This window comes from Mus caroli, unplaced genomic scaffold (genome assembly GCF_978045245.1).
Source record: "Mus caroli unplaced genomic scaffold, Mus_caroli_1 scaffold_11, whole genome shotgun sequence".
In the NCBI taxonomy this organism is placed as follows: Eukaryota; Metazoa; Chordata; class Mammalia; order Rodentia; family Muridae; genus Mus; species Mus caroli.
Genome location: NW_028227266.1, coordinates 35,722,144 through 35,783,091, shown reverse-complemented (window position 1 = coordinate 35,783,091; position 60,948 = coordinate 35,722,144). Strand labels below are relative to the sequence as shown.

At 35.7% G+C, this 60,948-nt stretch overlaps 5 protein-coding genes and 1 pseudogene across 6 annotated transcripts; all 6 read right to left on the bottom strand.

The window, feature by feature from the left end:
* Nucleotides 1-4,991: 4,991 nt before the first annotated feature.
* LOC110301755 (olfactory receptor 8B8-like) lies at nt 4,992-8,094 on the bottom strand. The gene is made up of 2 exons (XM_021172388.2): nt 7,986-8,094; nt 4,992-5,940 (listed from the first exon to the last, which is right to left on the bottom strand). The coding sequence occupies exon 2, from the start codon at nt 5,922-5,924 to the stop codon at nt 4,992-4,994; it is 933 nt and encodes a 310-aa protein (XP_021028047.1). The 5' UTR covers nt 5,925-5,940; nt 7,986-8,094.
* A 6,556-nt stretch (nt 8,095-14,650) lies between these two features.
* On the bottom strand, nt 14,651-16,527 carry LOC110301314 (olfactory receptor 8B8-like). 2 transcript variants are annotated; one of them, XM_085828251.1, is made up of 2 exons: nt 15,609-16,524; nt 14,651-14,670 (listed from the first exon to the last, which is right to left on the bottom strand). In XM_085828251.1, the coding sequence occupies exons 1-2, from the start codon at nt 16,522-16,524 to the stop codon at nt 14,651-14,653; spliced, it is 936 nt and encodes a 311-aa protein (XP_085684377.1). The 2 variants fall into 2 exon arrangements, with proteins under 2 accessions (XP_085684377.1, XP_021027397.1); XM_021171738.1 differs by lacking the exon at nt 14,651-14,670 and having other exon boundaries at nt 15,589-16,527.
* Nucleotides 16,528-30,416: 13,889 nt separating this feature from the next.
* On the bottom strand, nt 30,417-31,349 carry LOC110301434 (olfactory receptor 8B8-like). The gene has a single exon (XM_021171906.1). It carries the CDS (start codon nt 31,347-31,349, stop codon nt 30,417-30,419), a length of 933 nt encoding a protein of 310 aa, XP_021027565.1.
* Nucleotides 31,350-39,165: 7,816 nt separating this feature from the next.
* Nucleotides 39,166-40,119, bottom strand: LOC110301313 (olfactory receptor 8B3-like). Its single transcript, XM_021171737.1, has one exon. It carries the CDS (start codon nt 40,096-40,098, stop codon nt 39,166-39,168), a length of 933 nt encoding a protein of 310 aa, XP_021027396.1. The 5' UTR covers nt 40,099-40,119.
* Nucleotides 40,120-46,823: 6,704 nt separating this feature from the next.
* LOC110301531 (olfactory receptor 8B8-like) lies at nt 46,824-47,424 on the bottom strand (annotated as a pseudogene).
* A 5,116-nt stretch (nt 47,425-52,540) lies between these two features.
* Nucleotides 52,541-53,470, bottom strand: LOC110301869 (olfactory receptor 8B3-like). Its single transcript, XM_021172559.2, has one exon. The coding sequence runs from the start codon at nt 53,468-53,470 to the stop codon at nt 52,541-52,543; it is 930 nt and encodes a 309-aa protein (XP_021028218.1).
* Between the last annotated feature and the right edge of the window lie 7,478 nt (nt 53,471-60,948).

The following is a 60,948-nucleotide window of genomic DNA, read 5'->3' as shown; positions in this document are numbered from 1 at the left end:
GAGCAACACTGCCTCAATAAATAAACCAGAGAGAGATGGAAAGATCATGGCAAAAAGGTAAGAGTATGTTACTTTGCAGGGCTGTGAGTGTGGGGGAGAGGGGAGTGGGGAGTGGGAGAGAACCCAAGCCCCGCCAGAGTTCTGGTGCTTTGGGCGTGTGGATGCTGGAGGACTGACTGTGCATGCTTTCCACGTGCCCCGGGTGGGCATCTGGCTGTGTTAAGCCACTGACCCCTCACGGGTGGTGGACAAGGGGCAGCCCCAGGTACCAGGTTCTCAGCCTCTGGCATCCCACACTGGATGCGGTGGAGGAGCTGAAAAAAAAAATAGGGGCCCCAGGGTGACACTCGGCCCCAGGGAGAAAGGGAGTAGAGGGCAGGGGAGAAGGGGGCACTGGATGGTTCCCACGCAGGCAAGAGCCTTTGGTCAGGTCTGTGGCTAGAGCACAGGATGGCCTTCTGGAGGGAGGTTAGACTTGGCTCATTAGGAGAAAGCCCATCCCATCATTCAAGCATGGTGGGCCATCATGATCAGAGACAGTCTATGGTTTTAGAGCTTTAATGTATAAAGGCAGGGAGAAAGGAGAGAAAGTAGAAAGAGAGAGAGAGACCAGCCATAGCCACGTGAAGAGAGGGGGGAAGGGAAAGAGAGAAAGAGAGCTACAGGGTAAGAAAGGGGAGGGCTAAAGAGAGTGAGGAGAGTTCCAAAATCCATTTTCCTTCTCTCTCTCTCTCTCTCTCTCTCTCTCTCTCTCTCTCTCTCTCTCTCTCTCTCTCTCTCTCTCTCTCTCTCTCTCTCTCTCTCTCTCTCTCTCTCGGTGTGTGTGTGTGTGTGTGTGTGTGTAAAATGTATGTGTAAAACTTTTCAGCATCCTTAGCCATTGTGGTTACATAAATCAAACCTTCATTGAGACACCGCTTTACCTTACCCAGAATTTCTATTAACAAGAAAACAAATAGCAGCAAACACTGTGGAGAATGGGAGAAAAGCGAAATGCTTATCAATCACTACTGCTTATGAAAATTAGGGCATTCATAATAGAAGTTCATAAAACATCACTATCAATGCCACAGCTATGAATGTTCTAAAACATGACTATTAAATGCCCCACCTGAATCAATGACTCCTGCCATAGAGATTTCCCACCCTTGGTTCCCTGGACCTAAGTTTAAACAGCAAAACACAGGGTAATGTAAAAGATATCACTGTCAAGTGGGGCATTCTCAAGGGATAAGAATGGACATTGCAACATGAGCATTGCAGACCAGAACATTTATAGATGAGATTGTCAAAGAAACTGCTATACTGGTTTGTTATTTCAGTAGACTATATTTTAAGACTTTGAAGGCAAATAGAAGTGCATTTTCCTATCCAGGTGACTGACAAGACTGCTTTGATTAAATTTTAAATGATGGAAGAGTGATGTGCCCTTGTGACCATATGGGAAGTTTATAATGTTGTGTATTTCCACCCAGGCTGTAAATATGACCCAGGTTTCAGTCAGATTAGTTATCAGAGGCCTTCAGTTTAAATCTTAATTGTATTAGGTGCTGATTAGAAGGGGAATTTCGATCTATATTGACATCCGAGCATGATAACACATAATATAAGGACATAGTATTCCTTAGTATATACTCCTAATTATCAAAGAAACACCCTATAGAGAGTCCTTTGTAGATCCAAGTTTATTATAGCATTAGTTGCAAATGTCAAGAAATGGACCATGTCCAGATGCTCATCAGTAGATGAATGAATGAGGAATATGTGGTGCTTATAAACTCAATGGACTTTATTAACCTGTATCACTGTGTTATTTGCAGGAAAATGGATAGAATTGGAAATCTTCAGGTTAAATTAAATACATGAGACTCAGAAAGACAGATTATATATCTCTGGGTCACATTCAGAATCTAGACATAAATGTATATGACATGAAACTGAAAGAAATAAGATACAGAAGAGAAAGAGAAGTAATGTGTTGGAGTAAGAGAACAGTCGAGTATAATGTAAGGAAAAAGAAACACCAATAGCATATTTCCCTCATTTTGAAAATTAAATAATAACTATAGATTATCCATATATTAATATAAAAATTTCATGACATCAAGGCAGATGATGTATTTGTAAGGACAATGTTGATTAGCAAGAGGCAAGTGAAATTTTATGTATTTGTGAAAATTGAATAGTGTAAGCAATTATTTTGTCTGACAAATAATAAAAATAATAAATGAAAATATGACTATGAATAAATATAGTTGTAAACTTGAAAATTCACCAAACAGATTAGTTGAATTTGAACTATCAACTATAGAAAAAAATCATAGTTATCTTTATTGTGTAATTAAAATGTCCTTGCCTGTGAGGAAGTAACTGTTTTGTTAAGTATCTCTCATAAGAGCAAATGTAACTATAAATGATATTGTTGATAATTTGATCAAACATTTATTATTTAACAAAAATGTTTTCTAAAGTACTGTCGGTACAGAAAAAATCACAACCACATAAAGCCTGTATCTGGCACTAAACCATACAGGTACAGTTTCATAAGGTCTAGGATTTTACTCTTGTTAACAGAGCACGTAATTAATGACAGCTATATTGCGAAGGAAAAGACAATAAGTAAATAAACAGTAGGCACGACATAAAAATTGCACTAAGACACTATTCTACTTTAAGCTATTATCTAATTTATAATAGTGCAGTATATATATATGATATAATATATATATAATCATGAAGACAGTAGTGTATAGTCTGACTGTTACAAAGTCTATTGTCAGGTTGTCTGAATGTAGTCAGGATCTTCCTACAGCAGCGTTTCGTGTCAGGAGAAGACAGAGAGTCTTGGAGCAAGAGTCATGATGCAAGAAGTAGAATGAGCAGTAGATGGACAAATATATTATTTTTATGAAGAATCCAATTCCATAAAAATGATTCTATTTCTTCAATATCTTCACCAATGCAATCAAGACAACAGCTGCCAGGACTCACAATCTCTTAAAAGCACTACAGAATACTTTACACTGGCAAACACATTTCAAAATGACTTTGAGGGGAGAGACTTAAATTATGGTAAAGCCAATGTTGTTTGCTCTTACTACAAAGAACATTTTAAAATTAAAACATTTAAAAGCTGTTTTCATACAACAGCACGCAAAACCAAAACCTTAGGGATACCTCAAAACGATATGTGCATCAGTGTTTTTGTTTGTCTATTCAAAATTGTTTCATTATGTCACCTTTAAAGTTTATTTGCATACATACACACACAGATGTATATGTATATATGTGTGTGTTTATCTGTGGTAAGTTCAACAACTGGCTTACTTCTTTTGCACCATACACCTGTTGTTTCAGATACTATCTCACTTTGACCAAGAACTTGATCATTAGTCTAACCTTGTAAGCCAGTGAACTTAAGGACCCATCTATCTCTGACTTTCCACTATTGTCATTAGAAATGCCTTTCTTCCATGACCCTTTTTTTGAGTGAAGACGGGAGAGCAGGAGGGGTTATCTGGTTCTCAGGATTGCATGTAAACCCTTTATCTACTGTGTTATCTTCCAACCTCATCTTTAGTTTTATGTAATTGATCAATAGGACGCTTATATCTTGTTTCTTCCAAAGAATAAAGAACATGATTGTTGAAAATTTGAATATACAGAAATATTTAGAAAAACAAAGATGAAGGAAATTATTGGTACTTTAAAATTCATTGGGCAAGTTCTACTGACATCATATCTTAGTTTTCCATGTCTGGAATTAATTTAAAGTTTTATGTTTAAAAAGCTCATTATTATTAGAAAATGGTCTTTCCACTTCAGTGATTTCTATTTAAAAGTTTCTTTCCTATGTCATTAAAAGTCTCATTTGAAATGGGATAATAGTCTTCATTCACTTTGACTTCCACTAGATAAGTCATTAAAGATGATTTTCATAGAACAGATGTGCTACAACTAGCTCTACTTCAAATAAACTCGAGGAGTCATCAGAACCATCATTAATAACACATAGATGTGTAGTTTCTGTTTCTAGTGTTGCCAACTGATAGTGATGCTCCTGAGCTGAGAAGTTTAGTTTGCAATACCTTTACATTATATCTCTCAGAGGCATGTTGCATAGTGGGAATAGATTATTGTGATCACTATGCTTCCCAGTTCTATAGCCAGTCATGGAAAAGCCCCTGTGGTTTGTTATAGAATAAGTTTTCTGGAGTATTTTAGCTGTCACTGTGAAATTCACATAGCACTCAAGATATCTTTATTTGGATCCATTATAAAAATTGTACCATAAAAAACTCGGATGGGCATACTACAAAGCTTGACAATGCCAATGGATATTGTTATGTGGAAAAAGAAGAATACATTATTGATGGAAACTTGCAAGTATGACTCGTGGTTTTTTTTAACACTCTGGTAGTACAAAAATAGAGTTACTGTAGCTGGGAACATTCAAATGACATATGGTCATCAAAGAAAGGGAATCAGAACTAGAGATACTATTTGATTCACAACTTAAAAAAACAGTACAAATAACTATACTGTCCAATCACACGCTGACATTTATTATTTATGTAATCTTTATTTGGACTTGTTAGAACCACTAATACTTTTGAGAATGTGGTATGATGTTAATGAAATGAAAAAGTTAATTACTTACTGATGTTTTAAAATTGCTGAAATAGCTTTTTGGTTTTTTGTTTTTGTTTTTGTTTTTGTTTTTGTTTTTTTGGTATACTCAAAAGCTGAAAGCTTTCCAATGGTAGGGACAAAAGAAAACCTACTGAAAATGAAACAAGTTACAAATTCTCCTCTTGATTGTAAATATAAAATGAAATAAAAACAAAAAAAATCCAAAAACCAAAGAAATACATACACACACACACACACACACACACACACACACTACAATGAAGAATGTAAAAAAATATTAACCCATATACAATAAAAGTTGAGTTATAACTAAAGGTAAAAAGGATACCAAATTCTGATTAAAACTTTCCTTTGGTTATGGTTTTTTTCAGAGCAATTTTAACATCTTTGTTCCTGAGGCTATAGATTAATGGATTCATCAGGGGGACAACAATGTTATAAAAGACAGAAGATATTTTCCCCTGGTCCATAGACCCAACTGAGGAGGGTTTTAGATACATAAATGTACATGATCCAAAGAACAGGAAAAGAGCAATTATGTGAGAGCTACATGTGCTGAAGGCTTTGGACATTCCTGCCGTGGAGCTTATTTTGAGGATGCTGGAGAGGATAAAGCCATAAGAGGTAAAGATGATTACAGTGGGAACAATAATATCCTTTCCTGCTACAATGAACAACTCTATCTCATTAACATAGGTACTGGTGCAGGAGATCTGGAGCAAAGGGAGGATGTCACAGAAATAGTGATTGATGGTGTTTTTATCACAGAATGTCAGTCTTAGGATACATCCAGTGTGTATCATGGCACCAGAAAACCCCATCAAATATGTACCAATCATAAGATAAGAACACACCTTAGGAGACATTACAATGTTGTACAAGAGTGGATTGCAAATGGCCACATAGCGATCATAGGCCATTGCTGTCAGAACATAACATTCAGAAATTGCAAAAAAGGCAAAGAAATAGAACTGGGCCATGCATCCCTCATAAGAAATAACATTCTTCTTTCGTACAAAGTTCATCAGCATTTTAGGTGTAATGACTGAACAATAAAAAAGGTCTATGCAGGACAAGTTAAGGAGGAAAAAATACATAGGAGTGTGAAGGTGAGAATTCAGAATAATCAGCATGATCAAAGCTAAATTCCCCAATGTAGCTATCACGTACATCACCAGAAAGAGTAGGAACAGGGGTATTTGTAGGTCAGGCCTGTTTGTTAACCCCATCAAGATGAACTCAGTGACCAAGGAAGCATTTTCCAGGGCCATTCTTCTCTTAAAGAATCTATAGGAAGAAAAAAGATGAAATTAGGTAACCTAAAAGACCATACCACCCAAATTTCTATATAATTGAGGTATGTACTAGAAATGTTTGAAAGTAATTAATTTGAAAAAATAAAACAATCACATTCCATGATATCACATTACTCAAAGGCATAGTGTTCCCCTTTAAACATGAAATGCATTCTAGAGCACCAACAACAGGGTATACAATCTGACTAGAGTACTGTCATATTCAATACAATTATTAGAAAAACTAAGGGAGAAGAGTAAAGCAGGTTGTGTCAACTCAAATTGTCCTTTCTCTCTTTAGTATTGTTTCTTTAACACAGCCTCTCACTGAGATAGAAGAGGCTAGAGTAAAATGGTACTGAACATCTAAATTGGACCCTTGTAGGATTGAAACCTAAAAGAAACTTAATTCTAGGGATAGTTAATGCAGAGAACTATGTGTCTATCTGGTAGTTTAAGGGGACTAGCCAGTGTTGATAGATCAACTTTCATAAAAGGAAACCAACCGTTTGCTGTGTATACTTCAAAATGTAGCAAGCTTGAACTGGATAATAAGTAGAGAGCTATCTTTTCCATCAATAATGAGTTGAAAGGACCACATTTAAAATACTTTTGAGGTTTGACTGTGTTTGTCTCTTTCTGTCTCTGCATCTTTATCTGCATGTCTCTGACTCTGACCCTTTCCCTGTCTTTTTTTCTCTCTGTTTCTCAGTCTCTGTCTAGTGCTCTGTCTCTATCTGCCTTTATTTCTGTCTCTCTGTCTGTCTCTCTCTCTTTTTCTCTCACTGTGCATGTGTGGGTGTGTGTGTGTGTGTGTGTGTGTGTGTGTGTGTGTGTATGTGTTGAGGTGACTTGTGTTTGTGCAGTCTTGTACATGTATTTTCCCAGCATGTAATTCATAACAAAATAGAGATCAGGACAAATTGAAAAGTATACAGTTTGGCATACAGTTATTGTGATCCACATTGCAAGGAGTAATCTTCAGTTGGAGGTCTTTGTCAAGTAAGTAGGGGCCATGCTAACCAGGGACATCCAAAAAGGACCTTCAAGGGCTTCAGGTCAGGTACTGTTGCTAGGATACAGCTTTTTGAAATCAGTCGCAGAATTCCTTATGTTAAGTGTTTGGAATCCCCAGACTTGTAAAAAAAATCCCTAGAGAGAACAACCTTCATTTTCCAGTTTCTTATTGATGGATCTCTCTCCAGTTTAGTTACCAGTCCTCTAAAAACAAAACTTATAAATTCAGAAGTGAGCTCTGTCTATTGAAATAGAACTTGTTGATTAGGACACCCAAAGCAACTCCTGTTTTATTGACTCTATAGACATCTTCTGCTCAGTTTTCATGATGCTTCTCAGTGACACTTAGTTAAATTTTATAACTTTGCAGATTAGAAAAGAAAGTAAGATCTTAGATGCTGAGCTCCAGCTCAAAACGAAGCCTTACTGCAAACATAATAAACTCAAAACTTAAAATGGAAAGCACTTTATGACCTCTATTATATATATGATCTAAGAGTTCTGTAACAAAATAGAGGTCACACAGGACGTAGGACACACACATAGCACACAGGATGTTGGATACTAGAGCAAATGGAAAGAAAAAACCTCAGGATTCATTTGTAAAGGAAGGTCACATGTCACTGTATAAAGTCCTGAATAAGAATTAAAAAGCTACAAATAAAATATGTTGGTTTTAAACACACAAGAACTATGTATTAAAAAAGAAATTAATTCAATTTGGAAAGATGCCTAGACCTATCTACTGTTCAAGATATTAAGAGGAATTATGCCTGATCATCAACTTGAACTGTTAAGAGAGTATATCTTAAGATCACCTTCTCACTGCACACACATTAAAACCAAAGAAAAGCAGGCCTATATGCAAGAAAGCCACATTTGAATCAGCTTCATTGTTGAGCATTTCATAAACATATGGGTTAAAACAAATTTATCTCACATAAGCATTTTAGAGTTAGAGATATCTAAGTGAAAGTGTCAAAGAAAAAGTAAAATGCAAGCATAGAATTCCAAGCTTACCTTCGTTTTCTGAGTAAACTCTTTTGCTTACTTATGGGTTTTATTTACCCTGGTATTCTGAGGAGAATTTAGATGTCCTTGATTCCAAGGTGATGTAGTACAAAATTAATATCATTCCCTAACACTGTGAAGAATCACAGAGAAGCATACAGCTTTTCTTCTTACCATTCTGGCCACTGGGTGAGACACCAGATATTTTACATAATTTACTATGATCCTACATGTGGCTATGGTTAAGAAAGGTGCTTTCTCATTCTCTTCTCTGGACACAGTCCTCAGATATAAAGAGGAAATGGAGTTATTTCATTTGCATGCAAGACTGTGATATATAATCTAAAACTTTAGGGACCATTTCTCTATTCAGTTATGCCTCCCCCTTAGGGAATGTACTTTCTCCCTGCTTGGGCCAATACTGAGCTCCCATCTGCCAGTCACCTTCATCTCTTAAGGGAAATCTGCTGGTTTTGTTTTGTTTTTTTTCTCTTTGTTACCATATCCACAGAGTCTACTACCATTATTGTCTATTATCTTATTATTTTTAAGTTTTTACAAGGAAGTCACCTTTTGGAAAATATTTTTCTCACTGTCATGTTTTGTTTTTATAGATCTGCATCAAACTCAAGAAGCCACTCATGCAAAGCATGTGCTCCACTACTCAGCAATACATCCATATCCCCCAAACCAACAAATCACATTTCCTGTTCTGTGTGAAATGGTGTAATCTTTTAATTCCACCACTCAAGAGGTAGAGGCAGGTACATCTCTGTGAGTTCAAGTCTAGCTGGACTCTACAGGCCAGCCAGGGCTATAAACATACATATTTCTTAAAACATTCAAACAAAATCACATTTATGGAACAGTCACTCAAGTTTATATTTTAAATAATAATTAAAAACTTCTGATTGGTGCTCTGTTTAGTCATTAACAGTGTATTAAGGAGATGAATTTTTTCCAGTCAACAAACTCATTTTTTAGTGGTTAAAAATCAAACAAAGACTAATCTCTAAATAAAATACATAAATGTAATATGTATATGTAGTAGAAATAGTGAAAATTTAATCTCATGATAGTTTGGTTTCTTTTTGTTTGTTTGTGTGTCTTTTTTTCTATTTTCATCATGTTTTATATTGCTAAACTTTAGTATATTGGTGGAAAAATTAAGTTAGAAAGAGAATCTATACACAAAAGTTCATGAAAATAATAAACATTTTTGAGAATATTTAATATTCTCAAAATATTAGCCAGCAGAAAAATGCAAATAAAAATTACTTTGATATCCCACCTTATTTCAGTCATAGTGGTTAAAATCAGGTAATCAAATTACAACAAATGCTGATGAGGACCCTTATTCATTTTGGTGGCATATAAACTGCTGCAGCTACTATAGCAATCAGTACAGGGGATCTTCAAAAAGCTGGAAGCAGAAGTACCATGACTGAGTTAAACCATCCCTGAATATGTGCCCAAACATGTATCTCCTACTGCAGAGATATATATTCATACACATTGAACACTGCTCTTTCCACAATGGCCAGAAAATTGAATTGTCCTGAATATGAGTAAAGTATTAATGGATAAAGACATAATCACATATTTCTCATCCTTGAGTCTGCTAGTATGTGATATGATGTTATTCAGTCTGGCAGACCAAGAATTTCCTATTTTATATACTCTTTTATATAGATAATTTGATCTTGGTGAATAAGATTTTTAATATGTTGTTGATATGCTTATATTGAACTATCCTTGAATCATTGGAATGAAGAAAAGTTGTCATTGTAAATTCTTTTTGGGACATGTTGTGAATTTGATATACTAGATTTTACCAAAAAATATTTCATACTCTTTATTAGTAAATTAAACATATAGCATATTCTTTATTTGTTTTATGTAGTTTTAGAATTAAAATAGTAGTTTAGATATTCGGATTTGCTAGAATACAAGAATTTGCAATATACCACAAAGATCCTCTGAATTTCATCAGACTATATTGTAATGTCACCTATTTTTATCTTTAATTTTGTTAAGTTGTGCCTTATCTCTTTGGGTTAATGTGGATAAGGAATAGATAGTTTTATTTATCTTTTAAATAACCCTCAACTTTTTTATATTTCTATTTTCATTTCCATTTCCATCTTTCTTTCTAAATTTCTTTTTTTCTTTGTTTCTTTTGTTCACTTTACATCCAGCGCAGTTCACTGCCCCATCCCAGTCACCCCCTCCCACAATCCATTTCTTGTGTCTCTGCCTTAATATTTATTATTTCTTTCCACTTATTTATTTAGGTTTAATTTATTTTTATGTTTCTAAACTCTTAAGTTATTCTATTAAGTTCTATTTTAAAATTTTTATCTAATTTTCAAAATATAAGTATTTAGCTCTTCATTTCTATCATCTACCAATTTTCTTACACCAATGGGGTCTGATATATTATGTTTTCATTTCATTCTGTTCTACAAATATATCCTTCCTGGTGTATTTTATAGAACATTCATGACTAAGACATGTGTTGTATTGTCCAATCACTATGACTTAATATATTCTCATATTATTGATTTGTTTTCAGTTTATTGTGATCAGATAAGCCACAAGAAACCACTTCAGTGATTCTCTGTTTTAACTGAATTTTTTTTATGTTCTAAAATATTATGTATTTTTAGAAAAGTTCCAAGGGCTACTGAAAAAAAGTACTTTCTAGTTTTTACACAAATATCCCTTTCATTTCTGTTAACATTTTTTTATTTATTCTGTCCTTTAATTCTGGATTTTATTTTTGCATGAACACCCCATGTATTGATAGAAATAGGACATTGAAATTATGCTTTGTGTGAGCTAATGCTTGATAAATCTATATTTAGAGATGTAATATACTCTAGGCTTATGAATAATCATGGGTTTTTCTTTTTTAAACATGAGTACTGATAAACTAGTTTGCTTTTCAGTTGCTGTTTGGAATTCATATTTCTAAACTAATACTCTAAGCTATTTTTGTCTTTAGCATTAATTTGCATTTCTTGGAGGCATATAAAATATTCGCTCTATTTTTTAACCCAGTCTTCTATCATGTGTCTTTAATTAGAGAACTGACATTGCCACGTTTATGCTTAATTTTGAAAATCAGTTGCTGTCATTTTCCTGTTTTATAATGTTTCTCTCACTTTTAATTTTCATGTGCTAATTGGCTGTTCTGATACAGTTTATTATTTTCCAGGATTGTGTGTTTATCTTTGTCTTCAGGATGTAGGGTTTCTTCGGGTAACTCTAAGCTTTGTGATCACAAATTACTTTGCTTTGTACTACTATCTTTCTGTATATTAGATGTAAAAGCATGAAATATTATATACTTCTATCTTTCTGATTTTCTTGTATTGAACTTTAGTTATATTAGCATTGTACAAAATATGGCCATAGGTTTCTTGCTACATAGTTAGTACAGAATGTTTGTGCTAGGTGATTATATAGTAAAGAGAAATGCAAAATGATGTTCCAAAATGAATACAAGATGAGAAAGAAAAAGGCTACAACTCAAAACTCCATTTGCACATTCATAAATCTTTAACCAGTAAACTCTCTGATCACATTCTTTTAGAAATGTGCTAACAGTTTAGTTATTAAGAGTTTACATTAAGTAATTTGAATATAAAGTCACCAAATCTCTCTTGTATTTATTAAGAAGAAACCTACTTTTCTATATCATCTTATATATCCAAGCTTTCTTATTGTTTTAGAAACATGTTCTTCATTAAAAGTAGGAACAACTGAGCCCCATGCTATTCTCTAATCTTAGCTGTGACAGTTCTCTCTCCCTCCCTCCCTCCCTCCCTCCCTCCCTCTCTCTCTCTCTCTCTCTCTCTCTCTCTCTCTCTCCCTCTCTCTCTCTCTCTCTCACACACACACACACACACACACACACACACACACACACACACACACACACATGTGTGTGTGCTTGTGTATCTCAGTCTCTTTGGCTCTGTCTCTCACTTTGTTTCTCTGCCTCCCTCTCTCTCTCTCTCTGCATGTGTGTGCGTGTATGTGCGTGTGTGTGTGTGTCTGTGTTGCATTTAGTTTTGTGAATGTGTACATGTGTACAAAAGAAAGGGGTCAAGTTCCCTGTATTATCACTCTTGGCCCTAGTCATTTGAAATAGAGTCCTACTCACTAAATATTGAGGTGGTCTCTAGCCAGCAGGATCCAGTGTTCCTCCTTTCTGCACATACTACATACAGACCTGTGTTATAAGCATATATGAATCCAATCCTGGATTTATTATAATGAGGGAACTGGGCTCTACACTCAGATCATTATGCCTATGTAGCAAATGCTTACAATATATGAATTATCTCTCCATCACCAGCTCTATTTCAATGGCATTATATAGTTTGAGTTTCCACTCTTTGAAAAGAAAATCAAATAAGTACATTGTAAACTCAACAACAAAAGGATATCAAATATATCATCTGTAATAATTTACTCTTACATTTAAAAATATTTTTTCAAATTCCATTAAAGAACAAAAACTCCTTCTTGAGTTCTCCATTGTTGGTGGGATTGCAAGCTTGTACAACCACTCTGGAAATCAGTCTGGCAGTTTCTCAGAAAATTGGACATAGTACTACCGGAGGATCCCGCAATACCTCTCCTGGGCATATATCCAGAAGATGTTCCAACCGGTAAGAATGACACATGCTCCACTATATTCATAGTAGCCTTATTTATAATAGCCAGAAGCTGGAAAGAACCCAAATGTCCCTCAACAGAGAAATGGATACAGAAAATGTGGTACATTTACACAATGGAGTACTACTCAGCTATTAAAAAGAATGAATTTATGAAATTCCTAGCCAAATGGATGGACCTGGAGGGCATCATCCTGAGTTAGGTAACCCAATCACAAAAGAACTCACACAATATGTACTCACTGATAAGTGGATATTAGCCCAGAAACTTAGAGCACCCAAGATATAAGATACAATTTGCAAAACACATGAAACTCAAGAAGAACGAAGATCAAACTGCGATACTTTGTCCCTTCTTAGAATTGGGAACAAAACACCCATGGAAGGAGTTACAGAGACAAAGTTTGGAGCTGAGAGGAAAGGATGGGCCAACTAGAGACTGCCATATCCAGGGATCCATCCCATAATCAGCCTCCAAATGCTGACACTATTGCATACACTAGCAAGATTTTGCTGATAGGACCCTGATACAGCTGTCTCTTGTGAGGCTAGTCAGGGCCTAGCAAACACAGAAGTGGATGCTCACAGTCAGATATTGGATGGATCACAGGGCCCCCAATGGAGGAGTTAGAGAAAGTACCCAAGGAGCTGGGAGGGGGGAGATCTGCAACCCTATAGGTGTAACAACAATATGAACTAACCAGTATCCCCCCAGAGCTCGTGTCTCTAGCAGCATATGTATCAGAAGATGGCCTAGTTGGCCATCAGTGGAAAGAGAGGCCCAGTGGTCATGTAAACTTTATATACCTCAGTACAGGGGAACGCCAGGGCCAAGAAGTGGGTGGGTGGGGGAGTAGGTGGGGGAGGGGTGTGGGGGACTTTAGGGGTAGCATTGGAAATGTAAATGAAATAAATACCAAATAAAAAAAGCTAAAAAAAAAAAAAACCAAAAACTCATACCAAAATAATTATATTTTCTAAAACTGTAACAAAATTTATTTATATTTTGAGATTTATTGGATGAAAGATTTGTGAGATAATTAAATATAGATACTCTAATTAGTGATTGATTATATAATGGTGTAAGTGCATCCCAACTCTGTAGAATTAGAAACAATGGAAATGTTATTTTTATATATCTTATAACAATTATTTGGGGCTAGCTTACAGGTTCAGAGGTTCAGTCCATTATCACTAAGGTGGGAGCATGGCAGCATCCAGGCTGCCATGGTGCAGGCAGAGCTGAGAGTTCTATGTCTTCATCCAAAGGCGGCTAGTGGAAGACTGACTTCCAGGCAACTGGGGTGAGAGTCTTAAGCCCACACCCACAGTGACACACCTACTCCAACCAGGTCACACCTATTCCAACAAGGTCACACCTCCAAATGGTGTCCTCCTTGGTCCAAGAATATACAAACCATCACACCATCCTACTTAGCAAACGTCTGGAAATTTCAATATAACTAAGGCCTTTTAATTTGGAGATGAAATATAGTGGGATGCTTTAATTTTAATTTTTAAAATTTTTCTAAATTTCTGACCTGACTTTTAATTACCGTTCCTCTTTCATTCTTTATTAAACTAATTAATTAGTGATTAATTCATGTGTCATATGCACAACAAAGCACATATGTGGAAGTCTGAGGACAACCTTTGGGAATCGGATTTTTTTTGTTCCATCATGTCGAGTTCTAGGGATTGAACATAGACCATGAGGCCTTGCAGCAGGTTCCCTTTCCTGATGAACCCTCTCACCTTACCACTGTTTTTGTTTCTTATATCATACAAATGTAGCCATTTCCCTTTTACATACTAATATAATCATCTTTTAACCATTGTAGACTGTAGCTTTTCTCAAAACTTTGAAAATAGAAGATAATACATTGTCTTACAGAACAAATATGTATTTAGACTGAGATATATCTCCTAAACCCTGGAAGGGAGGCAACTCAAATATTTTAGCTTTGTGTCTGATAGAGTATGAGGTCATGTTGTTAGGCTCTTTCCTTTTCTATGCTGATTTTAAATATCAGACACTTACAAAATATTCCAAATTCATATTTTCAATAGTTATTACACAAAAATATGGCTTTTCAGGCAGTCACTTCCAAACTATTTCAAATCACAACAAAAAGAGCCATTAAACTGTTTTCTGACAGAATGTAAATCAACATTTATCCTGGTAAATGTGTTAATTATCTGAAACCAAAATAGTCGGCCTTCTGAAGTAATAGTGGTCTTGTTTATTTTCATTTGTTCACATTTGCTGAAACAAAACTAATAAGTATTGTGCCAGAAATTAATAAAGAGGGCATTCTTTTACCTGAGATGTTTTGTTGAAATAATTGTGACACTTTAATTATAAGCCTTGGTGCATATACATGGATAAATATCCATGTGATATATATGTATATCATATATGATAAATACATTGATGAATACAAAAATACAATAAACAATCTCAACATTTATAGTTTACAACAGCAAAATATGTTGCATTAATAATTTTTGCGGAACTTTTTCTCTACCTCAGATATTCATTTGTTAAGTTGGATGACGAGATTAAAGATAGACATAGTCTCATTTGTGAGTTCATTAAAATATAATAAAAGTATCACATTTTTATTATATTAGCAAAATTTCATCTCATCATTTGTTTGATAATTTAATGAATAATTCATCTCTCCTAGAAGAAAAAATATCAATTACAATAATTAAAATGCAATGAATTAAAAGTTTTTAGCATGATAAAAATATGTAATAAATTATAAGGAAAAAGGAGTAGCTATTAATAACAAAACATGAAAACAAATTGAGAGTGTATTGAATAATTAAACAGTACAATAAGAAAACATTTCATCTTCTAATATTTTAATCAAATAGATAAATTTCCACACAACTAAAAGCAAATAGAGATGCTGTTTCTACCATAGTTTCCACCTACTTAAGGTTTTCCTCAGGGCAACTTTAACATCTTTGTTCCTTAAGCTATAGATTAAGGGGTTCATCATGGGAACCACATTGGTATAAAAGACAGAAGAGATTTTTCCTTCATTCATAGACCCAGCTGAGGAGGGTTTAAGATACATAAATGCACCTGATCCAAAGAAGAGAGAAACAGCAATTATGTGGGAACTGCAGGTGCTGAAGGCCTTGGACCTGCCCTCATTGGAGTTGATGCGGAAAATGCTAGAGAGAATGAAGCCATAAGAGATAAAAATGGTGATACTGGGCACAAGGATATTGATGCCCACGACAATGAAAACTTCCAGTTCGTTGACATAGGTGCTAGTACAGGAGAGCTGCATCACAGGGAGGATGTCACAGAAATAGTGATTGATCGTGTTTGCATCACAGAAGGTCAGTCTCAACATGCATCCCGTGTGAGCCATGGCACCAGAAAATGCCATCAAATATGAACCAAGCATAAGATAGGAACATATTTTAGGAGACATAGCAATATTATATAAGAGTGGATTACAGATGGCCACATAGCGATCATAGGCCATTGACATTAACACATAACACTCAGAAATAACAAAGAATGAATAAAAATAGAGTTGGGTCATACACCCCGTATAAGAGATAATATTCTTATTTAATATGAAGTTCAACAGCATTTTGGGTGTAAACACTGAAGAGTAACAGAGGTCTATCAAAGACAAGTTAAAGAGAAAAAAATACATTGGGGTGTGAAGGTGAGAATTCAGTCCAATCAGAATTACCAAACCCAAATTCCCAGTCATAGTTACCATATACATTACAAGAAACAGGAAGAACAGAGGGAGTTGGATATTGGACTGGTCAGTTAAGCCAATCAAGATGAATTCAGTCACAAAAGACCTATTTCCAAAAGCCATTCTTTTCAATTGGAATCTGTAGGCAAAGGACAATGTGTTACATTCATTACAAGACAAACTATTCACATATATAACCTATATATGTGTTTTATATATATATATATACACACACACACATATATATATTCACAGTAATATTTCAAGTCTACCTTAATCTCGAACTGTAGAATTTGCCATTACCATGACCATGAGTGGAATAGAGTCTCCATTATTAAAGTTATCCCAAACTAAATATGTCCTCAGTTACTTAAACTACTGAATTGAAGGCTGGCTCATTTCATGAAAACGTGACTGCTCACAAACCAAGGTACAACCAAGTTGAATGTGTGCAGGAACAACTTTCATATCATTACTTATTCCTTTACTTGATTTACTAGCTTTCTAGGAAGACAACTAGCAATAGAAGCTTTAACAAATGGTGCTGACCTCTATTCAGATTAGACAGGGCTAGAAAAGGAATTAGGTTTTTTTTTTTTTTCATATACAACTATAGGCAAGGTTTTCATATACAACTATAGGCAATGTTTTCATATACAACTATAGACAAGGTTTTCATATACAACTGATTATAGGCAAGGTTACTAACTAATATTTGTTACAGAATCCAAGTTGTAAATCTACTTTTAAAAGTTCTGTACTTGAAGAAAGTTATTCATGTAATTTCTATCCTGATCAAATTTATGTGAGCTATACTTACATTTCAAAGTCTAATAAATGGGAAAGAAATGTATCTGTCTTATATCCCTGCACTTCCATTATTAAAAAAGAAAAAGACATTAAGGTATACAGATTTCACAAACTCACCCTTGTTGAGCCAGAAAATATTGATGTTTCCTTATTCTTGTTTGAAATGAAATTTTCAGGATTTTATTTCCTGGGGCTTTTGTTGTTGTTATTAAAACTTAATTAGTAAACTATCTTAGAAATATTTATGAATTGTAAAGTACATTTTCTGATTATAATTTTCACTACATTTTCACAACAGAGAAAAGGTTCTCATGTTGGTCTATTAGCAACTTCATAAAACAGAAAAGTTTCTATGTGAGTATAATAGTATTAATACAATATACTGGGCTTTAAAAACAGTGAAATCTTGTTTTTTCCCTTCCCTTGAGAATAGACCCATGATGTATGAAGGGAGTAGGAGGACTTTGTTTACACCGTGAACCAAGATATACCTTTAATTCCTAAGGGACTTAAATTTTTACCAAAGTTTTTCATTCACCCTTGGGCTTGTACAACTCCCAAGACAAGCTCCAAAACAAGATCCTATCTCTGCCTTGTATCCGTATTTGAGGGGAAATATGTTTCATTATCTCATTCCTTCCCTGCCATGGGACAGTCCCACCATAGGCCAGATCCTTCAGAGGAGATAAGGCATGGACAAAGAAGTGAATCAGGCATAGTGGTCAGAGGCATTTTTCCAGCCTGACTGGCAGACGAGGAGAGTCTTTTATCTGTACAGAATGAAATAGGCAGAGAAAGATTCATGTCGTTTCAAACCATAGATCACATCATTTTTATCTCTGGACATGTGTTTGAATTTCCTCTTGATCATAAGTTTAGTCATCACTGATAAACTGTGACAGAACACAGTTATCTTTTACTATCAGTTTTCCTCATCAACCACACACCCTAACTTTTAAGAATCTAGAGGCATAATTTGAGAAAGCATGACTGACAGGCTTGTAGCTCTTATTGTTTCAAGGGTGCTAGATAGAAAGAAGATTTCCAAGCCAGCCTACATAAATTGCCATGTTCCAAACAGGGTAGTATCAACTTTTAATGGTCACAGTGTTGTCATTAGGCCTAAGAAAAATTTTCAGGTCAAAGCTGCTGCAGCTAGTATTCAAATTTCACCAAAATGCAATGTTTATATCTTTATAGAATTTATGTATATGTTTAATCTTGGCATTATTTTGTGCTTTGGTCATTCAATACTGCAGTGGCCCTGAACAAGTTAACTTTTCTATGAAGAGGAAGTTTTAATATTTCATTCTTTAAAATTTATCCACACTATTCTTTGTTCATCAGTTTAAGATGATGTATAGGACAGGGGTCACTCCTGGCATTCTTATTTTGTTGCTGTATTTTTTCCTGTAGGGGTGTCCCATAGGTAGCCCCCAATCTTCTATGCCATATGATCACCTGATCATAAAGGTGGAAGACACTTTTAATCTGATATGCTGCCAACTCCTCTAGCCCAATGAATCCTATTCACTTTTAAAAGTTTATTTTATTCTGAGTATCTTGCTCCTGAGTAAGTAGAGGAGCAGATGTTCCAAGAGTGTTTTAAGTCAGAGACTCATTTGGAGATCTCTGGCGTCTTTATTTGAATTACAGCTTCCAAGGCACAAGGAAGACTTTCAAGTAGGGCGAGATAAGGATAACTCCCTAAGAACATGAGGGGTAATATGGTCAGGATGTTCCTGGGGAAGGTTAGAAGTCTGTACTCCTGGAAGAAGGCAGAAATGGTTCATAAGAAATTTCCCACTGATCCAATATCCCCAAGTTGTACAATATTATATAACCACCTCACATGCGCAAGCCACTATACAATATATTAATACCAAGACTCAAAATGAAGGACAACAGGACAGCAACTGGGTCACATGGCTCAGCTTTGCTGACTCTTTGTCAAGAAATTGTGTTGGCTTTCTGATTTTTGCTGTTCGCATTAGATATAGCTGGACCATGTCACACAACTTGAATAGAAATGTCCTATATGCTCTCATTCAGTAGTTCTTATTTCGTTTGTCTGAAATTTTTCAATAATTGCAGTAGCTCAGTTCAATAAACTCTAGTGGAATACTTCATTTTATAAGATTTTCCCCTTCCAAAGTTTTTACTTGAGGCAGGCAGATTTCTGAATTTGAGACCAGCCTGGTCCACAGAGTGAGCTCCAGGACAGTTAAGGCTGTTTGTCACACAGAGAAACCCTGTCTCGAAAAACCAAAGTTTTTACTTTTATAATATTTGGGAATTGTAACATAAGCATCCTTCTAAGAATTAAGTATAATTATTTTAGTAGCTAAACTTACTTTGCTTTGTGTTTACAATTTATACAGTTGCAATGGTAACTAAGAGCATATATTTCATCAGGTTGCTATGACAACTAAATAAAATACTGTAAGTAAATTGATGATAACATGGTGGTACATGGAAAATACCTAAAACAACACAATGTACTGCTATTGCTCTTGGTTACCCACCAAAACCAGATACAAAAACCCTATTTCTGAAGAATACACTTTGGTTGCAGGACAGAAAACTCATTCTTGAAAGGAAGAAGGATCTTTCTCACTTTCTCTCTCTCCGGGGTGTCATTCATTGTGTGGGAAATCATTATGCAGAAAGCTAGATATAAAAAGATATTAGTGATATCGTTGCCTACATACAGCAATACCAACCTGCAAGTCAAGATGTCCCCACTGGTGCAATAATGGAAAGACTGCTTAAGGTCTTTGTGTTCTGTTTTACAGGAGGGATAATTTACAGGGTACTGTAAAGCTATCAAAACTAAAATTCTGCTAGTAGAAAGAGGAAGGAATATTTTTGTTGTTTTGGGGTTTTATTTGTTTTGTTTCTGTTTTTCTTTTTTACATTATTCTTCCTGGAGATGTGTGTGAAATTGCTGATGTAAATCTTCAAGTACAACAATAACTTACAAAAGGTACAGAGTTAGAACAATTTACATTGTGTAGACCTTTTTAAAAAATGAATAAAATTATTTCTAGTGGTATTCTGCCATCCTCATAGATCAATGCCTAGCCAAATTGTCATAAGAGAGGCTTTCTCCTGCAGCTAACAGGAGCAGATGCAGAGACTTACAAACATAAGGAGGAAGAGCCCAAATCGGAGATATCTACCAGGTTTCTCACCTGGAGCTCAAGGAATCCTGTGGAAGGCATGAGGTAGCAGAAGGTAGGGGGGGAGGGGGGGATAGTAAGAGCCAAAGGGGTCAAGGTCACCAGGAGAGCACAACCCATGGAATAAAGTAAACCAGGCTCATATCGTCTCACTCATAGACTGAAGTGGCAATAATGGAGCTTACATATATTCTGCCAGTGGGAGTGGGAATGTCTCTCTTTTTCCTGCTCTTGGGACCCTTTAACACCTACTGTGTTGCCTTGACTAATCCTGATATTAGTGAGGCTTTGTGTCTAAACTTATTGTATATTGTTATACCCTGTTCTGTTGATGTCCCTGGGATATCTGCTCTTTCCTGAAGGGAAATGAAGATGGAGTGGATCTGAGGGACAGGGGAGGTGTGTATGTGGAAGAACTGGGAGAAGTGGATGGTGCAGATGTATCATATAAGAGAGGAATAAAAAAAAATAATAAAACAGCATATCACTAATTTTTTTCACATAATTCAGTCTTTCCTAATACTGGAAAAAAGCCAAACTCAGAGAAGTATAAATGAAAAATATAAAATAAAAAGGTCAATGAGATCACAGAAAATGAAGACCTGAAAAGAAGTTACAGAATGAATGACTTTAGTTAATAACAAAATAAATCAGATTAGAACATAGGAATTGGACATAGGGAGGGAAATGGAGGGTTCAGGATAAGGTGTGGGGAAGGACAGTAGAAATGGCTAGATGGCCATGAAAATCAATGGAACTCTATAACTGAAGTGGGTGATGGGGGGCATCTCCAGGACAAGACAGAGTCCTGGGATAAGGGGGCACCCATGAATCAATTGGGGTGACTTTAACTATGAGTCATTACATTGGGGATTTGGAATCTGAAAATGTCACCTCTTATAGCCAAATGGGAATCCCTTTAGAGTGATCGGGACACCAAACCACTCACAAACTTTCAGTCCAAAATTTATCCTGACTACAAGTAATATAGGCATGGGGTAGGGAACAAAGACTGGGGGAATGGCCAAACAATAACCGAGGTAACTTGACACTCATCCCATGAGCAAGCACCAATTCCTAACACTATTAATGATACTCTGTTATGCTTGCAGACAAGAGTATGTTCTCCGCTTAGAGACTCCACCCAGTAGCTTACTCAAACAGATACAGACACCCATGCCCAAACAGTAGATGGAATGGGGACTCTTATAGAAGAATATATAGAAGGATTGGGGCCCAAAGGAAGTAGGAACCCCACAGGGAGACCAACAGTATCAACTAACCTGGACCACTGGGGCACTCAGAATCTGAACCACCAACCACAGAACATACAACACATCTGGACTGGGGTCTCCTAGCACATATGTAGCAGATATGCATCTTAGTCTTTATGTAGGTCCTTATCAACTGGAACAGGGGCTATCCCAAAAGCTGTTGCCTGTACGTAGAATATATTCTACTATCTGGCTGCCTTGTCTGGACTCAGCATGAGAGGAAGCTTTTAGCTTTGCAGATACTTGAAGTGCCAGAGTTAGGCGGATACATGGTGGGATGCACCTGCTCAGAGGAGGAGGGCAGTTAGAATGGTGGAATTATTGTGGGAGGGTGTGACAGGAAGGGGGACAATGAGCAGGATATAAAGTGAATAAGAACAACAACAACAAAAAGCAAAACAAAAAAACCCAAAAATTTAAAAAAATGTATGAACATAAATTGGGAGACACTATTTTTAAAAATTTATGAATATTCAACATGAGAAATGAAGAATTTTGTAATATGTATAGAAAGGAAAATTAAAACAAAATAAAAAACTTAAACAGAAAATTTCCCTAATCTAGATCATGTAAAGCACACCAAGCTACAAAATGCATTTAGAGCTCTAAACAACAAAGGCAGGAACGAAATCTTGAATCGTATTACAGTTAAAATAATAAATATGCAGAAAAATAGTACATTGAAATCTATTAGGGAACCACACCAAACAACACTGAAAGACAAGCCCTTGGGATACTTCAAGATTTCTCAAAAATGTATTTAAGAACCTTGAAATAATTTTGTTGTTGATATTTATTTTTGAGATTGCAATTTAATTACAAAGTTATTTCCATCCCTTTCCTCCTTTCATAACCTTTCCTATACTCTTCCCATCTTGCCTTCAAACTTTTTGTCTCTTTTTCATTAATCATTATACACACACAACCACATATATGCTAAATAGAACATGTTGAGTACACCATTACTGGTATTTATTTTCAGGGCTGATGGTTTAGAACTGGAAAACAAGTTAGTATGCTCTTGCCTGCAGCTATTGTTCCCAGCTTCCCTGGAGTAATAGATGTTTGATAAGGGTGAGACCTCATGGGCTTTTCTCCATCCGCTTTGACATTTTGTTGGTGAAGCCCTGTAACTTTTAGAGGTGTTGGATCTAAAACATGTAGGTTTAGAAAATAATTTATATTCTTATTTCACTCTGAGAAGACTTCTACCAGAGTAGTTGCATTTTATGAATGAGTCCATGGTTTGTGACTGGCCCAAGACCTACTATATTTTCTGACTCATCTCTTTATTTTCCTTGTCACGAGTCTCTCCTCCCTCTTCTCCATCTGAATCTTTATGAATCAGAGCATCTCAATTCTAAAAAAAGAAAAAAAAAGGTGCTATTAATATGTGCATGGCATGTGTCAATAACTAAATGCATCCTGTTGAGTACATATGATATTACTTTTATGTATGTTTTCAGGGCTAATCATTGGCATTGAACAACCAATTAGGGTGCTCTTCTGAGGACAGGAGCACATTTATTTCCCTCTTCCTGGTTTAATGCCTGTAGTTCTTTTTGTAGGGCTTTTTCTCATGAGCTTCTGCCAATCTATTCCGTCACATTCTTTGTAGTCATCTTTGATCTGCTCACATTTGAAAGGTTGTATTGTCAATATTTTGATGGTATAGATTCTGATACTCACAGATAAGTGTAGTCTCTACTCCTCATCAGGGAGTATTGGAGTAGTGTGCTTCAAGATTTAAAGAGAAATCCCAATCCAGACTAAACTACCCAGAAAAATAATTTGTTATAATCAAGGACAAAGAAAAACTTTCTGCGATAAAAAAAACAGGCTAAAAGAATATATGGTCACTAAATCTATGGAGTATGAAAGAATCATTTCAACTCATGAAAAAGAACACATCCAGAAGGATATCTTAAAAAAAGACCAAATTAGAACATTAGTTCAATACATGAGAAAGAGAAAAAATACCAAAAATATGAATTAAATAAAATGACAGGAGTCAGTAAACACATTTTACTAATGGTTTGAATTTTGTAATCATAACACATTGACTAGCAATATGAATGAAAAAAGACCAATCTATTAGTTTCCTCGAAAAAAAAACACTTTTCTTTTTAATTTTTTTTTATTTTTAATTCATTTTTCAAACTCCATATTTCATTCTGCCTTCCACCTTCCTACCTCTGACTGCTATATGCCCCACACCTCCTCCCTAGCCCACCCTGTCTCCACGTGTATGTACCCCACCACACACACACACACACTCCACCTGACCTCTAAATTCCATGGGGCCTCCAGTCTCTTGAGGGTTAGGTGCATCATCTCTGAATGAATCCAGACCCAAAACTCCTCTACTGTATATGTGCTGGGGGGCCTCATATCAGCTCATGTGTGCAGTCTGTTTGGTAGTCCAGTGTTTGAAAGATCTCTGTGGTCCAGATTAGTTAAGACTGCTGGTCCTCCTAAAGGGTCATCCTTTTCCTCAGCTTCTTTCAGTCTTTCTTAATATAAAAACAGGGGTCAGCTGCTTCTGTCCATTGGTTGGGTGGAAATATCTGCATCCGACTCTTTCGGTTGCTTGCTGGGTCTTTTGGAGGGCAGTCATGATAGATCCCTTTTTGTGAGCACTCCATAGTCTCAGTAATAGTGTCAGGCATTGGGACCTCCCCTTAAGCTGGATCCCACTTTGGGCCTTTCGCTGGACCTTCTTTTCCTCGGGTTCTTCTCCATTTCCATCCCTGTAATTCTTTCAGACAGTAACAATTATGGGTCAGAGATGTGACTGTGGGATGGCAACCCCACTTCTCACTTGATGTTCTGTCTTCCTGCTGAAGGTAAGCTCTGTAAGTTCTCTCTCCCTATGTTTTGGCATTACATCTAAGGTCCCTCCCTTTGAGTCCTGGCAGTTTCTCACCTCCCAGGTCTTTGGTGCATTCTGGGGGATCCCCCCAACCTTTTATTTCCCGAGGTTGCCTGTTTTCCATTCTTTCTGCTGGCACTCAGGGCTTCAGTCCTTTTCCCTCACCCAGTACCAGATCAGGTTCCCCTCTTGCCCCCACTTCCCCTTTTCTAGTCACAATAGTGAATATGAGAACAACCTATCAAGATATTTTAATTTAAACACACACACACACTCTCTCTCTATTTTGTTAAGTATTGCTAGACATAAAGACAGGCTAACTTCTAAAAAGTAATCGATGATTTTAATACTCTATTCTCATGAATAGAAATGTCATCTCACAAAATTAAATGAAGAAAGATTTGAGCTATATGAAATGCATGAAGTTATATGTTTGAACATTAGAATATTTAAAGTTATAAACCTGAGCATTTGAACAAATGACTGACCATTTGCTACTGCTGTTTAGGAAGGCTGTAAATACTTTTGGAGGTAGAACTTTGACAGACAAGATCCCTAGAGAGAGTTGTCAAGGTTTTATATACATGCTTCATTTCCCACCCACACTCTACTTTCTTACTTTGATACGGTTGGCTTTTGTGAGTGAGATAATAGTCTTTTTTTCTCGCAAAGTTTGTTATTTGTGTACTAAAAACTACTGAATTTATAACTTGATTTTATATACAGCCACTTTGGTAAATTATTTTGATCATTTCTATAGGTTTTCCATAAGAATTGTTGGAATCCCCTATGTATAAATATTGTATTATCTGTACTTACGGATAAAATGACTTTCTTTCTTTCTCTCTCTCTATTTCTCTCTTTCTCTCTTTCTTTCTTTCTTTCTTTCTTTCTTTCTTTCTTTCTTTCTTTCTTTTTTCTTTCTTTCTTTCTTCTTTCTTATTTGTGTCCCTTTAATTTTCTTCACAGATCTTATTGCTATAGCTAGTACTTCAAGTGCTGTACAGAAAAGGAGGAGAAATAGTGAATATGCCTGACATACTTCTGATTTCAATGAGAGTGCTCTAATTTTTCTCTATTTTGGATAATGGTGGCTGAAGATTTGTCAAATAAATCATTTATGTTGATCTATGTTCCCTCTAATCATACTTTGTCTTGTATATTTATCATGTACTTTGACACAAGCTTTTATTCTGAAATGATGAATGCATTTTAAGATGATTTATTATATTTATTGACTTTTATATTTAAATTATCCTTATATGTTCAAAGAAAAAAACAATTTGATTGTTATGTATTTTGGTTGATAAACTGTTTTGCTAGTTTCTGTGTTTTTGCTTGATATGCATGTGCTTAGTTTGCAAGTTTTTAAACTAATTAATTAATTAATTAACTTAACTTAACTCCCTAACTCAGTTTTTGGTCATGGTTTTTCATCAGATCAATAGAAATCCTAACTACTACATGTAGTATACTAGAAATTCATCCATGAATGATTTTGTTTTATTACATTTTGATAATGTATGACAAAGGGAGTTAATATAGTATTCCTGAATTTGTTTCAATTTGGTTTTGTCAAAAGTGTAGTTGATTTAGGGAAAACTTGCATGGTCAGCTGAGAAAAATATATATTCTTTGTTGTTTCAGAAGACTACACTGTAGGTATCTGCAAGGTTCATTTGCTACATAATGCCATTTAATCCGAATGTGTCTCTGTTTGATTGTTTAATAAAGATGACCTGTTTATTTTAGATGGTCTGTCTATTGGAGAAAGACTACTGCTGAGTCAGAGTTAATCTATGTCTTTCAGTCTAAAAATACACTTTTTATAAAACTAAGTGAACTTGAGTTTGGTATACAGATGGTTAGGATTGCAATTTCCTATTGATTTGGTTAATTATTCCATTGAATTTTCCCATTCTATTTTCATTACAAAAGTGTTAGCTCTTATTCTCTTATGTTCATCTTTAATTCCTTTAAATTGTTTGATAAAGTACAGTACAAGGCTGTTCTGTAAAATTTTCTGCCTTTGAACACATTCATGTAGTTTTCATTAGACATAATTTATGTAGTACTAGTATAACTGAGAGAAGACATATTTCCATATATTTATTATTTGAATTGTGAACTAGACATGTGACTTCCTGTTTTGTCTTATGTCTTAGGCAAAAATATAATCAAGAAGGTTGGACTTGTGCAAGATTGTGTCAGCAGTAGGCCAGAAATAGTTGGTACACTGCCTGCTCTGTTATAGGTAGGACTATGAATATGGAAATGTTGCAAGAATGAACAGGGTTACAATTTTCTCATTCTTATTAAGTATATTACATGAAGGCTTATCTAAGACAATAAGAGAAAGCAAAATTAAAATGGGATAAAATGCGAAAAGCATTAATTTCGTGTTCTTATTGTTGAAGATGATACAATTCCATGCAAAAGAGAATGATAAAAAAATCCTCTAGAATATTCTTAGATTTGATAGAAAAAATAGTAAATGCTTAGGACTGATAAATTGATAAATTGACAGCATGAAAATGTAGCCCCCAAATCAGAAACTTTTCTAATACTTACATGCTGTCAAATAAATGAAGGAAACATACCCATTCATGATTATCTAAACAAAACAAAACAAACAAACAAACAAAAAACCCCAAAAGCTGTATTAAGTGTAACAAGAATGTGTAAAATAGCCAAAGAAAGTATGGTATATTTATACAGAGGATAGTGTTTCAGGCATAAGAAAAAAACAAAGTTATATAATTTGTGGGAAAAGAGATATAACTGCAAATAATCATACCAAGCAAAGTACAACATTCTTAGAAAAGCAAATTTGATATATTTTTCTGATTTATGAATCCTGGGTTACATATAGGTATCTAGGTATAAGTCTGCATATGAACATAGAATTGAACCTTTTCAGGGAGTAGAAATGATTTCTAACAGGAGTGGTAGAGAAGGTAAGACACAAAATTACAGAGCGCTGCATACATAATGACATGTTTATGAATGAATGTGTTCTTATTAAACACAATATTATAGACAATGATTATATACAGTAAGAATTTGAAAAACAATACTTCCTTAAAATGCTGTTCAAATTTAATATAAGAGCTTCAGATTTTTTATTTCTTTTTTCGAGACAGGGTTTCTCTGTGTAGCCCTGGCTGTCCTTTGTAGACCAGGCTGTCCTCAAAATCTGAAATCTGCCTGCCTCTGCCTCCCAAGTGCTGGGATTAAAGGAGTGTGCCACCACTGCCCAGTGAGAGCTTCAGATTTTTAATCTTATGACTCTCAGAAGCTACTTAAAGTTTCCTATTCATATTAAGGAAACTTTAATTGATCAAGTCTGAATGGCCTTACTATAAATGACAAGGAGAGCTGCCTTCTCCAGATGCTGGTCTGAGATTTTAAGTAGAATTAGGCAGCATCCATCTGTCTCTTTTAATCTTGTTTTCACTTTACAGATGGGGATGAAATCCTCCAATATTTCTTCAAGTTTTTACTGGCAAATTAGATTCTCAGGTGCTTAAGAAAAAAATAGTCTTTTTAAAACAAATGCATAGATAAATGCCCTCAGGAATATAATTAAAAGTGGTGTCAGACTTCAGAGTTCAATGTAGATAAATTGAAAAAATGATAGGCATAAGGTTAATGGTTTTTATAGTTCTAGCTCTGTTACATTTTCTGTCATTTTTGGTGGTAGATAAGCACATCAAGAATATATTAAATAATCAAGAATAAAAGAGTAACATCTAATATGAACGTCCACAGCCTTAAAATGCCTATTTTAACTACATAGAAATTCACTGCTTCAGTATACCTGCTTGAGTCAAGAAAAATTATCTCCACTCAGTGTGTTAGTTTTTTAAATTTCAAAGTTTTATGAAAAAATAATTTTTAATTTTTAAAAATTTTATTTAATTTTTTTCATTTTTGTTGATAGATGATGCAGCGGATAGTAGTCAATAGATAATAGATAAGATTGATAATATCACAAATGAATATGTCAGTTTCTAAATGTCTGTAGACTTTAACCAGGTGCATTCAAAATCAATATCTATTTTCCCAATAACTGTAAAAATATAAAACCCTTTAAGGAAGTTTAAGACAATACTTTCACCCTGCAGACCTAATAATTGTGGAATTCCAATTAGATCACCTAAGAAAACATGGGTCTAATGATAACTCAGAGGTTTCAGTGAACATCTCCCTTCACTATCTGTGTCTTTTCTCCCATAAAATGATTTTTAATATTTTTCCTCAATTTTCTTACTCAATCTTTTATATGTGTATGTTTGGGGGAGTGCTATGCAACATTCTTTTTGTCACTTTGACTTTCTTTAATAATATCCTCAGGAGTTCTCTCTACAAATGTGCAAAAGCTAATTGACTTACTAAGCTAGTATTATATTTTATCTGTACTTTATTCAGATTAACAAATATATATAAACAGAGTTCATAGTAAACTGGTCATGTGTTATATAATGAGAAACATAATCAATGCAATGGAAACCCATAAAAGAAACTCTACTCAAGACTCAGACAATCTAAAGTTGTGTCCAGCAAAGGAACAGAACACCAAGTGATTATAAATGCAGTTAAAAAGAGAGAAATATGAGGATCAAGTATTATAAAATGCAAAAGCTACAAGATACCATTTATATTACTGACTAGATACATTTTATCTCAACAAGGAAAATCGTTTTATTGGATCAAAAGACATGGTTCAGTTGTTGAAAATTCATTGCTCTTGCAGAAGACCTGGGTCTATTTCAGGAAAATCACATGGAAACTCACAATCATCATTAACTCTAGTCCTGTGTTTCTAATGCCCTCTTCTGGCCTCTGTGGGCTTCTGTAAGCCTATGATTCAATAAGCTTATACAAGCACACTCACATACACATAAAAACATTCTTTAACTTAAAAAGATGAATAAGAGAAAACATTAAACAATAATTTAAATTTATACACATACTAAATATCTAAGGTATATAAATATATGTATAAATATGGCTAATATTGGTTTCAGATGGGTAAGTAGTTGTTATTTCTGAAATGTAAGTCCAAGATTTAATAATGTCAAAAACTACTATAATAGTAGTAATTGCTTATTCTAAGTTACAAACTATCAAAATAGTAATGAAGTTTAGAAAAATAAAGCAATTACAAGATATGTTTATGATATTTATATTGCAATTTGATAACATTAAATTTGATAATTATTTTGTTCTTTTCTCTAAAGAATAATAATTAAGCATCTTGTTCCATGAACGAGATTATCAAAACTTAGATTTTTCTCCAAATAACTTTTTGAAGTTTAAATTTTCCATTATAGGTTGAGGCATTTCCAAATGTTTCTGGCTCAAAAACATGGCTATCATTGCTGAGGAAAGTTTTAACTTGACAGATTAACTAGAAGAAGTCTTTGCTAAAAATATTTAGATCACAGCGCTTGGTTATATGAACATGCAACTTGAATTTACTGTGAAACCTTCCATTTCCAATTTCTAAAGGGTATATCCTTCAACAAATGTCCATAATAGAAGCATACTGTTACCTTTCTGAAGGTCTGTGCCAACTGAGTACCTCCATGTCTTTGACGCATTGTGCAACACAGTCATTATCAGACATTAATCCTTCTTCACAGGAAGAAAAGGTGAAAAATATTTCAAATACATAAGTATATCCAATATACATGTGAAATAAATTTAACATTCCTATGGTAAGAAAGGAAAGCCCTTATCTATAAAAAGTAGAGATAAACTATTGAAAGGAAACCCATAATGACCATGCAAATGAAGCTAATGAAACTAACTAAAGTAGTGAAACTAACTTTCCAAGTCCAGGAACTACACGAGGAAGGACACTCATTCATGTCAATGCTTTCTCTTACTCAGGGTCTTTATCAAGGCATCTTTAACATCTTTGTTCCTCAAGCTGTAGATTAAGGGATTCAGCAGAGGAACTGTATTGGTATAAAAGATAGAGGAGATTTTGCCTTCATTCATTGACTTAGCAGAAGATGGTTTGAGATACATAAATGCACCTGATCCAAAGAACAGAGAAACTGCAATTATGTGGGAACTGCAGGTGCTGAAAGCTTTGGACCTGCCCTCCTTGGAGCTGATACGAAAAATACTTGAGATGATAAACCCATAAGAGATGAAGATGGTAATGGTGGGCACAATGATGTTGATGCCCACAACAACAAATACCTCCAGTTCATTGACATAGGTGCTGGTGCAGGAGAGCTGAAGCAAAGGGTGGATGTCACAAAAGTAGTGATTGATGGTGTTTGCATCACAGAAGGTCAGTCTCAGCATGCATCCTGTGTGAGCCATGGCACCAGAAAGTGCCATCATGTATGAACTAAACATAAGGATCAAACATAGTTTAGGAGACATGACAATATTATACAAGAGTGGGTTACAAATGGCCACATAGCGATCATAGGCCATTGAGGTCAAAATGTAACACTCAGAGATGGAGAAAAAACAGAAAAAGAAAAGCTGTGCCATGCACCCTCTGTAGGAAATAGTATTCTTCTCTGATATAAAGCTCTCCAGCATTTTGGGTGTGAACACAGAAGAGTACCAGAGGTCAACAAAGGACAAGTTAAAGAGGAAAAAGTACATTGGAGTGTGGAGATGAGAGTTCAGTCCAATTAAGCTAATCAAACCCTGATTTCCCAGCACAGTGACCACATACATCATTAGAAACAGGATGAAGAGGGGGCACTGGAGATCAGACTCCTTGGTTAATCCCACTAGAATGAATTCTGTCACTGAAGAGCCATTTTCAAACCCCATTCTTCTTTAAAGGAACCTGTGAATACAGGCCAAGAGAAAACATGTTAGAGGAAAATACGACCATTTCCACAACTGTCTTTCATACAACAGAGAGCATCACCCTCAGAACTAATCCCTTTAATACAGTCATTGCCTTGTGCTTAAATTCTTTATCTCTCTCTCTCTCTCTCTCTCTCTCTCTCTCTCTCTCTCTCTCTCTCTCTCTCTCTCACACACACACACACACACACACACACACACACAATTACATACTTCTTTTTTAATAATTTTGGTTGACAGTCTCTCATCTTTTCTGAGTTCTAGCTTTCATTCTCTATGTACTCAATTTTATATTATTTTTATTCTTCATCAGGCTAATTTTTGCTTCTAATATATTTTTATTATTAGAGGAAGTGTGGCCTCTCTCTAGAGATGGTTAACTCACCAGGAACTACACTCAAAGAGAAAACTGACTCTCCTTCTCCCTACAGCCTATAACTGCTAAGAAAAGAAACCCAACTCCCTTCTTATGCAAGGATTTGACCTGTATAGGGCTTGGACAAATCTTATGTATGATTTTACAATTATTCAAAGTTTGTATGTGTAACTTCCATTATGTGTCCAAAAGATACATTTTCCTTGTATTAATCTACTCTTTGGCTCTTATACTCTTTCTTTTCCTAATTATTAACAAGACAAATAATTTTGTACAATATCAATCACATCCCATATGAAAACATGTTTTTTGAAATTGAAAGAAAAAGGAAGGAGCTGAACCAATATAGAATCATATTCAGTTTTTTCTTGTCATGAAACTTCAACTCATTGATGAGATTAGCAATATATACCTTGGTAACATTTGTTGACCTCTAAAACAGGTTAAACTTTGATAAAATGAAATAAGTACATTGTTCTTAAAAATTCAATAATAGTTCAGTTACTCTCACATCATAGAAAAAAGTCTATGAATATAGACTAATAATGTTCTATCCAAGTTGAGATAATTACATCAAAATTCTGCCTTCCCTAATATTCCCAATATCTCTGAGCAGTTTCCATGTCCCATTTTGAGCAGAATTTTAAATACCTTTCATTTGAATCTGCATAATATGGAAAATAGTGACTTATATTTTAGATCTCTGGACTTTAAGGTTAAAGGAAGACAATAATAAGAATGGAATTTAGAAAGTCACAGCCTTCTTTCTTTCTCTCTCTCTTTCTTTCTCTCTCTCTCTCTTTCTCTCTCTCTCTCTCTCTCTCTTTCTTTCTTTCTTTCTTTCTTTCTTTCTTTCTTTCTTTCTTTCTTTCATTCTTTTTCTCAGACAGGATTTCTCTGTGTAGCTCTGGCTGTCCTGGAACTCACTCTGTAGACCAGCCTGACCTCGAACTCAGGAATCCATCAGTCTCTGCCTCCCTAGTGCTGGGATTAAAGGCATATGCCACAACTGCCAGGCAGAAAGTCACATTTATCAAGTTTAAAAAAAATACAGTTTCTTTATTTTCTTTTCAATTACTTACTTAGCTGGTTTTGAGGGAGCAATTTTATCATAGATCTATTTCACGTATGTTCAGCTAGTATCTCAAACTGAAACTCATAACTTAGTATCATAAGTTAAAACTATCTCAAGAAGCAGAATAAAATTATCACCTTTCCTTTTTATGTGTAAGAGTTTCAACGTGCTACTAATGTTATCATGCAGTCTCATATAAACAGGGTAGATAATCACCCAGATTTCTCAAAGGATAGTTTCCTTACGAATTAGGGAGATAAGTGGTTTATAGCTGTACCTTGGACTTTCAATTTGTCATTATTTCCTTAGGGAACTTTGATATTTTACTCAAGTTTTCCTTCACTTTAGGGATTGGAAATCCTCCAGGGAGAATGAAAACTATGTAGTTTCTAAGTCAGTAAGGTAATAGAATAGGAACTGCAGAATCCTTCTTAATTAACACAGTATCAGAGCCATAACTATATACACATCAATCTGTGAAGATTCTGAGAATTAGGCATGGCGATCCAGCTTCCTTGCATGCCATGATACCAGCCACACTGGATTGACAAAGTGGAAACAAGTCACTCACTACTCCTGACATAACACAGAAAAAGAATGAAAACACACTCCTAAGAAATGAATGTAACAAGCATACACACATTTAGTACCACATTTTGTTTACCTGTTTGTTTGTTTGTTTGTTTGTTTTTAAGATTCTTTTTTATGTATCTTGTCTCACAGGTCTTTCTGAACAACACAGTACATACTCTGATCTCAAACGCCAGTAAGAAAGGAATCATGGGTGAAAGTGGGAGACTGTATAGTTAATACGCTCAAGTCAATATAGGGAAAAGAGTTGAAAAATCTCACCCATAGTTTCTCCTAATTAAAAAAATAAATGGTTAAGTGTGGTACTTGCAATGCCCTAAACTTTCCATGAGTTAATCAGATCTTTGACTATTGTTGAGAATGTTGAGCTATTATTGAGTGTTAATAGGAATTAACATGCAGTAGATTCATTTTCAGTAACAATAAGATAGATATGGGGATGTGTAAATGATATCACCACCATACCTACCCAAAATGTGTCAGGAATAAAATATGAAAACTCCTAGAAACACTATCTCCCAGCATCACCTCCAGGGTGGAAAGAAGTATCTAATAGATCATGATGCATCTTATTTGAATACTGCTTTCGGGTTGGTTTCAGGCTCTGTTCTTTCAGAGCTCTGAAGGAGTCTTTCATTCTGATCATCTGGGAGCTACCCGGGACAAAACAAAACAAAAGTTAATGCTATATTTAAGCATTTAAAAATAATAATACCAATACTTTTCAAACTCTTCCCAAATGTTGAAGGAATGTTAATACATAGGAAATAATTTTATAAGTCTAATAACTAAAGTCAAACAAAAATAGTCAAACAAATATAGTCACTCACATGACTATAAGTTTTTCTTTAATCCAGCTAAATATTAAAATAGGTTAATTTGGAAATTGTTGTCTTATCAAGATTGTTTTCAAACCTTTTCCTTATACTTATTTCTTAGTAACTTTCTAATACAGTTGGGTATGTTTTGTTGTACACTTTTTTTTTTTTTACTTTTTGTTGGGATTCATTTGTATATAAGCTTATTTTCTTAATTACCTTCTCATATTATTCATTTGTTATATTAAAATAGAATTGATATGTGTGTTGACACTTATAGATTGTTGAATGTTTGTGTTCATTATAAGATGTTTGTTTGAATCTTTAGAACTTTTGAGTATAAGGCCACATCCTTTCTGAATAGGATTCATTACTCTTCATTGTAGCCACTTGCATTGTAATGCTAATGGGCATTAAACAGTTTGCAGGAGAGGGCCTGCAAATCGCTTTTGAGAAACTGTCCCACCTTGATTCTGATTGGTAAATAAAGATGCCAGGAGCTAAAAGCTGGGGAAGAAAGACAGAGATTGGATTTTAGGATTCCTGGGGAACCATGAGAAAGAGGAAGAAAGAGATCCACCATGCCAGGAGACTGTGGAGAGAGGGGAGACATGGGATAGAAAAGCAAGGAGAACACCTTGGGCTCTGGACCAAGAAAGTGTGGCCTACATCACTGACTAATTAAAATTAAGAACAGACAAGATGGAACATAGAAATTAGTAAATAGTAACTAAGAATTATTGGTGGAGGTAGATTCTAGCAGCATGTAGGTTAGTAAGTTTCCCAGCTATTGTGCTTTTTAGGGCATATTAAAATGTCAAAGCTGTGTATGTGTTTTTTATTCTGGAACATGAACCATTGAGGTAGTAGCAATCTCGCTTAGGATTTATTAATATTACTTCTACACATCATGATTTCTTGTTCTTTTACTCCAGTGACTCAGTCTAGAACTTTCAGTACCACATTGAATAGAAGTTTCAGAAGATTTATCACTGTAATCTTTATCCCAGCATCAGTGTTGAATGAAATCTTTTTCTTGGTCCTTATATTACATAGTACCCTCATTCTGTCTTATGATTTTGCATCCCTTCTATAATGGTGTTTTCAGATGTACCACTCTTTCTATTTACAGCACACTTTCTTCAGCACATTTAAGGAAAAATTTTATCAATTAATCACTTATTGCTAAACCATATCACATTTCATGCTGTAAACAGTCAAGGATATGAATTAACCTGAATCTACACAGAGAAGACTGAAGACCAATTATTTATTCCCTCTCCATTCTCTGTACATGTGTAATTGTAATATATGTACTTTCTTTATGTGTGATTGTAGAATATATACCTGTGTGTGTGTGTGCGCACACATGTATGTATGTATATACATGTGTATACATCCATGTGTATACATATGTGCATGCAGGTATACATTGAAATATGTGTCCATGTATATGGAAGATGTACTTTTAGACATATGTGTATCTGAATCTCTAGGTGATGAGTTACAAAATGCTCTAACCTAGTATTATATGGTTCAAGAAAACGTAAAGAGTCTTATGAACTTTAATAGGAACTGTAACACGTCACACTAATTATGTTATTATATTTTGTAACAGGTATAGTAATCAAGCAACACTCTATATGTTAAATATCATCCCTGGCTCATATAGCCCAGTTACTAGAAAAGGTGTAAGAGCTACAATGTAATTAATGCCTCCTATAGGAAGATGGGTATAGATAGGGCACTGGAAGTACTTTGTTGGGATCTGTCCAAAGCCTGTAACTGGGGGTTTAGAAAGAGTCTCCATAGAAGCAATGGCCAACAGAAAAGGATATAAATGTTTTTTATGACCGCAAAGGTAGGTCTTATTGCCAATAAAAGCCTATCCATTTACAACCTTCTTAATTGGATTTTGGGAGAAATACTGGAAGTCCTCAGACAACAACCCTAGCTATCCACATCATATTGGTCCACCACAATAGCTGTTATCTGTATTTGCCATAATAGTTCATTAATCTTTGAATAAATAGCCAGTTTAACCTGATAAGGCCAGCCACATCCATCCTCTGAAAATGTCAAATGTTATATCTCAAGTTATCTTTGAAGCAAATATGAATAGTTAGTGCTTCAAATAAAGGATTATAAAAAAGGACATTATCTTGCCCATTAAATTCTCTACTATCTTAAAAAGACATTGTCTTAGCCAGGGGATCATGTCACCTACCTTTAATCCCAGCACCCAGCAGGCAATGATAGGTGCCTCTCTGTGAGTTTGAGACTAGCTTGGTCTACAGATGGAGTTCTAGTATAGCCAGGGCTGCAGAGCTACACAGAGAAACCCTGTCTTGAAAACCATAAAATAAAATAATAAAATAAAAGGAAAGGAAATAAAAGGTAATAAAATAAAATAAAATAAAATAAAATAAAATGACAGTCTCCAAAAATTCTCACCAACAGTTTAATCAAAAAAACAAAGGAAAAAAAAAACATTTTGTTTGCTACCTGTGTCTTGTCCATTCTGCAACTTTATTTTATTAGATATTTTCTTCATTTACATTTCAAATGTTATCCCGAAAGTTCCCTTTACCCTTCCTCCTCTCTGCTCCCCACCCACCCACTCCCACTTCTTAGCCCTGGTGTTCCCCTGTACTGGAGCATATAAAGTTTGCAATACCAAGGGGCCTCTCTTCCCAATGATGGCTGATTAGGCCATCTTCTGCTACATATGCAACTAGAGACACGAGCTCTGGGGATACTGGTCAGTTTGTATTGTTGTTCCACCTATCAGGCTGCAGACCCCTTCAGCTCCATGGGTACTTTCTCTAGCTTCTCCATTGGGAGCCCTATGATGCCTCCAATAGATGACTGTGAGCATCTACTTCTGTATTTGCCAGGCATTGGCATAGCCTCATAAGAGACAGCTATAGCAGGGTCCTTTCAGCGAAATCTTGCTGGCATATGCACTAGTGTGTGGGTTTGGTGGCTGAGTATGGGATGGATCCCCAAGTTTCTGAAGAAATAAATTGAAGAAGATCTCAGAAGATGGAAAGATCTCCCACGCTCATGGATTTGCAGTATTAATATAGTCAAAATGGCTATCCTGCCAAAAGCAATCTACAGATTTAATGCAATCCCCGTCAAAATTCCAACTCAATTCTTCACTGAGTTAGAAAGGGCAATTTGCAAATTCATCTTGAATAACAAAAAACCTAGGATAGCAAAAACCATTCTCAACAATAAAAGAACCAGTCTGCAACTTAAATTTCATATAAGAATAGTACATAAAAGTCAACCAACTCAGGAACTATTTGTCTTTATAAAAACCAATTAATACACTAATGATTTGTCTTCAGGCCCCCTTTGAGATTAAATTTGCTATCCAATAACCTGAGTATTCATCTTGTCAAAAGAAATTATCCTTATGATATTTCTAGGAATTTTCAGAAAAAACATTGGAGCTAAAGAGAGAGCTATTTTTCTAACATTCATGTTTTAATTTTGACCTTCCCATCTAGAGTGTCCATGAATAGCTCCATGGCAGCTCTCTTGCCATGGCTGTCCTCATGCTGCTTGATCTGCTACAAATGCAGACAATATCCATCTTCCAGTATAAATACCTCTGCTAATGTGCTGTCATTAAGGATTGTTATTGTCATATGACATTCATAAACTATGAGGGAAGGTGATTTCCAAATCTTCCCTTAAAATTCTCTGTAATGAGTGGCTTTGAATGTCTAGCTTCTTTCATTCCTGGTCTAGAACCTAATATTTCATGTTTTTTTCTATCCTTTACCTTATTATCTTGTAATACAGAATAACACTCAGATAACTTTAGTTATAATATTATGAATAAACTCAACTCTCTATTCTAAAAGGTTTTATCTGCTCCTACAAAAACAATAATCTCCAACAATCTACCAACTATAATTAACAGAGTATATGTATATATGTATGTATATATATATATATATATATATATATATATATATAAACATGTGTGTGCATATATATATACATATATCACAGGAAAACATAATCTTTTTAAGAATGAAATTATTGCTGCAAAGTTGTAATTCCTCAAATTAAAAAAAAAAACCAATAATATGAATTAAGAATACATATATCTAGGAACAGTTGACTTGAAATCAGGAAAAAATAGGAAAATCTAGTCTATGAATATAGTCTATTTTATTATCAGTAACCATTGTTCTCTCTGGGCATCAGTATTCAGTACACACACACAAGTGAATGTAAGCAAACTAAGATAGGCTGATAGAGTTGTTTCCCAATAGAAACAGAAAACACAGGGTACCGGTGCAAGCTGTGATCTATCTGACAGTTTTTATGAGTAGTTAAAGTATTTATTTATACTACAATGGAGAGCACAGAGAAAGGAGGAAAGGCATTGTTCTGACTTGCATTCCCTAAAACACATTATGAGTGTAAATGAAAAAAAAAATATCCTACAACCAATGACAGATGATCAGACTTGTACTAGTCTACTTGACCAATTGCAGAACCATTCTGTTTTCCAGAAGAAAAAAAAAAACCTAGAACTTCATAATAATAATGGAAAAGCATTTTTTATATTAAGAATAATTTAAAAATGCAAAAAAAATCATTAATAATCTTGAAAATGGTAAGAAAAAGAAAGATACTTTAAAACTATGAGAAATCAATTTTAAAATGATTCAAATTTTATTTTTTGCACATGAACAAAATAAATGTTGCATTAATCAATATGTAATGTATCTATATTCCAAAGCATCTTGTGGTAAATTTTAAATACTAAATTTGCAAACAGAATAGTGCCTAAGGAGGAAAATAGAGTAAAATGACACACTGAAAAGCATTTTAAGTAAATTCAAAATATCAGCATGCCTCTAACCACAGGCAGGTACATGTTGTCTCCTTTCAAAATTTCCATCTGCTCAGGGTTTTTCTCAGGGCTATTTTGACATCTTTGTTCCTTAAACTGTAGATTAAGGGATTCATCATGGGAACCACATTCGTATAAAATACAGAAGAGGTTTTCCCTTGATCCATAGATGAAGAAGAAGATGGTTTGAGATACATAAATGCACCTGATCCAAAGAAGAGACAAACTGCAATTATATGGGAACTGCAGGTGCTGAAGGCCTTGGACCTGCCTTCATTGGACTTGATGTGAAAAATGCTGGAGAGGATGAAGCCATAAGAGATGAAGATAGTGATGCTTGGCACAATGATGTTGATTCCCACAACAATGAAAACTACGAGCTCATTGACATAGGTGCTGGTGCAGGAGAGCTGCATCACAGGGAGGATGTCACAGAAGTAGTGGTTGATGGTGTTAGCATCACAGAAGGTCAGTCTCAGCATACATCCTGTGTGAGCCATGGCACCAGAAAATGCCATTGCATATGTACCAAGCATAAGGTTCAAACACAATTTAGGCGACATGGCAACAGTGTACAAGAGTGGATTACAGATGGCCACATAGCGATCATAAGCCATTGAAGTCAACACATAACACTCAGAAATGACAAAAAAGCAGAAGAAATATAGCTGGGTTAAACATCCCATGTAAGAAATTGCATTCTTGCTCAGTACAAAGTTCATCAGCATTTTTGGAGTGAACACAGTAGAATAGCAGAGGTCTATGAAGGACAAGTTAAAGAGGAAAAAGTACATAGGGGTGTGAAGGTGTGAATTTAGTACAATAAGAATTATCAAACACAAATTTCCTAATGCAGTAACAATATACATTATTAGAAACACAAAGAACAGAGGTATTTGGAGATCAGACTGGTTTGTTAAACCTACCAGAATGAATTCAGTCACCAAAGACACATTTGCAGAGGCCATTTTTTTTTTCTCTAAGAGAATCTGCAGACACAGGAAAATGTTCTCATTAGAAAATGATCTCTCTTCCTATCCTGGCTCTTTCCCCACCAGTGAAGTGTGGGTTGAGTATGTGTGAGATTAGCCCCACGTGAGCATATAGATCGGCAAATTATCTTATACAGAGAAGGACAGTGATAATAATGTAAATAAAATTTCTAGAAAGGAAGTTATGTGAAATTAGATAGGGACAGAGCATTTTATTGTATTTATTTATTCTTTCAATAGAGTCCTCTCTACACACATAAAACTGGAGGCTGAGGCCTTGGCCACTTACTTGTGGCTATGGATATTAATTTAAGTGTGGTAGAGCTAGGAATAAGGCTAGGAGATTTTGACATAAGAAGAAATGTCATGTTGAAGTCTGTTTCATAGTAAGAAGGATGTTTATACATGTGGAATTCAGCAAAAAATTCAGAAACTTCTTACCTTTCCTCTTCAGTGTACGTAGCAGAGAAAATTTTGAATTCCAAGGCTTTTTATGCTTTTATTATATTAAGAAAATATAGTAAAGACTAAATCCTGATATACTCTGAAAGAACTTCTGAACTACAGGTGATATTTTGTTATTAGAATTTGGAGTATCCTCCAACAACAGAGGAAACTAACTTTATTATGATCCTCACACTGCCACTAGATAAGGCAAAGTTTTTTTTATTGTGACTTAAATGGCTCAACCCACGTGCTTATAAATTTAATAGAAGTAGATTCACTCCCTTCCCAAGAGAATAGCATGTAAATATAAAAAGGAATGAGGTGATTGTATTTACAACTTGGATCATGATATGCCTTTAGTGCCCCTGGGACTTAAAAAATTTTGCAAGTTTCTCTTTAGGGAAAATACACCTTCTTGTGGATATGGAAATGTAAATTCCCAACTTCCCCAATTATTTTGATCTCTATAGAGGAATCTACTGTTTGGTTCATTGTTGCTTTCTTCATCTTAATTAAGAATTTCCAGCTGAATATACTCCAAGCTTCCTAATTACTTTGTTTGAAAAGATTTTAATGATTTGATAAATAACTTCAAGTTCTGCAGGCTATAGAATGCCAAATATAGATAAAGATATAGATGATAGATAGATAGATAGATAGATAGATAGATAGATAGATAGATAGATAGATAGATGATAGAAATAGAGATGAGAGATATTATTTAAATGATTTTAAAGAAACAAATCAGTCAGTAATGGGGTTATAATTTCATGCTTTCAATACTAACATTTAGAAGAAAATATTTTTATCTTATGAATTGTATTTTAAGTACTTTTCTCTTAAAATCTTTCTTTTAGTTCTTACCTTATTTTTGCCTATCCTAAATCACAAAATTTCCTCTCTTATTATCTTCAATAATCCTTACATTTTAGTGTTTGCATTTACTCACAGTAAGTTGCAGATATTCACTGTGTGAAAATTTTAAAGATATGAGTCAAGTATTCATATTAGTACTCTTTTTGTTTTTATAAGGATTTATATTTGTTCTATTATCATTTGAAAATCTTGTTATTTATACATAATTTTCAAAATCAATTGACTTAGTACATGAGAGATGATTCATGTACTAGTATGTTCAGTTCAAATATTCCACTGGGCAGTGGTGCCCCCATGTCTTTAAATCTATCACCCTGGAGGCAAAGGTAGGCAGATCTCTGAGTCTGAGTCCAGCCTGGTCTATAGAGTTCCCAGAACTAGGCAGTGTTACTGTCTGTATATTGCTATGATCATTGAACATTAAACATAAAATATTCCTGAATGCATATGTTTAGTGACTGAAAAAATGCATGGAAACCATTGTAGTTATAGACTTATTCAAAAGCATATCAAGGGCATAGAAAAGATTATGAATATTTCCACAAATTTCGAGAAAATTATCAGAATCTCAGTTTAGATAAAGAATGTTATACCCCTTTTAGCAACATTTTTTTCTTGCAAGAAATATTTTATTAGGACAGTTAATTATTAGGTATTATTACAAAGAAAAGTAACACTATAAGTTCTTTTGTTTATATTTTAAATTTACCTTAAGTCATGTTTTTATTAGGGTGACTTTATGAATGTCAGGTCTATACTCTTTTCATAAAATTGAGTTTATATAAAAGGTTAAATATGCCAGAAAATTCTACATTAAATTTTTCCCCTTCTTCCTTTTCCCACCTTTATAAATTCCTCCCCCATTGCCCCTCCCCTTCCCCTCAGATTAGGGGAACCCTCTTATGTACCACCCCACCAGGGTACATCTTGTCCCAGCAGGTCTAGGCATATCTCTCCCACTGAGGCTCAACAGGCACTCTAAGAAGAGGAGGAAGGGATCCAGGATCTGGGAACAGAAAGAGGAACAGCCCCTCTTATGCTTGTTAGGGGAACCACATGAATGGCAAAGTACACATTTGCTACAATGTGAACTTTCTAGGTCCAGCTCCTGCGTGCTCTCTGGTTGTTGGCCCAGGCTTTGAAAACCCACTGGTCCTAGATTAGTTGACTCTGTGGGTCTTCTTGTGGTGTTCTTGACTCCTCAGACTTGCTCACTTCTATCCTCAACTCTTCCACATGAGTCCCTGAGCTTTGCCTGATGTTTGGCTTGGGTATCTACATCTGCCTCTATCTGTTGCTAGGTGCAATATCTAGGAGACAATTATGCCAGGTTCCTGTTAGCAAGCATAGCAGAGTATAATTATTAGTGCTAGGGGTTGCCTCTTTCATATGGGATGGATCTCAAGTTGGGAAAGTCCATTGTTGACTTTTCCCTCAGACTCTGCTCCATCTCTATCCCTGCATACCTTGTAGGCAAGACACATTTTGAATTGAGGATTCTCTGGGTGGATTGATAACTCACTTCCTCTTATAGAAGTCCTGTCTGGGTACAGGAGGTAGCCTTCAGTCTCTATATTACCCTCTCATAGGAATCTAAGCTAGAGTTACCCTTCAGAGATTCCCTGTATCCTCTCCTATCCCAAGCTTCCAGATGATGCCCACCAGAGATGTTCATCCCTACCCCAAACTGCTGATTCCCATTCTCACTCCCAGACCACTTTTGACATCCTCTCTTCTCATACCTGTTTAATATCCCCAGTCTCCTCCACACCTTCTTCCCTATCCATCAACCTCTCATGACTATTTAGTTTTCCCTTATGAATGAGATTCCCACATCCTTCCTCAGGACTGCCTTCTTATCCAGTTTTTTTTTTTTTTTTTTTTTTTTAAATTCTGTGGGTTGCATCATGGAGGTACTTTACATATCGTAAAATGTCTATCTGCTGGAAAATTCATGATTTCTTTGTTTTTTGGTTTGTTTGGTTTTGGTTTGTTTGGTTTGTTTGTTTTTGTTTGTTTGTTTGTTTTGTTTGTTTGTTTTACAAGAAAGAGATTCTCTGTTTATCCCTGACTGTCTTGTAACTCACTCTGTAGACCAGACTGGCCTCGAACTCAGAAATTCTGCCACCCAAGTTTGGGGATTAAAGGCATGTGTCACAGCTGTCCAGCGATGTCATTGTTTCTAATAGCTAAATAGTATTTCATTGTGTAGATGTACATTTTCTTATCCTTTCTTCAGCTGAGGAACATCTAGTTTGTTATCAGTTTTTAACTATTACAAATAAGGCTGCTCTGGAGAAAGTACCCAAGGAGCTGAAGGGATCCGCAACCCTATGGGTGGAACAACATTATGAACTAACCAGTACCCCGGAGCTCTTGACTCTAGTTGCATATGTATCAAAAGATGGCCTAGTCGGCCATCACTGGAAAGAGAGGCCCATTGGACATGCAAACTTTATATGCCCCAGTACAGGGGAACACCAGGGCCAAAAAAATGGGAATGGGTGGGTAGGGAAGTAGGGGGGAGGGTATGGGGGACTTTTGGGATAGCATTGGAAATGTAATTGAGGAAAAGATGTAATAAAAAATATTAAAAAAAAGAAAAAAAAGAAAGAAAAATATTGTCAAATAAAAAAAAAGTCTGCTATGAACATAGTTGAATAAGTTTCTCTGTGACATACTGAGGAATCATTTGGACATGTGCCCAGGAGTCATAGAGGTACGTCTTGAGGTAGAGCTATTCCCAGTTTCTTAGAAACCACCAAATTAATTTCCAAAGTTGTTGTGCAAGTTTGCATTTCCATCAGCAATGGTGGAGTTTTCCCCTTTCTCTGTATCCTTGCTAGGATGATCTTAGCCATTTTCATGGCTGTAAGATGGAATCTCGGGATGTTTTGATTTGCATTCCCTGATGTATAAAGCCACTGAACATTTTTTAAGTGCTTCTCAGTCATATGAGATTCTTCTGTTTAGAATTTTCTCTTTAACTCTCTAACCCATTTTTAATTTTTTGGATTGTTTTTGTCTAGTTTCTTGAGTTCTTTATGAATTTTGGATATTAGCCCTCTGTCTGATGTAGGGTTGGTGAAGATCCTTTTCCAATTTGTAGGCTGCTGTTTTGTCCTCCTGACAGTGTCCTTTCCCTTACAGAAGCTTTTCAGTTTCATGATCCCATTTATCAGGTTTTTTTTTTTATTTTAAAACCTGAGCCATTGTTGTTCTGTTCAGGAAGTTGTTTCATCTGTTTTGTTTGGTTTTTACATGGCCACAAAGATCTGTAGAATTAGCTTCTGGTGATACTTTTGGTTTAAATATTCCTAGTGACTAGTAATGGTGAGCACTGTTAATGAGCTCATTAAAACTTTGCATGTTTCTTTGTATGTCTATGTATGTGTGATCCATGGCTCTTTTCATTAGTAGCTTTTCACTATAGAGTTAGAAGATTTATCAGATATTCTATGATTGCAAAATATTTTCTGCTCAGTGCTTCAGCAGTTACCTTTCTCACTGTTGTGACAAAATTTCCAACTGGAACCACTTAATGAAAAGGGATGTATATTGGCTTTCAGACTAAAGTAAAGAGAATCATGGTGAGGAATCAAGGTGGCAAAAATGATAGGCAACTTGCCACACTGTCCACAGTCAAGAAAAAGGAGCTGGCTGCTCAGCTTACTTTCTTCTTTTTCAACTTACTTTCCTCCCATACATTACATTCTAATTGCAGTTTCCCCACTCCTCTCCCCCTTGTCTCTTCTCCACATGCCCTCTCTTTCCCAGATCAACTTCTCCATTTCTCTTCAGAAAAGGGTAGGCTTCCCATAGTTATCAACCAAACATGATATATCAAGTTACATTAAGACTAGGTACATCCCTTCTATTAAGGCTGGATGAGGAATACTGGTAGGAGGAAAAGGTTCCCAAAAGCAGGCAAAAGAGTCAGAAAAAGTCCCTTCTACCACTAGGAGTCTCACAGGAACACCAAATTACACAACTGTAAAATATATGCAGAAGACCTAGGACCTAGGTGATACTAGATAGGCTCGATGATTTGACAGTTCAGTCTTGGTCAGCTCCTACGAGCCCTGGTTAGTTGATTCTGTGGGTAGTTTTCTTTTGGTGACCTTGAGCCCTCTTTACTCATCAAATCCTTCTTCCCACTTTTTTCATGGGATTCCCCAAGCTCTGTCGAATATTTGACTGTGAGTCTCTGTATCTGCTCCTGCTCCTATATATTACTAGATAAAGCCTATCTGATGAGCATTATGGTAGAATGTAGTCTACAAGAGGATTGTTAAGAATCTTATAATTGTCTGGAATGACATCCCATGGAATAGTGCAAACTACAGTCAGAATGTTTCTTTCCATTAGTAACTTAATCTAGAAACTCCTGGACAATATGAAAAGAAGACTGTCCCTCAGCTGGTTATAAATCCACTCAAGTTAATTGTATTAACTAGTTGACAGAATTAATCCTCATAAATGGACAATATTTCTTCACATAGAGAAATTTCCACATAGTGAGCCTTTTTTTTAATGTCTGCCAGTGTTTTTCATGTTATTGTAAAAATGTCATCACCACATGTGGTGCTGTGAATTGCTGTCCTTGTATTTTCTTTATTTTTAAATCTTGCCTTTGGGGATCTGAGCCACTTGGAGTAAATTATATACAGAGTCTGCAAAAGTCCAGCATAATTTTATTGCATGTCTATATTCAGTTTTCCCAGTTGAAGATACTGTCCCTCCTCTCCTGATACATGGTCTTGGGAACCTTCTTCAAATATTCCTAAAACGTTCACCTAAGATCTTGTTTATCAGCTTTCTAATCCATCTCTAGTTACTGCTGCTCTTGAGACAGTGGGACATGGGAGAATCAACCCTAAAACTAAGGTGGAATACGGTCTCATGTAATAGCCAACATTATATGCAATGACAGATAATTTGTACTCTGAGGTTTAAGATGAGTTGCATGAGTAAATGTATAACCACCAGGACAAGCCACATGTGGCAAAAATGTTTTTCCATAGAGTCATATTAATAAATAACAATATAACTCACTCTTATTTGCTATACCTGGTAGGGGCACAAAAGCACATCCAAAAAAATTCTATGTTTTTAAACAAAACAAAAAATGAAATGATAAAAAAAAAGAAAGATGACAAACTCTGGAAATATTAAAACCAAATCTAGAAGATTGTAACTGCTTTTGATGAAAAGAAAATAAGTTTCAGTATTACACCATGATTTTCTGCATGTTTGAAATTTTAAAGTAAAAATCATAATAATGTCTAAGAAAGACAAATGTAGACATCTCCTGTATTTCTCATCAATACAAACTATCTCTATGTGAAAATGAGATTTATAAAGACAACACTGAACAGTCAAAAGTTCTTCCTGATCAGAGTTTTCCTGACCAGGGAAATTTTTGTTCCTCAAGCTGTAGAGTAAGGGATTCACAATGAGAACCACATTGGAATAAAAGACAGAAGAAATTTTTTCTTCACCCAAAGACCCAGCTGAGGAGGATTTGAAATACACAAATGCACTTGAATCAAAGAACAGAGAAAGAGCAATGACATGGGAGCTGCAGGTGCTAAAGGCTTTGAAACTACCCTCAGATGATTTGATGCAGAACATGCTGGAGAGGATGAAACCATAGGAAATAAGTATAGTTGAAGAAGGAACAATGATATTAATGCACCCAACAAAAAATATTACAAGCTCATTGACATATGTGCTTGTACAGCAGAGCTGAAGTAAAGGAGGAATATCACATCACAAAATGTCAGTTTCAACCTTCATGTAGAGTGTGCTACAGCATCAGAAAATGAAATAAAGAATGAGCCAAGAATAAGGTTCAAACATAACTTAGGGGACATGAAAAGATTATATAACAGTGGGTTACAGATAGAGATCATAGGCCATTGAAGTCAATACAAAATGAACCACATTTTCTCTATCCACTCTTCTGCCGTGGGACATCTAGGTTGTTTCCAGCTTCTGGCTATCACAAATAAGTCCGCTATGAACATAGTGGAACACTTGCCCCTGTGGTATGGTGGGACATACTTTGGGTATATTCCCAAGAGTGGTAGAGCTGGGTTTTCAGGTAGATCTATTTCTAATTTTCTGAGGAAGCTCCAGATTGATTTCCAGAGTAGTTGTACCACTTTGCAATCCCACCAGTACTGGAGTGTTCCTCTTTCTGTACATCCTTGCCAACCTGTGTTGTCACCTGAGGTTTTGATCTTAGCTATTCTGATTGGTGTTAGGTGGAATCTCAGGGTCGTTTTGATTTGCATTTCTCTAACCACTAAGGACTTTGAACCTTTCTTCCCATGCTTCTCAGCCATTTGAGATTCTTCAGTTGTGAATTCTTGGTTTAGTTCTATATCCCGTTTTTGATTGGGTTGTTTGGTTTTTTGGGTGATTAACTTCTTGAGTTCTTTATATGTTTTGAATATTAGCAATCTATCAGATGTGGGGTTAGTGAAGTCTCTTTCCCAATCTATAGGTTGCTGATTTGTCTTATTAGTTTTAAAGGCAAATGAATGTATCTAGAAAATAACCTCCTGGGTGAGGTAACTCAGGCCCAAACGAACGTTCATAGTATGTACTCACTAATAAGTGGATATTAGCCAAGAAAAAAAAAGTACAGATTACCTAAGATAGAGTCTACAGAATTCAAAAAAGTCAACAAGCCTCAGTCTCACTTGGGAGAGAGAAGAAAGCAATCACAAGTTGGGAGGGAGGGAGGGAAGGAGGGAGGGAGGGAGGGAAGGAGGGAGGGACCAGGGAGGGAAAGTGGACATGGGGAAGAGTGACAGGGAGAAGGGAACCTGATCTGGTATTGGGTGAGGGAAAAGGACTGAAGCCCTGAGGGCCAGCAGAAAGAATGGAAACAGGCAACCTCAGGAAATAGGAGACGACGGGGCGGGGGGGGGGGGGGGGACGGGGGGGGGGGACACCCTTCCAGAATGCACTAAGGACCTGGGAGGTAAAAGACTCTCAGGATTCAAAGGAGGGATCTTAGATGACATGCCAGACAGTAGGGTGAGGGAACTTACAGAGCCCACCTCCAGCAGGAAGACAGGGCATCAAGTGAGGGATGGGGTTTCTATCTCACAGTCACATCTCTGACCTTTAATTATTTTTGTCTGAAAGAATTACAGGTATGGAAATGGAGAGGAGCCTGGAGCAAAGAAGGACCAGCAACAGGCAAAATGTGGGATTCAACCCAAGGGGATCCCAAAGCCTGACACTATTACTGAGGTTATGGAGCACTAACAAAAGGGGACCTATCATGGCTGCTCTCCGAAAGACCCAACAAGCAGCTGAAAGAGTCAGATGCAGATATTTGCACCCAACCAATATACAGAAGCAGCTGACCCCTGTTGTTGAATTCGGGAAGGCTGGAAGAAGCTGAGGAGAAGTGTGATCCTATAGGAGGACTGGCAGTCTCAATTAATCTGAACCCCCAAGACCCCTCAAACACTGGACCACCAAATTCACAGCATATACCAGCTGATATGAGGCCCCCAACACACATACAGTAGAGGACTTCTGGGTCTGTGTTCATTCAGTGGTGATGCATCTAACCCTCAAGAGACAGTGAGTTTATCAGGTGGGGTAAGAGGTGGGGGCATCCACGTAGAGACAGGGGGATAGGGACAAGGTGTGGGATGTGGAACAGTCAGAGGGTGGATGGGCGGACAGGGAATGGAATATAGAGTGTAAAAAAATGAATTAATTTAATAAAAAATAAATTTAAAAAAAAGAAAGAAAAGAAAAAATCAGAGAAAAAACAGAAAGGTGGAAGGATACCTGAAATTCAGAAAGTCACAACATTCACTAAAAATATTAGAGGTCTGTTACTATACCACTCATCCTTGTGTATCTGGATAAATAATTCAGATACAAAGGTTTCAAATCTTTCACTTCAAAGATATACACAAAGCTTAACTTTCTTGGACAAGTTTCTGAAGCACAATATTATTTGTGATTAAGGCTTTGTGTCATTTCTGGAAGAGAAAAAGGTTCTTTAACTGTGGAATATGTGTACTTATATGCAGGGTTAATCTTTTCCACTGAGGAGAGCATACACATTGAAGAAGGAGCTGAGGAGTTGCATTGGAATCTGGATTTTCATCCTCATTTCCCTAGGGGCCCACAATTATACTCAACTGCCCAATCTCTCTAGAGAGCCTGCACATGCAGTGTAGATAGTCTCTTATCTCCCCAATTATCTGAGCTCAGATGGGAAATCTGAGTTTAGGGTTCTTCCTTTCTTGCTTCCTGCAGTTATCATGCATAGGTCTTGCTCCTGACTTGTGAAATTATGTGTCTGGATATTGTAAAGTATTATACCAATTCACCCACCTCCCATGCTATGCTACCAGAAATATCACAGATTCTATTATATCTATATCTATATCTATATCTATATCTATATCTATATCTATATCTATATCTATATCTATATCTATATCTATATCTATATCTATATCATCTAGATAGATAGATAGATAGATAGATAGATAGATAGATAGATAGATAGATAGATAGATATTTCAGAGCAATTATAACAGCAGAAGAAATGTTAGCATGGAGGACAGAAATATTATGGGGACTCAGACCTATAGAACTGAAGATATCTAATGAAGGTTGGATTGGAACACATAGGCTTTTGCATGGACAAAAACTACCCAAAGTGATTAACCAATGTCAAGAGTTCAGTTGTGAAGTCATATACAAAGAAGTAACATTGTATGAACCAAGAAGTTGTATCTACATATTTAGGATTCTCTAGAGATATGTATGTAACAACAATTAAAGAGGTACAGACCCAGCCAGGCGTGGTGGCACAGGCCTTTTATCCCAGCACTTGGGAGCCAGAGGCAGGCAGATTTCTGAGTTCGAGGCCAGCCTGGTCTACAAAGTGAGTTCCAGGACAGCCAGAGCTATACAGAGAAACCCTGTCTCGAAAAAAATCAAACAACAGCAAAAAGATATAAAGACCCTGAATTTTAGAGAGAGTAAAAGGAGTGTATGTGAAGCGTTGAAGGCAGGAAAGGGAAAACAGAAAAATTTGTAATAACATGTTCATTTTAAGAAATAAAATGAGATACATTAAAATATATAAATATGAAAGTAAATATAAAATGAAGTAAATTAAAATATATAAATAAAAACTCTAAAAGATTTTACAAAAATGAAATAAAATATAACTATCATTTACTCAGATCCCTCTTCTTATCTATGCATTCCTGTGCCTATCCATATATACATGAAAATCTTATGTGACATACTTCAGTATATGATTATGGTTTGAAAGATTAATAATCTTGACCTGATATTATGTATTTAACAGCTTTTCATGTAATATGTAACATGAAAATAAAATGGAAATACCAAATGATGAAAAGACCCCCTATGCTCAGATATTATTAGTTTTAATATTGTGAAAATTGCCATCCTACTAAAAGCAACCTACAGATTCAATGAAATCCCAGCCAAATTTAAATGAAATTCTTTATGAAAATTGAAAATCCATGAGCAACCCTTCACATACATACTTATATAAAATGACATCAATAAATTATTAACTTGGATTTTGGATTAAAATTTCAAACATTTTCTGAACAAACTTTGGCAAATTTGTTTACTTTAAATAAAACGGTGATTATTCACAATAAAATATTTATAAACTCTAAATTGTTGATTATGCCTTGTCTTGGAATAATAACCATTTACTCAATGGATAATTCATTATGTGAATGAAAATAAGCATACCTTTGTCACAAATATGTGAATTTGCCATTTTAAAACTGAGAAGAAGAATATATTTTTCTTCTGAAAACTTTGTCAGGGCCCAAGAGATTGGTTGAGTGAGAAAAGCCCTTGCTGCTCAAGTGTAAGGACCTGAGTCACATGAATTTATATAAAGCTGAGTGTGCTAGCTCAAATCTGTCATCTCAATGTTCCTAAGGGGAGTGGGAGGGGAAGAGAGAAGAGAGGATAACTCTTGGAAGTGAGTGGGCCACTGGCCTGGGAAACCCATCACTGAATAAGAAACCCTATACTCAAAAGATGATGGCAAAGGAAGACTGACAACCAAAATATCCATAGATTTTCATGTATACTTTGTGGTGCAATTGCACCACATCCACATATAAACACATACACACTGCCTTCCTGTTTCTCTTTCCAACCCACACACTAGAAATAAATACATAAAGAAAAACAAATAGTGTTAAAATTAATTTATTTAAATAACTTTCAGCAATTCTACTGCTATTATTATTATTATTATTATTATTATTAGGTTAAGTGTCTTATATACCTATATGTCTATAGGTGTATAAAAACATTCTCAGATAAAGTTTAAAAACCTCTTATTTAGTGCATAGTTGCATGAGTAACATCTGTAATAATGTACCAGATATATGCTGGTTAGTTTTGCAACTTGACACCAACTTAAGTCACCTGTGAACAGAGAATCTCAACTGAGGAGTTACTTGCATCAGATTGGCTTGTAAGCCTGACTTTGGAGGAAATTTCTTGGTACTTTATTATGTGGGAGAATCCAGTCCACTGTAAGGAGATTGTCCTGGGTAGGATGAAGCAGAAAAAAACTTTGAATCAAGATTAGTAAACAGCATCCCTCCATTTTCTCTGCATCAGTATTTCCATGCCTTCACTTCCCTCACTGACAGACTGCAACCTGTAAACAAAGAGACCATTGCCTGTTCCAGCTTGTTCTTGGCCAGTGTTTCATCACAGAAATGAAGAAGCACCCCTTGTTATTTTAAGACCAGGAAACAGCTCCCTTCTGTGGTTTCCATTAATTAATTTCCATCTCATAACATAAAAAAAAGAGACATGGGCTTCTTTTATCATTATATCATGCATAAACATGTCAATACATCATGATGTATCTCAAAACTTCTGTATGGAAATATTTTCTCCCATTTCAATAAATTTAATACATTAAATTAAAAAGTATAAGAAGAAAATATGGAATATATGGAATACAGAGTGATTAATATGTTAACTCAACACAAGTCATACTGAGGACAAAAAGTACATACGTATCCAATCAAATCTTCCTCCTTACCAAAGTTTTTCTTAGGGCAATTTTAACATCTTTATTTTTCAAGCTGTAGATTAATGGGTTCATCATAGGAACTACATTGGTATAAAAAACAGAAGAAATTTTTGCCCATTCCAAAGATCCAGGTGAGGACGGTTTGAAATACACAAATGCTCCTGAACCAAAGAACAGAGAAACAGCAATTATGTGGGAGCTGCAGGTGCTGAAGGCTTTGGACCTACCCTTAAAGGAACTGATGTGGAAGATGCTGGAGAGGATAAAACCATAAGAGATAAAGATAGTAGGAGTGGAAAAAATTATGTTGATGACCACTATGACATAAGCTACAAGCTTATTAACATAGGTGCTTGAGCAAGAGAGCTGGAGCATAGCAAGGATGTCACAGAAATAGTGATTGATGTTTCCATCACAGAAAGTCAATGTCAGCATACACACAGTGAGAGCTACAGCCTCAGAAAATGCCATCAAATAGGAACCAATCGTTAGGTTTAAACACACTTGAGGGGAAATCATCACATTATATAAAAGTGGATTACAGATAGCCACATATCGATCATAGGCCATTGACGTCAGCACAAAGCATTCAGAAACAACAAAAAAACAAAAGAAATAGAGCTGAGTCATACATTGCATATAGGAAATGGCATTCTGTCTTAATATGAAGTTCATCAACATTTTGGGAGTGAACACAGAAGAATAACAAAAATCTATAAAGGACAAGTTAAAGAGGAAAAAGTACATGGGTGTGTGAAGATGTGAATTTAACAAAACTAGAATAATCAAACCCAAATTTCCCAATGCAGTGACTAGATACATTGCTAGAAACAGAAGGAACAGGGGTATTTGGAGATAAGGCTGATGTGTTAATCCTACTAGAAGGAATTCAGTCACCAAGGAGACATTTACTGAGTCCATTCTTTCCAAGGGAATTTGTAGACTCAGGAAAAAAGAGTTGTATTAGAGGATGATCCACACTCAGTCATGGGTCAATCCCACCTGTGGTGTGCATGCTGGGAATGTTTCTTCTAGCTCCCACTATGTCTACAGAAGCAGTTGTTGTAGCTGCAAGCAAATTGTCTTACAGTCATAAGGCCAGTAATATCAAATTTCAATAATATTTCTGAAAAAGAAAATACATGCAAAGGATGAAGAACAAAAAGCACGAAAAATGATTCAACTTTTCCTACCTAAGTTTTTCTTCACTATAGTTCTCCCTATATTAATGATGTCTGAAGCAGATGTCTTGGCAACACAGAGCTACATTCTGCAGCTACAGATTTTCCTCTGCTATGGTATGAATGAAAAACATGTGTTTAATCCAAAATGAGAGTGATGTAATTAATGTCCAGTATCACAGAGCCCAATATCACAGAGCCAGTAATCTTAAGATATGAGTCCTGGGCATTCATCTCAATAGAGATGATCTCTCTCTTTCTCTCTCTCTCTCTCTCTCTCTCTCTCTCTCTCTCTCTCTCTCTCTCTCTCTCTCTCTCTCTCTCTCTCTCTCTCTCTCTCTTCCTCTCTCCCTCCCTTTTTCACTCCCCCCTCTCTCCCTCCCTCCCTCCCTCTCTCTCTCTTTCTGTCTCTTTCTCTCCTTCTGTACCTCCTTCCCTCCATCTCTCTTACTTTCTGTCTATGTGTCCCTCAACCCCATCTCTCTGTGTTATTTTTTGAAAATAAATTCTCTCATCCAATACACGGACAGGTTTCTCTCTATACTCCTCCCTATTCTTCTGCACTTACCCTCTCCCTTGATTCACTCATCCACTATTTCCACCTCAGAAAAGAAGAGGCCTCCAAGAGACCACAACCATACATGACAAAACAAGATAAATAGCAAAAGGCAAAAGTCCTCATATAGAGGCTAAATGAGGCAATCCAATATAAGGAAAGGAGTTTCAGAAGCAGGCAAAACACTGAGAAACACCTACTCCCACTGCTAGATATTCCAAGCCAAACCTGGAAGATTTCTTGGGTTCATATTTATTTATGTTTATCTGGTAGAAACGCTTCAGGTTCCAAGGATTTATTTCATACCTTGTCAATCTAAGACGATATAGGCAAAACTTACTGCCTGAATGTTCCTGGAATGATGGTTGGATTTTAGAACATAATCTGTGAGTCATTACTGGAGGCAGAAAAAATATGAACTGTAATAATATCATTCCACTGCCAATGATAAGGCATAGATGATTTTGTTTGGGATAGCTGCAGAACACACTTGCTTATAAACAGTATGATGTGCCTGCCTCTTCCCCAGAGAATAGCATTTAAATAGAAGAGTGAACTTGGGAATTGTGTTACACCCTGGATGATGATTTGATTTTAGATCTTGAGGGGCCTGTGTATTTTCTCTTCACTCCGTGGTAAATTTATCCCACAGTGAGTGTAGAAAAATAGGATCTCATTTTCATTTTCCCCAATCATCTTCTGAATTACAGGTATACCTGCAGTGCTCTCTCTCCCCCTCCCCCTCCCTCCCTGTCTCTCTCTCTCTCTCTCTCTCTCTCTCTCTCTCTCTCTCTCTCTCTCTCTCTTTCTGTCTCTCTCACTCTGTCTCTGTCTCTGTCGCTCTCTGTCTCTCTTTTTCTCTCTCTGTCTGATATGGCTATGGGATTATAATTACTGTAACTTTATTTCTTAAAATTCTTCTAAAATATCCATTAGGTTTCTTATATACTATTTACAAAATTGGTATTCTTATGTATGGCTTTTCTTAGACTGTGAAGCTCAGAAACACACTTCAGTTAAAAATTCCCAGACCCTAAGCAATCACTTTACTCTGCCCATACATATTTGTGCATTTGGATCTTGAACATAAAATGTAACTGAGTATGTACTGAACCTGATAAAAGGAGGTAAGTATCATGCTTCTTGACCCATTCCAAAGCACATAAGGAACATGGGAAAGATTATGAAGATAAATGTGGTCATAATTCATAATTTCAACAAATGTTTCAGGAATTCCTACTATGCAGCCTATATGCTATTTAGAAATAGAGTGAAATAGTAGGTAAGTAGCAAGAAATTTATCCTCACAGAAATTACAGGCTTTAAGGCAGCACAAGATTTAGTGAAGTAATAACAAAAAAGTCTAATGATATAAGCAAATGCATAATGACAACTGGTATTTACCAGGAACTTATCATGAGCCACTTAATTCTTACCATAAGCTTTAGAGTATCCAATTTAACTGCTTTATAAATATACCCATTTTACAATAAGCTACATTAAGCAGATAATATTAAATACCTGAGGCACTATTCTTAGTAAACACAGGATGGAAAATGGGTACAATACCTTAAATCTCACTTTATACAAAAAATAAATTTAAAGATTGACCATAATAAAACTTAAACACACACACATACATAACACATACAATCACACAACAAGAAACCAAATAACAGCCGGGCGTGGTGGCGCACGCCTTTAATCCCAGCACTCGGGAGGCAGAGGCAGGCGGATTTCTGAGTTCGAGGCAAGCCTGGTCTACAAAGTGAGTTCCAGGACAGCCAGGGCTACACAGAGAAACCCTGTCTCAAAAAAAAAAAAAAAAAAAAAACCAAAAAAAAAAAAAAAAAAAAAAAAGAAACCAAATAACAAACAAACAAAACACATAAATGAAACTCTTTGAATATGTAGGCATACTTGAAGACTCTAAAAAGGACATAGGCCTTTCAAAAACACCAGCAAAACCTAACTTGGTATTAGAAAAATTTTACAGTCTTGAACAGCCCACAGAATAGGAGAAAACATTTGCCAATTCTACAACTGACTAAATATAATAGTAGATAACCATAAACCCAAAATTGTTCAAATACTGTCAAGAAAAGAAAGCATAGAAAAATAGCTTAGACTTCACTTGGCTTGGGTTGTACACACCATCTTTTTTTTCTTGATAAAGGAATTAGATCCCCTTGATAACCTAATACCACATGACCTGTATCAAGTTGCAAATATGCCCTACTTGAAACAAGAGAAATGAACTATTCCCATTAGTAGCCTCTTAATAGCACCTGTATTGGTTATCATTTTCAAATTGACACAAATCTAGAAAGTGGGAATCTTAAATGAAAACATGCCTCCATTGATGAGGCTTGGAGAAAAATAAACTTTAGAAGAAAACTGCTATTTATCACATTAGTCTGATGCATAATTCTGTGTGCATATTCATGCAATTAAAATAAAAAAAATAATTGGAAAGAACATGTGCAGCAAAACAAAACAAAAAGAAACAAAACCCAAACATAATAAAATAAAAATAAAACCATCTTGCAGTGACAGCTGTGGTGTGCTGTATGTGTGGCAAATATTTTTTCAGTCTGTGAATCACTTAAAATACTTCACTGATACATAGTACTCACTTTAAAATTTTATTAGCTGTCTATTTTTTCTTCTAGGTTGCTACGCACTCCAGTTGAGTCACCTTGACAGGCTGAGGCTTAGAAGCTACTCACGAGGCAGAAGAGTTTCACGGAAACTCACTCCTGGAGTCTGGTGTTCTCTCTAACCCATACATTATTTTTCCACTCCCACGTTCGTCTAGTGTATGGATCCACGTGCTCTCTTTTAGTATTATCCTATTATAAGTGCCTTTTAAGATTGAATTCTGACATAACTAAAGCCTTCGCCAGTGTTCCAACAGTCCTAGAAAGTCCTTGAGCAGACCATGGGAATTTAGTGACATTCAGAATTGCCTCTGGCATTACACTATCACTTAGAATAAAAGCCAAGTCGCTCCCATATACAGGAATTTACAATGGTTTAGGAAGTAGATCAGGCTGTGGTTTAAGAGTATTGCATTATTCATGAGATGGATAACTATAACAGAACTCCCTAGTTAGAACCATGACTTGGGTGTGAAAGCCCTTGCCCTAGGAGTGTAAAGACCTCACACCTGGCTTCTAAGACTATAGCTTACCATAGATAGGGCTGACTTTGTCTCAGTTATTTTATTGCCCAGTTCTTTCTGGTCTTTGTGTTTTCATTCCTCTGTTTTGTATAAGAGTCATTAAACATCTGGAAACCTCATTTGTACCTTGCGGGTATGTCACCCAACTTCCTTATTGTCTTCTGTATAAAAAGTTTGATGTTCAATTTGACAAATTACAGTCAGATTCTACACAACCTTGCCTGTGTGCATCTGTCTGTCAATCCATCCAACGCTTTGCCCACCCACGACTAGAGAACCGTTCCACGCAGACAAAGAGGCCCAGAGGGTCTGCGACACTAGGTATTGTATTTTCTAAAATATGGCTCTTAGATCATTCAAATATATTTTCTAAAAGATTTATAATTTACATATTTGTATATGATTTTGGTCCATGTTTGAGGAGTCAATTTTTGTGCATGGTTTTCTTTGTGAATATTTATGAATACAAAATAAGTGGGTTAAACTATCTTTTCCCATAATTAATTATGGGAAATTAATATGTTGATTTGTTGTGAACTAATAAGATACCTATCTGAAGAATCTGTTTTTGAGTCTTATATCCCATTCTATGGGTTTGTGATTTGTGATTTTTTTTTATGACAAAAGAAATCTGTTATGATTATACAAATTTTTAAAACTTTTCATATAAATGCCACCAATCAGTTCTGCTTAGAAATAGAATCCAGGAAACGATCACCTTTGCATGACATTTTTTGCAGTAATTGTCTGTAAAGGATGAAATTTAGGAAGGCAGAATTAGTAGGGAAAACCTGAGATCAGAGAGAAAATCTGAAAGAGACACAGGGAAATTTTGTAGTGTTGGTTCAGACTAGGTCAGTTATACAAGGCACAGGAAGGATAACATCAAGTATCCTATTAAAGCTAGCTTACTTTGTAAAGAAATTAGACAGCCTTAGTCCATACCAGAAGATGAATGCATATGCTTAAGTAAGAATATGTGTACAGAATGATGCATTTGAGGCATGAAGAAATGAACCAAAGAGTGCATGAAAAGAGCCTTGGCTAGAGATTTACAGCCTCTCTGTGAGGAGCATAGCTGCCTTCCTTGATGGAAAGCTAAATCGATACTATAAACCACCATAATCTATATTCAAACTTAAACTAGTCATTATATTTTATTATTATTTATACTAGTAAAGGTTGCCATGTTATCCAAACAAGTTAGATTCTTTCTATGAGCATTTTAAAAATTCTAAACATAGGTATGGGAAAATTATTTAAAAACTAGAATGATGATATGGCACAGCCTCAGTGTTAAATGTGATTGATTGTTATGACAACAATCTGTAATTTTATCAATAACAATTTTAAACATAAGAAAAATGCATATTATGCCACACTGGTATGAAAAAAAGATCTTCATGAAAAGAGCAGTAAAACTGGAAGATTCTTTAAATTAGCCTTTTATATTATTTTTAGTTAGGATATGAGTCTACTACAGACATTAATCATAAAATTTTCAGTGCTAGTTTCCCATCCCTGTTCCTCAAACTGTAAATCAGAGAGTTGAGCATGGGAGCCACATTAGTGCAGAAAAGAGAAGAAACTTTTCCTGGGTCCATAGATCTAGAATAATTAATATAAATGAATATTCCTGATGTGAAAAACAGAGAAATTGCTACAGGTCCTGAAGGTTTTTTTATTTTCCTTCTACGGATTTTATGTTTAAAATATTGGCAAGGAGTCCCATAGGAGGAACAACAATATGAACCATCCAATATACCCAGAGCTAACAGAGACAAAACCACCAACCTAAGAGTACACAGGGAGGGATCCGTAGCTCCAGCTACATATGTAGCAGAGAATGGCCTTGTTGGACATCAATGGGAGGAGAGGCCCCTGTTCCTGTGAAGGCACTATGCTCCAGTATAGGGGAATGCCAGGGCCAGGAACACCCACTTGGTTGTGTTGGGGAGCAGGGGGAGGGGGAAGAATAGGGGATTTACAGAGGGGAAATTAGGAAAGGGGATAACATTTGAAATGTAAATACAGAAAACATCTAATACAAATTGTTGGCAAGGATGAAAACAAAGGAAATGTGGCTAGTACAGCTATGAGAACTACAACCTCACTAATACATGTGCTGATGCAAGAAAGTTGAAGGAGGGTCAGAGTGTCACACCAGTAATAGTAACAACTGAGTCTTGAACTCCACATAAGAGATAGCATTCTTCCAAGAGAGTAAGTTCATTTTGGGATGGAAGACAGAAGAGTAGCAGAGATCAATGAAAGAGAGATTGAAGAGGAAATAGTACATGGTGTGCAGATCAGGGTTGAGACCAATCAGGGTGATCAAGCCAAAGTTTTCCACCGCTGTGACAGTGTAGATCTTAGAAAGTGGTAAAACAATCATCCATCCTGACCAAGAAGGTTTCATCCCAGGGATGCAGGGATGGTTCAATATACGGAAATCCATCAACGTAATCCAGTATATAAACAAACTCAAAGACAAAAACCACATGATCATCTCGTTAGATACAGAGAAAGCATTTGACAAAATCCAACACCCATTCATAATAAAAGTCTTGGAAAGATCAGGAATTCAAGGCCCATACCTAAACATGATAAAAGCAATCTACAGCAAACCAGTAGCCAAAATCAAAGTAAATGGTGAGAAGCTGGAAGTAATCCCACTAAAATCAGGGACTAGACAAGGTTGCCCACTTTCTCCTTACCTATTCAACATTGTAATTGAAGTCCTAGCCAGAGCAATTCGACAACAAAAGGAGATCAAGGGGATACAAATTGGAAAGGAAGAAGTCAAAATATCACTTTTTGCAGATGGTATGATAGTATATGTAAGTGACCTTAAAAATTCCAAAAGAGAACTCCTAAGCGTGATAAACAGCTTCAGTGAAGTAGCTGGATATAAAATTAACTCAAACAAGTCAATGGCCTTTCTGTACACAAAGAATAAACAGGCTGAGAAAGAAATTAGGGAAACAACACCTTTCTCAAGAGTCACAAATAATATAAAATACCTTGGCACGACTCTAACTAAGGAAGTGAAAGATCTGTATGATAAGAACTTCAAGTCTCTGAAGAAAGAAATTAAAGAAGATCTCAGAAGATGGAAAGATCACCCATGCTCATGGATTGGCAGGATCAATATAGTAAAAATGGCTATTTTGTCAAAAGCAATCGACAGATTCAATGCAACCCCCATCAAAATTCCAACTCAATTCTTCAACTAATTAGAAAGAGCAATCTGCAAATTCATCTGGAATAACAATAAACCTAGAATAGCAAAAACTCTTCTCAAGGATAAAAGAACCTCTGGTGAAATCACCATGCCTGACCTAAAACTATACTACAGAATAATTGTGATGAAAACTGCATGGTACTGGTATTGCGACAGACAAGTAGACCAATGGAATAGAATTGAAGACCCAGAAATGAACCCACACACCTATGGTCATTTGATCTTTGACAAGGG

Bases quoted from the DNA above. Each gene is read 5' to 3' on its own strand.
- LOC110301755 (XM_021172388.2), bottom strand. From the start codon at position 5,924: ATGGCCCTGGAAAATGCTTCCTTGGTCACTGAGTTCATCTTGATGGGG.
- LOC110301314 (XM_021171738.1), bottom strand. From the start codon at position 16,524: ATGGCTTTTGGAAATAGGTCTTTTGTGACTGAATTCATCTTGATTGGC.
- LOC110301434 (XM_021171906.1), bottom strand. From the start codon at position 31,349: ATGGGGTTTGAAAATGGCTCTTCAGTGACAGAATTCATTCTAGTGGGA.
- LOC110301313 (XM_021171737.1), bottom strand. From the start codon at position 40,098: ATGGCCTCTGCAAATGTGTCTTTGGTGACTGAATTCATTCTGGTAGGT.
- LOC110301869 (XM_021172559.2), bottom strand. From the start codon at position 53,470: ATGGACTCAGTAAATGTCTCCTTGGTGACTGAATTCCTTCTAGTAGGA.